Raw genomic sequence first — 61142 nt, forward strand, 5'->3', positions numbered from 1 at the left:
TCAGGCTTGTTTAAATTTGCCAATGTCTACTCATTCAAGCTACATTGGTATAATATAATCTGCTGTACTGCCAATTGCTATATACTGTAGTCCAGCTTTAATTGCTTCTCTGTGAGTAGCAGTAGCTACTGACTCACCCCAAGTAAAATCTCCATGTTGGTGTCGTCCCTACATCATCTCTAGAGAGGACAACATCTAAGCCCTCCTCACTGACTATGTCACTGGACTCGGTTTCTTGCATTACATTAGCAGCTGTCTCCCTCTACTCACAACAGATTCTTGTATGCTGGAACCTGGGATAACCTTCAGCATCTATAAGAGCCTCAGTGCATGCAGTATGTCCTTCAGCTTAAGTGCAACAATATCTGGACCAACAGACCAACTTGGCCTACTCAGTCAGATCCTTCACAGGCTCAGCCTGACAGCATTTTGTCCTGTCAACATTTGATTCAGCTGGTTCTGTTTCATGTACGCTTGTTGTTCTAGCAGTTAATGCAGCAACATCTCCACCAGTGTGTGAATGTGAGAGTGAATGAATAGTGGCATTGTAAAGCGCTTTGGGTGCCTTGAAAAGCGCTATATAAATCCAATCCATTATTATTATTATTATCTTCGCTCTCTTTAAAGATGGAGTGGCTGCTTCCACCTGAAAACTACTTGTTGTATAGTTGGGGTTCTGTCTTAATTTTGTGCAAGTAAAGCAGCTTGTGCTTGCTCCTTAGCCATTGCCTTGCAGTGTGTAGGTGCATAAATAAACTGCAGTGATGTAGCAACGAGACACAGTTGAAAATGAATGAAAAGAATGAAGCAGTCAGGGTTGCACTAATTTCAGATTCAATGTATATCGTTAATTTTGGAGTGAAAAACTGTAGGACTTGTACAAAGTGTGACCAAGCAATGAGCAAACCATGCATCACATGTGCCGGAGTACACTTGCCATGCCAAACCTGACACCTGCTTCCATCAGAGGTTGTTTTCTCTGAACACTGCGCTGCTTGATGGCATCATCATTGTAAAGGTAAGTCAAAACTCCTTGCAGGAAACACATTTGTTGCCAGGCTGGTTTTGAATTAGTGAGGCTAGGTTTTTATAATTAGATGTGCTGCCTCTGTGCTTTGAAATGTCTGAACCCTCCTGCCCTTTGTTCATCTAGATCAGCTTTAAATTCCTGGCAAAAACAGTCTGCACAATAGTCACTTTTGAGCTTTAACCCTATCTGACCTTTAACTCCATCTAACCATACCTAAAACTTGGTATTTTCACAGAGCAAAGTAATCTGCTTGTGTTGCTGGGGACATAAACATCATTTCATAAAGGCTGTAAACGTGATACTGCACCACTGTGGTTTCACAATTGAAAGCATTATACACACTACAATGCAACTCGAGCTAGCAAAGAAGTGTCTGGGGACTATTACTTCCCTTTGCGGTGGTAAATCACCTCAGCCATCCAGAACCAAGACAAGCACTAACTGTCTCTCTGCAGTTAGGGGGCCAATGCAAATTTGTCAAGTACAGCTAAACCATTTTTTAAAAAAGTTTGAAATCCCATCCACGTTGGCATTAAAGGCCCAGTCATTACCCACTTCGTGACCTTTTTAGTCACAGCGGTGACCTTTTCATGGCCAACAGTGTAAACGGTAAATAAAGCACCAATAAAACGCCAATGTGTCGCTTTGCTCCCGGTGCAGTACAGGAATGCACTGAGGGTGCCATCGAAGTCCTCACTACTTCACTCCCGCAATGCAAAAATCATGACTCATAAATATATGATCAAAAAAACAGGGCATCATCACCATGCATATGGCACTGCAGCTGAACTCACTGTGGCTCGCTTACACAAGAACGCGTTAGCTTCATCTGCGAACAGCAAGACGCTGCAGAAGAGAACATCAAAGAGAATGAAGATTAAAAACAACATTTACTTAATTAGCCAGTAAAAAATAAATAAATAAATAAACCCCATATCATTTCCACATATACCACTATAACAGTCTATCATATTCAACCCTATTCAAGAGTCAGTATTTAACAGCTGATTTGCATGATCTAATTCATTGATTGTTAATGGAGCACAATAAAGTGCTTCCCCCTCTCCTGCTGGTGTTGGCTCGCTCAAACACCTTGTGGCAGTGACTCCATTGCTCCCCATGGGTGCCACGTCCCCACCTGTCACAGTGGCACAGTCCATGCTTGAATGGAGAGCCAGTTTCTGAGAGGAAATGGAAAAAGAGGGAAAAAATAGAACAGAATTTCACTGCCATCTTAAAGATATAAAGTAAATATTTATTTATTGTTATAAGCATTATAAATGACCGATTACATTGTTTTTTTATATAATTTGTATATGCCAATGATGTATGTAGGAAATATTTATTCATAACCTGTGCTTTACAGTATTGTGATACCATCACTCATCATGGTAACCTTTTTTATTTTCTTCATGGAGTCATTTTGAACTAGAAATAAAATGCATAGCATTACATAGATTTATCCCTGACAAAACCAAACGCAGTGTTAATCAACACTACATAAATTGACAGCAACAAAAAAACCTTTTAATTATTCAAAAGACAGACAGAGCCATACCTTTGTGAGGAGAGTTGCTTCCTGTCCAGATGTACTAGGATGTATTCTTACAGGACTTTGTTCTGCTCAGGGATTCAAGTCGTCACAGGTAATTCCTCTCGTTTCTTTCAAAGTTGCTTGTGTGAACTAGATAAAAGTGGAGTCAAGTTAGCTTTATTTGTGTGGTACATTTCATACACAGGGGAACTTGGTGTGTTTTACAGTAAATGCATAAAGATAAAAGATTTCAGCCTCTTATAACACACGAGAGGAGAGAGAGAAGACTATGGAGTATCTCGGTGGCGTATGTATCGTCACTTCATTTAGTTTTAATTCTCTGTACATTCAGGAGCTGCGTAATGAGCTGGGTAATCTGATTTTAGCTATAGTGAGAAGGCTGGAACATCTATATATAGACTCGAGTGCAGCATTTGGTATTTTTTGTAACAGCCATTTCATGTGCATGTGAATATGGGCTGAAAAGTACATCAGAATGATAAACCATGTCCACTCAGGCTTTTATGTTTGAACTTGGAGCATAATTATAACTTGCAGAAGTGAAAAATAGTCAAACCAAGCCTGAAGATAACCATAACTTTGCTTTTAGATATACTAAAATTAATGTAGTCATTCATTCTTAACAACACATTGGTATTTCAAAGCATCTCTGAAAGCGTTTGCTTCTTTTTTTTTATGTTACATTCAAGAAATCCTCTCAGAGTCGGCCTGTTTGGCAGAATCAACAGGATGCATTACACATGGCACATGAATAGACAACTGAAAGCATTTATTTTATTTTGAAATTTTATGCACTTCCAAGTTGATGTTGGAAAACCCACGGAAAGGCTATAGATTTCTTAAATTCAGTTTTATTTATATAGCGCCAAATCTCGACAACACTCACCTCCGGGTGCTTGATATAAGAGAAAGACCCTGGAATTATAGTATAGAAAACCCTAACAATCAAACGACTGCCTCTAAGTAAGTGGAAAAGAAAAACTCCCTTTTAACAGGAAGAAACCTCCAACAGCGCCTGGCTTAGGGAGAAGTGTAAACGTGTCGTAATCGTTTCAGAGCAGTTAAAACTTTCCTTTCTGTCATTTTAAAGCAGTTTACACATTTAATCACTGAGATATTTTAATATAAGCAAAAGAAGCACAATTTCAAATGAACATCTCAGTTTTTCTACATCATAAATAAATGTTGTTTCAGTAAATCAAAGAAGTGACACAAAAAACTCATATTAGTACTCAGTACTTTACTAGTGTAAGCTAATTTATGGAGCCCTAACTCACTAAAATATCCTATTTGGCCACACATCCTGCATGTAATTCCTCCTTGTGATGATAATGATCAGCGACAGTTGGATTTTATTAGCAGTACAAACTAGAGAGCAAATTATTTTTCCTGTTTGGAAAACAGTTAACCTGGAGGTCTTTCAGTCCAAGACGATGCATTCATCACCCACCCACAAATTGTTGCTGCCATCAGGGTCAATCAAGCAACCTATGCTAGAAAAAAATACATTTTTGAACGAATGAGGATCACTGCATCCCACAAACTCCTACAGTGCTCCTGTGGTGAAAGTGTGACAGAGCCTGACAGGTCAGACAGAGATTAAGCATGGCTGTGAGTTTGTCCCAGACTGAGATGAAGGCCCTGAATCGCTGCCCAAACACTGCTCCTGCAGTCCTGCCAGCAACGCAGCACAATTATCACACTGACTGCTGCCTCGATGGCAGCTCCAGTCACTGCTGCCCTGTGAGATTCCTGCTTAAAGCGCTGCTGAGTGAGATACTAGAAGATAACATAGCAGTCATTCTGAGGATTAAGGAAAGAACAAAGTCATTTCCTCTCTCACCTCATAGACTCAAGGACAGTCTGTCTGTGATCAGCAGCTTTCAGGTTCATCTGTTCTGTGATCAGATTTCTGGTTCCTGTAGAGCACAGGTTTTGGCCTCTGCTGCCACCTTTTTCTTACAGCTGCATTTTATGTTAAACGTTAGCTGGAAAGAAAAAAAGAAACAGATATTATTTAAATGTATATGTTTTGACCACTCCTGGCATTGACCTACTTTTAATTAGGGTGGATTTGTGTCTTTTGTCCTGTCCTCCTCCCCTCACCCCCAAACCAGTTGTGGCAGGGAACCTGGTTCTGCCACAGGTTTCTTTGTATTAAAAGGAAGTTTTTTCCTTCCCATTGTCACCAAGTGATTGGTAAAAGGCGTTTTTATATAATTTTAGTATAATTTAGCATGGAAAGTATTTCAGTGGAAACAGTTGCTCTGGTTTGGGGGTAATTTTTGTGGCTGCTTTTATTAAGGCTGTTCCTCATCGAGCATCTCTTGTTGTCTTCCATGAATATCTTGTTGCGGTCGCTGTAAACAAGTGCGTATAGCCAGTCTCTCTCTGAATAAATAAATAATTGGTTTTGTTGTTTTGCCACTTGGGGGCAGTTGAATAACCTGTAAACACAACATATTATTTTCTTATTAAATAATGATGGTGCAAAGGAGAGCAAACAGTTCCCTGTTTGTGTGATATTTAATGGGAGCCCACCTGCTGTATGTAACCTCTGACGCAGTGTACAGTAACAACTTGAAGAAAACACATGGCACTGCTCAGTGCTCTACCGTGTTTCACCAGCTAGTTAGACAATGTGGTCGTGGTGTTGGAAATGGTGTCAGGTCTCTCCTAAAAAACACCTCCTGCTGCCAAAAGCAACACAATTGAGGTTTGGTGATCCCAGCAGCAAGTTAGCTAAAATATCAGCATTGTTTTTCTTTTATCATAGACTTCACTGCAGTGTTATAACTAATGAGGACTGCCCCATTTAGCTGATATTTATTACTGGTGTCCATTTAAAGGGAAAACTGTTGCCTGAGCTCAGCCACACAGACTACCAAGTTGTGCCCTCTAGAGGTGGAACATAATGTAACCATTTACAGTCACATGCATTACTTTTGGCTGAACCTGGTATAAAAGGCCAAAGCGATGGATGGAAAGGAGGTCAAATTCTTGCTTGCTCACGTCCTCTCTTCTACTTTCTTCCTCCACTTTCCATTTTCTCCTTATTTTCTCTTCTTCTGCTGTCCTTCATCAACCTGACTTAGATTTCCTTTGCTTCCTTTTTTATTCTTCTCGTCTTGGCACTCTTTTTGTCACTTTGAGTGCGACATTTTACTTTTTCATTGAGCTATCTCTGTGAGTCATTGTTTGTTTTTTCAAGCTGTCCTTTTAGCTCTGTAGGATATTTGTCTCCATCTGTTTCATCTTGGTCAGGTTCTTCAGCTTTATCCATACCAGCATTATTTCAGTCTTTAATACTGGTAAATGTCTCCAACGTTATCCTTGGGGTTTATTAGATTTTTTTTCATGGCCCCAGTGAGCTGCATGTACAAATAGGTTTTCAGGGTGAGGTTGGCCACTACAGGTTCACTATGATGACCCTCCTCAGTTTTTCGGGACATGTGATTCAGGGTTGGATCTGTCATCAAGGGCTGATTGTGGCCTAGAGTATACAGGGAACTACCCTGGCCACCATTTCTCTCTCTCCTCCTCTCCTCCACATGGCAGACAGGCTTCTGGGCTGATGGCCAGAGGCAGTTTGCTTGCTCATTCAAGTGTACATACCACACCACTGATTTACTGAGTTCACAGTTTTTATCTTTTTGTAAATAAATAGTTCATGCTTAGCGTACTTGCACGAACAATCTCTTTTGTTGCAAGCTGGAGACACTTATGGATTCCTCCCGAATTTAACATCGTAAATTTTTCATGCACTTGAAGTTACACCCAAACACTGATCTGGTTTTAGCACAGAGGTAAAAACAGCACACAGAAAACACACCAACTGTTTAAACAGAGACGTGTTAAAAATATCAGCTCAGCTCAGCAACAGAAGTACATTTTCTCTTTAATATTGGTACAGGGACAACAAAAGGCTGGAAAAGTAAGAAGCACTAAAAAGAAACAGCTGAAGTTCAGTTTTGCAACTAAGTAGGTTAATTGCCAACAGATCGGTTACACCATTGGGTGTAAAGAACATATTAGAGCTGCAGAGTTTCTGAGGATTGAAGATGGGCAGAAGTTCATTAGTCAGCAGAAAAACTGGGTCTATAAATTGTGGAAAAATTTCAGAATAATGTTCCTCAATGTAAAATTGTGGAAATGGTGAGTATCTCGTCTTCTACAGTACATGGTATCATCAAAAGATCTTATCTTCTATAATCTGGAGAACTCTCTGTGTGTCATGGTCCCAGGACTTCTGACCTGATGTTTTGAGTTTTGACATTCTGTATTAAGTTCATTTGTATTCTTAAGATCCCTAGGTTTTCTGTTCAGTATTGCTTATTAGATTTCCCCCCTGTGTTGTCCTCTGTGTCTCCCTCTGTGTGACCGTGGATATAGTGATTTGAGTTATTGCGCTTTGCTTCCACACCTTGTGTGTTCTCTCTCTCTCTGCCTCTCTTGGCTATCTCTGTGTACTTTCTGTGTTATGTTTAAGGTCCACGTCTTGGCATCAGCATTTTCACTTAGTGTCCTTCCCACTCTGTCATGTGTAATTGTCCTCAGCTGTGTTCTCCGTGTTCTTCCCCTCACCTCGTTACCTTCTGTGTATTTATGTCAGCGTTCCCCCTCTGTTCCGTGTCGTGTTATCCCTCATGCTGTGTGAGCCTTTGTGTGCCTCTCTGTGAAACTTTAGGTTATATTTTCCCAGTCTAGTTTAGTTCATCATTAGTTGTATCATTTTCCTGAGTCTACAATAAACTGCCTTTTTGAGTTGATTCACGTGTTGCGAGTCCTGTATTTTGGGTCCAATCTCTTGCCTGCACACAGTGATTCATGACACTCTGAACAAGGGACAAGTGTGAAAATCAATATTAGATGACTGTGATCTTTGAACGTCTTCAGGCAGCACTGCGGCAGCACAGTCGTGACTATTTCATGCAAATCCCTGCATAGGCACAGTTCACTTCATCAACAAGTGCAGGTTAAAGCTGCAATCATGCAAAGAAGAAGCCATATGTGAAAATGATATAGAAATGCTGCTGTGTTCTCTGAATTAAGACTCATTTAATATGGTTTAAGGTAAAGTGGAAAACTGTTCTATTCTCATGGGCACATCTGGAAAGGTGCCATCAGTGCTGAAAGGCTTTAGGCCAAAATTTACTCCCATCCACAGGGAAGGCCTTGCATATTTCAACAAGCCAAACCACACAGTGCACGTGTTCATAGTATAAGAGTCTGGGTGCTAAACTGGCCTGGTTAAATCCTACATCAGACAAGAATGAGACAACATTCCTCTCCTAGAATTCCAGCAGTTCAACTGGTCTCCCCCATTCCCAAACATTTACAAACTATAAGGAAAGGAGATAATACACAGTGGTAAACATGGCCCTCCTGTCCTAACTTTAAATCTGTTTGCTGCTATCAAATTTAGGATGAGCTAAAATTGTACATCTTCTCTGTTTTCTCAGTTTTACTGTAAATAAAATATGGGTTTATGAGATTTGTGAATCATTGCACTCTGTTTTTATTTACATTTTACACAGCATCCCAGCAATTTCAGAATTAGGGGTTTGAAAAGAAGATGCTGTCATCTTGACCCCTGTCAGTCAGCAAAGATGGGCAGTAACGCGTTACTTGTAAATCCGATTACTTTTTTCAAGTAACGAGTAAAGTAAGGGATTACTATTGCAAAATCGGTAATTAGATTACCGTTACTTTCCCGTAGGAACGCTGCACTACTGTGTTGATTTTTTTTGCGAGGATGTCTCATGACAGTGACGTAAGCGAGTGCAACATTTGTGACAACAGACGTGTGCAGATAAACAATGGATAATATATCGAGTGCAGAGAGAGTATGAGCGTGCAGCGTTTAAAGCGTGGAAGTACTGACCTTACTTTGAGTTTGATTCCATAAAAAGTGACAAAAACATTAGCGTCCGCTGCTCACTGCGTGGGAAGAAAACTTCTTTTTACAGCGAAAAACCCCCTAAACTTTCAAGCAAGCGCAGAGTGCGCTACAACGTAATGGTAAATTCACAGAGAAACTCGCGGATTCTTCAACTGACCGCTGCGGCTCACCTGCACCAGGGCAAACCTCCGCCTACCCAACTCCTGCTTTACAGGTGAAAATAGAGCAACAGGACCACTAGTCTTTGATTTTATTTATTTTCTGCTGTGTTTTACTTGCATCTATTTGAAAGAGTGAGTGTAAACACAGAAAAAATATTTTATTTTATGTGCTGGAATGTGCAGAAAATAGGTTTAAATGTTAAACAAATTTCTTCCAGTCAGTGAATGTTGCATTTAATTTAATTTTTGCTTGATGCATACAGTTAAAATATTAAAACTAATAAAACAAGTTTTAAAAAGAGACTTTTCCATTTTTTGGGGAAGTAATCGGTGATTAGTTACTGATTACTTTTTTCAAGTAACTTGACCAACACTGGTGGACAGGCAGGGTGTTCCTTGAGATGCTTCATGAAACTGCAACCAGCATGTTGGAGTGACGTTCTGGTGACTCTGCTCTGTATTACGAAAATAAACCATGTAAAAGAACGTAAAACATTTCGGATTAACTTAAATTTTGAAAATATCTTAAAATATGGTGTCTTTATAGATAGATAAATAGTATTAATTTCCTCATATAGCAATGATTAGGGTTTTGGGACAAAGAGAACTGATTACAACCATAACCTAAGATAAATTACTCCAAACAACAACCTTGCATTTTAAAGTATGTAACTGACCCGACAATGAGAGTTGTGAAAGAGTCTCATACATATGCTACTTTCAGGTGCTGTCGGAAAAATATGAATGAGTAATGATTAAACCTACCCCTACGGCCCAGCTAAGTGATTAAGCAGAGTTTCATACATGATTGTTTAAATGTTAAAATGTTCTCGTTTCATGCTTCACGTAATTCTGCACGAGCTTTAGAGCAGACTAATATGCTTGACGAATTTAAAGAAAGAGGGGACGTGAAGGCAACAAAAAAGACGTTCCCTGCGTCAAGCACGTAGGGGGCGTGGTCTCGGCTTACATCAGGAGCACAGACAGCAGCAGCAGTTCACATAAAGTGACCGAGACTATTGTGGCTGTCAGAAATATCCAGGCAGAAACATGTCGGTGGCGTGTCTGAGTAGAAATGTTTTGGCTTTTAGGAATTCTAGTGTGATGGTGGTAAGTAGAAAAAAAAAACCCCAACAAAAAACATCTAATTCGGTATTTGAAGGCTTCACTGACGTAACTATTAATGGCTTTTTTGTTGGTTCGTGCACTGTTTACTTTTTTGCTAGGCTACAGGATATTATCACAAAGTGTTTATGCCTATGTGTAGCATAGGCCTTTTTGTATCCTATGCCTATGTGTAAATCTGACAGTACTTGACAGAGTCAGCTGTCAAGCGAAAACTGTCGGATAACTTTTTCTCCTCGTAAAGACCTCTTTGTTGAGTGGTAGTGCACATAGGTTATACACTTCATAACTTCTAATAAATATATCAGCTATTAATGCATTAAATTGATATTTTATTGTCCTGGAAGAGTCAGTTAGATAACCAAAGTCCGCAAGGTGATGTAACGCTTTCAGTTCAGTTCTTTCAGGCCTCCACTAGGGGGAGACTCCATACTATCTTACACAAAAGGAGCGTACAGTAAGTAACTGTGTTGTGTAAATACACAACGCGACAAAGACTGATCTGAGGGCATCTAAGTGTATTGTCTGTCATTATAACTGTAAATTAAATGCCCTTGTTGCTGTTGTTCATACGAGGGAATGCATTAGCACTCGTACTAGATAGACTCTTGTATTCCAGGATACTCCCAGATTAGTTTTACATGGCACCACCAACAGGAATGTCACATCATGAGGCGTCCCTTTGTACATATCTAATGTTTTTAATCGGACTGTACTGTTGTACTGTTCTTATTCAGATACCTTGGTAATGTTCAGTTCAGTTCATTTGGGATTGTTTGTTTACTATCTGTGGTACAGATGGTGCGCCATGCTCAGACTGCAGCTGCTCCGGCTCCTGAACCCAGGATCAAAAAGTTCCAGGTTTACCGCTGGGACCCCGACAAGTCTGGAGACAAACCACGAATGCAGACGTATGAAATCGATCTCAACACGTAAGTCATGAACTGGTCATTGAACAGAAGGCTGCTGAGCAGTATGTTTACTTTTTACTGCACGTTTTATGCCATTGTCTAATCTACTGACGTGTCCTCATTATTACAGCTGTGGGCCGATGGTTCTGGATGCCCTCATTAAGATCAAGAATGAAATAGACCCCACGCTCACATTCAGACGTTCCTGCCGTGAGGGTAAGAGAGGCCATTTGGATTCTGTTTGCACATAATAATGTGAACAATTTCTGAATGAAAGAAATCAGTGACTTGGTTTCAGACTGACTGTCTGTGAATATCTCAAATATCTTCAGGTATCTGCGGCTCATGTGCCATGAATATAAATGGAGGAAACACTCTGGCGTGCCTTAACAAGATTGACGCCAACACTAGCAAACCCACCAAAATCTACCCGCTTCCACACATGTATGTCGTCAAAGATCTGGTGCCTGTAAGTACTGCTAGTCGAGAGAACCCATCTAAGTTTAAAAACAAGCGACGTGGAAGAAAGTATATTACAGTTTATTACATTCATCATGTGTCTCTCCTTATTACCACCAGGATATGAGCAACTTCTACGCGCAGTACAAATCCATCGAGCCCTACTTGAAAAAGAAAGATGAATCTCAGGAGGGGAAGGAGCAGTATTTCCAGTCAGTGGAGGACAGACAGAAGCTGGTAGAAAAAGAAAAAAACTTATTCTTTTAATCTCTACGTGATTCACATGGTTAACACAAGCAACATTGAAGCCATGTGTCAGTACTGTATAACACGCTGAGAACTGATCGCGTAACCCAGAGATGTCAAACTTATTTTACACTGCTGACCACATACAGCCAACTTTTATATGTAGGCCAGACCAGTGAAACTCCACTTTCTGTCAGTCTTCAGAAGTTTAACTACAGATTTAATCAATGGGATATCTTATTATAAGATGAAGAAGCTTCATTTCAACAGTGTGCCTTGGTTTTTCTACATGATGAAGAAATGCTGCTGTAGTAAATTGAAAGAAATCTGTCAGCCTGACTCTTTCGGCTTAAATTGTAAGAAGTAAATGTGTAAAATTACAGAAATCTATAATGTAATTACTTTGCTGTATTGTGAGATGTCATGGGGGAACCTTTTGCCATTAGGAGAAGCTGTAAAACCTGAGAAATGCAGTTAAAAGTCCAAATTTCTGTCTTTCTTCACACTGGGCCGATTCTGGCCCCCAGGCGTCATGCTTGACACCTCTGGTTTAACCATTAAAATAAATAATTAATTTGGTAGCAACGTTTTAGGAGCTGTTGCTAATTTGATTAAACAGGCAGAATAAGCTGGTATTTGACTGTCTAACATAACAGGATGGCCTGTACGAGTGCATCCTCTGTGCCTGCTGCAGCACCAGCTGTCCCAGCTACTGGTGGAATGGAGACAAATATCTTGGACCTGCTGTCCTCATGCAGGTAGGTAATATATTATATTATTATTATAATGTTAGGGAGATAGCTCTTTTTTTTTTTTTTTTTTTAACTGCTGGTGGAGATGCCATTGATACTGAATTTGGTGTCTTTATCCCACAGGCGTACCGGTGGATGATTGACTCCCGTGATGAATTCACAGAGGAGCGCCTGTCTAAACTTCAGGACCCCTTCTCGCTGTACCGCTGCCACACTATCATGAACTGCACTAAGACTTGTCCCAAGGTGCTCCAATGTGACCAAACACACACTTCCTCACAGTTAAGACTTTCAGTTTCTCACTCTGTCTGACTCACTTCTCTACAGGGACTCAACCCGGGAAAGGCCATCGCGGAGATCAAGAAAATGATGGCGACTTACAAAGAGAAGAAAGCAGCAGCTTCATGAGCGTGTGAATATGAAACTGGCTCAAGATCCACTGAGAATACCTCAAACTTAGGAGGCCAGCTGTAAACCTTGCTTAGAACTGTACATTTTGTGCTCTTGATGAGTGTCTTATGTGTTTGAATGAGTCCAAGTGTGTTTAAGTGAACAGGAAGATGGAAATTCTGAGAAAAGGACGCTAGAAATGCCGTACAAGTGTTGCGACATGTTGGACTACAGTTCTGCTTTTTGCATGCTGTACTACATTTGCTTGAAATTGTATCAGCTTGTTAATATTTATATGCATAATCATTAAACTCGAGTAAAGCTTGATATGGAGACCATGCTCGTATGCTGATCACCTTTGTAACTTGCATTCCTAGGGAAGGATAATGAGATGAAAACATATCAAATGTTTTGTCACAGTGACATAATTTTCTGCTCATGGCAAAGAGGAAGAAATAACCTATGGTGAAAAATCTGCACCTGTTGTCATAATGACAACAAGCGCTACCCGAATTCTAAATTTTGATGTCCTACACCTACAAGCTGCCCAACAGCTACGGGGCTGCATGTGTTATTGGTCTGTAGTAAGCCGATTTCACTGTGTAAACGAGAACTTTTTTTTCGACCATAAATATTCTTAGCAGAATGAGTAGTGGTAAAATGTTACCAGGTAATATTACACCCATGTTATGCTAAAGCCATTTACACACTGTCTCCATACCAGCCTTTGTGGTGGTGCTCTGTCATACTGCACATTCTGGTATTGATCCAACACTAAGTAAATACAGGGCCAATATTGTCGATACCAGTACCAATACTTTTAATCTTTAAAGGTACCGACGCTCTTATTGGTATTAGATACCAGCTATGCCAGAAAGAGCAGTGTGTCATGAGTTTGCAGATTTTAGACACATTTTAGACCACTAAAACAGATTTTTTTTTTTTTACCTCCCATAATAATTAGTTAATACAGTAATTCACACCTTTCAGTTTTGCATGTATGTTGAAAATGTGTTTTTTTGAAGACCTGAAATGTGCCTGTCTCTAACCAACTTTAGGTCAGCTTCTCTTGTTTTAATGTGTTGTAGGCTATAAATAAAATAGAGATGACAGTCAATGCAAAAAGATTCAAATATTTTTAGTAGCTCATGTTTCAAGTATATGATTTCATTGGCAAGTAAATAATTTATTTAACACATTTATTAATTTATTATTAATTTATTTAACTGCGTGGTGAACTTGGATAGAAACAAAGTATTGGTCCTTTCGCGCTGGTATCTATACCAATAAGAGCGTCGGTATCGATATTTGGATTGATCCACCCAAGGGCGTAGATTTGGCATGGACGGAAGGGACATGTCCCCACCAATATCCAGCAATTATTGAATTTTCCCCACCAATAATTTGATCTCTTCGAGTACAGAAAAACTCTGTTTAGTTTTAGCAGCGCCAAGCCTGCGCTGCAAGGAGGAGAGGAGGATGGCAGCGCAAAGGAAGAACCTGGATATAAGAAAGTATTTTTCAAAGAAACCTGTAAGTCACTTAAAGTCAAGTTCACTCATAAAATGTGTCCGTCATAATAACGTTACAGGCTATGCTAGGCTTTGGCCCACATCAGTCTAAAATTGTAACCATGAATAACGTGTTTTGGAAACTAACTGCACAACAGGCAGCACTATTAGTTATCTCAGTCTCAGAGCAGCATTTCTAATTTTGATTGAAACTGTCAGAGAAAACGGCAGCCTCGAGCAAGCCAGGATATTAGTTTACAGAGGCTGTTAAAATTATACGTCTAACCTTAAAATTTCATCCTAATGGTACTGAGATATTCATAGGGTTAATTTTGAGACAATATATCATGAAGTAGCCATGATTTTGCAAATATTCCACCTTGTAGTGCAGTTTGCAGAAATTGTTTTAAAAATGCACTCACCCAACAAACATTACTGATGAGTGACTCATCAGTAATGTTTTTATAGTGTGCCTAAAATGTTGCATAATTTTGCTGAGAAATCTTTTACTTTGTGGTAATTTTAGATGAGTAGTTTTATGGACAAAACCCACCAGGTCATTCAGTGTTCCCTTAGTGCTAATGTATATAAGAGATGTTGGTGTAATATAACTGAAGTAATGTTGTTAAGTCCTTAAAGTCATATTCTTTTATTGTCATGACTGTATTTAAAGCTATTTTTTTTATTTTTGTATGATACCTGATTTATATGGAATATGGCTGAAGTAAAATACATTTAATAGTAATTTAACATTATATAATTAACATATAAAACTATGAATTTCAATTTTAAATGGTTTAAAAGCATGTAGAATAGCATATGTAGGCAAGTATATATTCTCCCTTTTTATCAAGAAGCAAAGACAAAAAGGTGGTTCGGTGGTTGAATCATCCGTCCCCACCAATGCCAAAACAAAATCTACGCCCTTGGATCCACCCGCCTCTACTCTTGGCGATGGCTGAATACGATTGGTTGGTATTTATATTTAATTAAACGGGTTTTCCAATATTAGGTCATAGCATTTTATTTGTTATTTTTGGCCATTTAATAAAAATGTAAACTTTTGTTTTGTGTAAGGCCAAAGTTAATTTGTTGGATGCCAATTTTCATTCTAGGGACATGTAATCATGACGTGTTGTTTTTGTCATGATATGCGTGATCCACATGAACTGCACCTAAAACAACAACTGTTCACGCATATCATGACGGCTTTATTTGGAAAAAGGCGCCACGTGAAAGAAATGAGCAGATATTTGTGGTCCTTACCAAACCAGCAGTAAACATCACCGCTTCGCGTACCACGCTCTTTAACTTAATGCTATTTCTGCGTCGTCACAAATTTGGACGAGGAGGCTATCCGTAGACATGTGTCATTGTAGTTTAGGTCGCTGCATGGTTTGAAAGAAGCTTTTATGACCGGGAGCAGGAAACTGTTTGTCATTAACATTATGATGGTATGAGAGGTATGCGGGATCTGACGACGGGATGAACGGGAGCGGTAAGTGCGGATGCTTTAAAGGGAATGTTTCCTGCAAACATACACACTGTGTTTGCTAACTGTTAGCCACAACTCTGTTATCTCGCCGGCTAGATACGGATAAATGTTGGCCACTGATGGCAAAAACTAACGGTCATCTTCTGTCAGCTTGCGTACTAAGGTCCCACTTTCTTATTTTTTTCATTTGATCGACTGTGTACTATGTCAGTATAGTGTCAACAAAGGACAAAGGGCTGCTAATAAAGATAAGCATCCAGAATTACTGGAAATTCAACTCTAATGTGAAGCGAACCACCTTTCATTTCTTTATATTTTTGTAGAAAAATGGGAAAAAGGTGCAGCGATTTATCGAAAAATGTGCAAACGTAAATGAAAATACAGTATATAAGGCAGCAACCTAGTTTTTACAGTTCTAGCAAGCTAGGAAGTAACCTTTATTCTTCAGCACAGTCTGAACTCTGTTAGGCATCTTTCATAAAAATGTCTTTAAGTAGTCTTCAAGAATAGTTCTCCAGGCTTCTTGAAGAACATTCAAAGCTCTTCTTTGGATGTTGGCTGCTTTTTGTTCTGTTTTCCGTTTAGATGATCCTACATTGCTTTGATAATGTTCAGGTCTGGGCTCTGGGGACAGTCCAGTTCATGACTGATAGTGTTCTACTCTGTGTTTTTCTATAAATGTGTGCTTTTACTGCACTTGCCATTGCCATAAACCCATTGCCAATCAGACATTTTCAATTCTATGCATTGTATGGCAGGTCAAAATCTGATGGTACTTTGCTCCATTTATAATTCTATCAGTTTTGACAAGATCCCAACACCACTAGATGAAATGCAGACCCAACCATAACAGAAGCCTCACCCTGTAGACACTCATTGTTTACCTCTCTTCTCACCTCCTCCATACTTACTGACAACAGTCACTCTATAAGACCTGCTGCCACTGATTTTTCGGTCAAGTTCTTGTGAAATTTCAGCCAATAACATAATACCCTGGAGATGAATTAATGCTTATCCCTTTAGACCTTGGCAATCTAAAGACTTCACCATTGCCCTACTTTTGCTACTTACAAAAGCACTACAGAAACTACTGTTTCCTCAATTTACTGTTACTTATGGTATTGCTGTTGTATCTGCTGCAGCTGCAGATACTAGCACCTTTCAGTTTGTGTGCCCTTTTGCAGTTTCATAAAGTATTGTTTGGGCTCCGAGTCAGTAAATTTCACTGCTGTTGTTGCTAAAACTGTTTCTAAGTTGCTAAGATGTAACAAAGGAATTTACTGGCCATATCAGGATGGCAAGATTATCCTTTGGGTGTACGGACTCTTGGTCCCGGCAGAAAAGCCCAGTATTGGGTTATTTAATTTCAAGGATTTGTTTTTGCATCCTCAGCTCAGATGACTGTCTTGTGTCTGTCTAGTCTTTTTTTTTTTTTTGCACACAGGGCATTTCCTTTTTGAGACACTGCAGAAATTTTACTCTGTGTAAGTTCTGTATTATCGTGAAATTGAAAGTCTGGGCTTTCTTAAGTTTTGTAAAGAGATGACACCTTACATGGGTGACATATTTGAATGAGTTGGTGACTCTTAACCGGATGAAATCAAGCACTGATTTTTACAAAGAAAATTGGTAGAAGCTGGTGAGTAGCAACATGTCGTTAAATGAGCCATTCCAAATAGTTAGGTACACAGAAAACCGTGGTGAATGACTTCAAAATCAAGGCCCACTGTGGTGAATGAATAGCTGATACTTTACAGGCTTCTTTTGGTTGAGTATGGCCTAGTTCGACCAAAGTGAGCATGTGATTTGGTCAAATTGCCCAACTTGGATAATCCTCCACATGACTGCAGTACAGGCATGGCATAACAGATGACTCGGTTGTTTCTTGTGGTCAGGGTAGTGTGCGTGTGTCGTACATCATATTCTTATTATGAACATGCAGCAGTTATGGTATCATGCACAATACATTGTCTTAATGATAACTTGATATGTGCGTGTGTTTCTTGTTTTTCCAATCAATATCATCTTGGTCTTGAAATGAAATGAGGTAAGCAACTGTAAGTCTTTCTAGAAGCAAACCCTGGTAGTCAGGAGTCATGTTGAAAATTATTTTGACAAAGCACTGTCTTCAGTTTAATTATAATTTTAATAGAAAGACAGAAGTTTGATATAAACCAGTTAAAACATTTGGCTGTAAAAGGCATTTTTCCCCTTAAAAATGTAGATTTTTACCTCCGTAGAGTTTCTCTCTTTTGTTATCTGTTGAAATGTAGTTAAATGTAGCTAAGGTGTACTGGGACATAAACTAGATGGGTAGGTGATCTGGGAAAGGCGCAGATTAGCCCTCTGCTATCTCCACTTTGTCTTTTATCTTAGCAAAGCACACGATAAGAAAGGCAGAGAGCAATCACTGTTTCTCAGCTAGCACTGTCCACAGTGTTGCAGCAACATCCAGTGTATTTTAAGATAGCTGGTGGCGCAAACAAGCACAGAAACGTAATTGTGTTGTTGTCTCTAACTGTTGCTGTGTTTGTGTGTGCGCGCGGGTATGAACCAGATTAACTCGTTCTTTTAGTTTTCAAACAAGGGAAAGCAGCAGTGTAATGTCTGTGCCAGAAAACAGCTGTGAGGTATTGAATGGCCCTCATACTGTGCTCAGGTGCGATTTAATTACTGTGCCGTTCCCATGGTTACCTCACCCGGGGCGGTGGGCGGGTTGCACTCTGGCTGTTAGCTACCTTTATAATAATAAGATAAGATTCCCCTTTCCCCAGTACATTTTTTAATGTAACTGTCCTGTCCATTTGTCCGCATGCGTAGTCTCAGATATGATAAAAAAAAAACTAGATTAAAATAAATAAAAATGAACGTCCTGTCTGCAGTTTTCCGGGTGACGTTTCGTGTGACGGGTTTGTTTCAGAAGCCGGTTAGACTCGTAAGCATGAAGAGCCCGGATCAGTGCAGGCTACAGGGAGCCGAAGCACCACTGCAAGGTGGTCTGATCCGTAACTTTCGGGAAAAGGCTTAATTTTAATCGCGCTTTGACGGTAAGGTCAGTCTATTCCTAAATTGTGTTTTCAAATTAAAGGAATGTGGTTTTCTTTTCGATACGAGCCAGCTGTTTGGAAGCGGAAGTCTGTTCTGAAAATAGCGTCGTTTATTGTGCTTTTGTTTTGATTTTCGCTGTTATCGGTATGAGTTTATAGCGAGCTTTTCACCTCTTTCGCGCTGTAAAGTTAATGTTTTCGTAAAACCTCAAAGTGTTTCCAGCTTAATGAGATGCGCGGATTGACTTTATTAGAGTTTATGGTGACTCTTGAATCTCCTAAAAATCATATACATTGTGATCTTACTTATTTAGAAGTACACAGATGAACAACTGTGAGATGTTTTTACCCGCACTGTCCTGGACTGGAGAGCTCTCCCTGTTCAGTTTAGACTACATTGCAGAGGCAAAACATTTTTTAATATTTGTATCTGAATTCCTGCTCAGGATGTCTCACATTAAAGAAAGTCTTCTTCAAGTTTGCGGCATGGACCGGACACAAGCTTTGCACTGCGTTTTGTCAATATTGACTTTGAAGGCGCGCGCGCGTGTGTGTGTGTGTGTGTTTTATGCTGCTTGGTTCATGTTAATGTTTTAACAGACGCACCATTCACCCTGCATATCCTGTTCTGTAGGTAGTGTGGTGGAGCCGCAGAGCGGACTCCCCTCACCCAGTCCTCGAGACCCCCTACTGAGTCCTGACACACACATGGTAAGAACCTACTCAGTGTTTCTGATTCCTGTTGTGGTGTGTGTTGTTTGTTATCTAGCTGTGAGTTAGATAGATATAGAAAAGAAAAGGTTAAACTGGGAAAATCAAATGCTGTATAAGTGAAAGTGCAGAAACTGATGACTTGATGTTGTGCCCAGCACCTGTCACCTGTAGATGCAGAACTTGCGTTGGTCTCTGTGGCCTTGTTATAAATAACTTCTATCATTTGTGGTTTTTAGTATCACTTCCAAAGACAATACAAGACACAATCTGGCTTCCTACAGTGGCTTTTTAACATGCAATGCCACCAATGATAAGTTGACTAGATTTATGGAAATGAACCGCTGTGTGGATGTGAAAATGAGTCTGATTTTGAACCTGAAATCCTGTTTGGTTCTCTCTCCCACCAGGATGTTCAGGGGTATAAGTGGGTGCGCTGGCGGGTGTGGTTGTGTCGACTGGCTGCCCTGCTGTCCTTAGGGCTCCTCCTGCTTGTGTTTCACTGGCGCCCACGGTTTGGTGTCTTTGCCCGCTGCAAGTCCTGCCCTCCGGCTTTGGCGGATATTCTGCTTCTCAGAGTGAGATAATCAAACAGTTCCTATGCTGAAGTAAACTCAACCTGATGGCTGGCATTATTATCACTGCCTATCACTTTGTTCCACATTGTCCTTGCAGGACTTAATCTAGGCTTCTTATTGCAAAAACTGGCTTGGTCATAGAGTATTAGTATATGTATTATGTATAGTTGTTTACACATTCTCCAACAAAAGATTCCAGGAAGAAACAAAAATCCTTTTGGGGTTGCGTCAGGAAGGGCATCCAGCATACTAGCGTAACTTTACGTAACTTTTAAAAAAAAATATATGCTCGCTAATATATGCAATGATAGTTCCATTCCAAAGTTTTAAATAGGGCGTCATCTCCAGCTTTGTATTCCTGGTGTCCTGCATTCACAGTTTGAAACAAGCTTTTTTAGCTCCTCTCTCATTAAGACCAGCTTCCTTTTACGCCAACTGTCTTCAGATTGGCTGCCAAATGTAAACAGAAGGTTTGAACAGCAGGTGGGTGAATCACTGAAGTACTGGAACTTTTTAGTGAAATACTCCTGCTTACACTAACCTGAACAGTTATTACTTTACTTTATTTTGTGATGTTCTGATCACCTAGATTGAATGGCAGTTTTCTGTTAGATACTTCCTGTCTTGCTTTAAGAAAGTGTCCAGTTTCCAACTCTAACTGGTGAATTTGTGTAACCTTTTCCTTCAGGACAGTTTTGGCCAGCAGCATGTGGTGGAGGTCCTTACAGAGGAGATGGAGGAGGGAAGGTGAACTACTTGTCTATATATTCACACAACACCCTAAGCCTTTCAACTGTGTACATATATCTAAGAGAACTGTTAAACAAAACTAATCTAACTTGGTTGTTTCTTTCCAGTTTGGAGTTGCTTGGACAGTCAGAGGATACCGAATCCAGAGATACAGTTCAGCTGTACAAAGAGGAGGTAAAGCAGATGTTTCAGCAGAACCTTTTGTCCTGAACGGTACTTCTCCAAGATCTGACAGCTTTATTGTGTTGCAGAAAACACTGCTGCGGTACTACCTGTTTGAAGGACTGCGTTATGTCTGGGTGGATAGGAAAGGCGCGTTCTGTCGCGTTAGGTACGGAAAAAACTATAATGCAGTGGGATTCAACTAAACTAGACTCATGAGTTTGTGTGTCTTAAATAAAAAGAAGAACATACCCCCCAAAACTCACTCTTTTAATAGTCTAATGCACTCGTTGTGTTGTGGAAAAAAAAAAGTGGATTAATTTGTTTTTATAGTGTCCTCAATGAGGACTGGACCTGCAATAACCTGCATGGCTCCCAAAAGGGACTGAGTCCCCTGGAGCAGAGCTTTAGGTAGGAAACACATGGACACAACACATTCCCTAATCTCAGAGGACCATGCTGAATAATCAAATGCACGATTTCTTTCAGGAGAACCATATATGGAACAAATCTTATTGATGTGCCTGTGAAGCCTTACCCAAAGCTGCTGTTTGAGGAGGTGGGATACATGATTACCTTCATACCGATTTCTTTTTCATTTGGCTTTTAAATATTTGATGTAATAATTTATTTAAAAAGCTCACATGATGCATCCAGTTATATATATTTTTTAACATATTTTTTTCACTCTTTTTTGTTTCTGTAGATCCTCAACCCATTCTATGTGTTCCAGATGTTCAGCATCATCCTCTGGACGGTTGATCAGTATTATATTTATGCCATATGTATATTTATTATCTCTGTCATCTCCATCGGTATCTCACTTTATGAGACCCGGAAGGTGAGCCTGTTATCAGAAACACACTGGAATTGTAACTGACTGTGTTTAAGCACAGAAACGAGAGAATAATGGTATTTATGTTTTTGTGACCAGCAAAGCATCACGCTTCGCAACATGGCCCAGCTAATCACAACCGTCACTATTCGCAGAAAGTCGGGAGGTGAGGGGTATTTTTGTTTGTTTGTTTTTTTAAGCAGATGTTTTATAATATGAATTTACTTTTTTTCCAGAAACACAATTATTTGTGGAATGTTTAACTGATTGATACTTAAAATAACTTTGACAGGAGTCCACTAATGTAATTCATGTGAAGATGGAAGAGCAGTCGATATGCTCAATAAATAATAAATAATATTAAAAAGTTTTAATTGTTAAAGCCAAGACAGTCACTGAGAGGAGCATGTTTATCAGTTAAAAACACTTCGATTTGCTGATGAGATAAAAAAATAGTGTTCAAACTAAATGAAACTCATTTGTGTCGGTAACAGTTGCTAACTCTTAAACCACAGATGCACCCTGTTAAAACAGAATGTCAGGTCTGATCATTTGGACCAGTTACAGTGTACAAGTAATTTGTTAAACGGTTTAACTGGCACATGCTTGTCCTCCCTTTATGGTCCTCTCTTTATGCACCTACGTGGACAAGGACCTTGACAATGTGCTTTACCGGCTGTAGTTGTGTAACTTTGTTATTCTATCTCATATACAAACATGTTCTACTAAGCATCGCTGAGTGCAAACAGAAAAACTCCCCAGGGAAACTTTAAGCTGTTCCCTTGAGGCAAAAACCAGCTGAGCTTTTTGTTTGTTTAACTAGTTTGCAAAAATATCCAGCAGCTATAGAAATGTAACAAAAAAAGAGAGAGTGAGAAAATATAATTTGGTTCCACATTGCCTATAAGGTTACACATGCAGAAACAGAGAAAAGTACTACATTAAGCACATTAGTGCAGGACTGGTCACGAGGACAAACATTTGCAAAGGAAGTGTGAAATTATCATGTTCAGTAGGTTTTTGATTCTGACCAGTCACTCCAGAAGCCTTCGCATAGACATCTGTACTGGACTGTGTGTTTTCTCAGAGGAGGAGTGTGTGAGTTCAGTGGAATTGGTCCCCGGCGACTGTTTGATCATCCCTCAGGAAGGTATGCTGCTGCCCTGCGATGCTGCCCTGCTGGCTGGGGAGTGTCTTGTCAATGAGAGCATGCTCACAGGTAATTAATTGACCTTAACAGCACCTAAAGACATTTTCAAACAGCCATTTTGAACTTTTCTAAGACATCCTGCAGATGTGCACGTGAGAGCAAATGTTTGGACATTTTATTTGCCAGTCTGTGTAGTGTATGATAGCTCTGTGGCCCATATGATGTTTTAAAACGGGTAATAGTCGGATGAATTCGTAGATCTTGCATCATGCCTTCAGTGTGTTCTAACCAGGTAGCACCCTGGCCTAAACCAAACTGAGTCGTTCCAGTAGTGAGAATAAATGTGAGGCAGACAATTTCCTGCTTTTTGAGAGACGACAGTTTCTAACAATGTCCCTATGTAACTATCGTAACCAGGTCCTGACCCGATTCTCCGCATCTGGAGTTAATGTGTGGAAAAACAAAATCGATTGGCTGTGCTCCTCAGTCGTCATGTTATTTGCTCGTCGTGCCCACAAGACTAATTTAAAAGTGTTATCAAGGCTAGAGTCAAGTCACATTTCACAACCTTGAGTGTAACTAAAGCAACAAATTGGCCATCAGAAGGGATTTTCTTCACTTCCAAACTACTTTACATGTCAGTGCTAGTTATTCAATGAATGTTTAGTGTAGGAGTCTGTCCAAAAGAGGGTACATAACTTGCTTCAGACACATTTTTATTATTTGACCAACTAATGGTCGTGGCGCTTGGTCATAAAGGTGTGTTACTAATTCTTTTTGAGGAATGTGTGCAGTAATCTGCTCTTGTCATCTGTGTCCAGGCGAAAGTGTCCCCGTGCTCAAGACTCCACTGCAGGCTAGTGATAGGAAGTACAGCTCAGACACTGAGCGCAGACACACCCTGTTCTCCGGTACGCAGCTCATTCAGGCAAAGGGAGGAAGACCAGGAGGCGGTGGGGCTGTTGCTGTTGTTACAAGCACCGGTGAGTAGAGAAACCGATGATGTGACTCGTTCTTTTAGAGTTTATTTTGCAAGTTGAAGGGACCCTGTGATGCTTTGACTCCATGCAGAAATATTTTTCACTGAGGCAAGACGGATCAGATTTTCCTGAAGTGATTAATAAACATGAGTATAAAGAAAATATAAAAGGGTTTACAGTTGCAAATAATTATACATTCAATATATTTTGGCACTTAAACTGTTTATACACCAAGTGAAACCACTTCTGTTTGTATGTGGATTATCCACAGGGTTTTTCACAGCCAAAGGTGACCTGGTCAGCTCCATTTTATATCCTCAGCCAATCGACTTCCGCTTTTACCGAGATGCCGTCAAGTTCCTGCTCATCCTGGCTTCAGTTGGTAAGAGCTTTAACAGCAACCTGGTTATCATTGAGACATGAAGCCTTTTGACCCAATAACAAGTTTTTCCAATATTCCCCATCTCACTGCTGCAGCTCTCATTGGAACCATTTACATTTTTGTGGTCCTCTATAGATCAAATGTAAGTGGCATCTCTAGTGACTGCATGTTTTGCTCGCATAGTAAAATACTATCACTGACATGTGGTTGGATGTGTATCCAGGTGACCTGGGCAGAGCTGGTTATTAGGAGTCTGGATATTGTAACCATTGCGGTGCCTCCCGCTCTGCCTGCTGCCATCACTACTGGCACAATCTACGCTCAGCGAAGGTTGAAGCAACGTGGCATCTTCTGCATCAGTCCACCGCGCATCAACATCTGTGGCAAGGTCTCACTCTTCTGCTTTGACAAGGTGAGGAGGGAGAGTGTTGCTAGAAGTGTGCTGTGTACATAGAGATGAACCACAGCTACTTTACATGTTGCTGGTGCTTTGTACATCTGTTTTCTTAGACAGGAACATTGACAGAGGAGGGTCTGGATGTGTGGGGAGTGTTGGAGGCGGGGCCTGCCGGTTTTTCAGAGCTGGTGCCTGAGCCCAGGCTTTTGCCTCCGGGGCACCTGAGGTCTGGCTTGGCTTGCTGTCACACTGTTGCGCTGCTGCGTGGCCAGCTCCTTGGAGACCCTTTGGAGCTTAAGATGGTCGAGTCCACTGGTTGGGTATGTTACCGTGTTACTTATTTCAAAGTGCTTGAGCTCGCATGCATCTCATTTAAAAATTTGGATTTTTTTTAAATAATTGATGAAAATGTATGCTTGGAGGCTCTTTCAGTTTCACAATCTGAAAACATTAATGGGAATTGGAGTTCATTTTTTTTCTGATTTTGCAGACTCTTCAAGAGCCAGATGGAGATGGCAGTGTGCTAAATGCAGAGTTTGGAGGCCACAAAGTTTTGGCAGTAATGAGACCACCAGATCAACAAGCTTATGGAGCAGTGAGTATCCCTGTTATCACTGATACAGGTTGATCAGTAGGATTTATTAAAGCGAATGCTTACTGACTGTAAAGTTGTTATATGGGCAGCGGTTGTTTTTCAAATAGTTGCTCCTGTGTTTCGGCTGCTGATAATGAAAGATGTACTTGGTTTGTGCCTCTTTTCTAATGCAAGACAGTTGGTAAGCAGATGTAGCCAGGGCAGGTGGATAAATGAAAACGCGTAAGCTTAAGCAGCGTAATTTTTTTTTTGTCTGCTTTGTCTGCCATTTGGAAAGATCAAGAACTTGCCGAAAGTCTTCATTTATTCTTTCATTTTGCTCTCAGTCCACGGATGAGGCGATGGCAATTGTACAAAGGTTTCCCTTCTCCTCAGCCCTGCAGAGGATGAGTGTGGTGACAGTGACCCACGGGGGGCGCTCAGCTCTTGCTTTCATCAAAGGATCTCCAGAGATGGTGGCGAGCCTCTGCCAGACTCAAACAGGTTCAAAATTGACACAAATCATAACTATAGCTTTAGTGACATTTACTCACGTTTTGTTTTTTTGCAGTACGTTTTCCTATTTTATGACATTTGTCCAAAATGGAATGTTTGCATTTCCAGTTCCAGCACAGTTCTCCAGCAAACTGCACAGCTTCTCCAGTGAAGGCCTCAGGGTTCTCGCAGTCGCCTACAAGCCATTAAATGTGAACTCTAACTTAAGCACCATTGAGCGGTAAGAACATAGTCTATATTTCTGGCTTAATTGTGGCACAAAAACTTATCCATTTTTAAAAAAATGATCTATAATAGTTTAATATGTTTGCTGATCAAGCTGTTTGTCCACAGAGGGGAAGTAGAGAAAGACATGCACTTTCTGGGTTTGCTGATGATGAAGAACTTGGTAAAGCCTGAGAGTGCCAAAGTTATCAACATCCTGAGAAAGGCGAACGTTCGCAGCATTATGGTCACTGGTGAGGAATGTTTTTGTATTCATCACTGACCGTGCAACTTATAATATTTCTTGTTATAAGATAGTAAGTTGCAGGAATCGACACAGATGGGTTTTTTAAAAGTCTTTTTGTCCCATCTTGTGTGTCTTTTTAACCATAGGGGACAATGTTCTAACAGCAGTTAATGTAGCAAAAACCTGTGGGATGGTGGGATCTGACGAGAAGGTGATATTCATCACTGCAACCCCCCACACTGCCCAGTCCATGCCCACCCTGAGGTTCAGCCTGGAGGAGGAAGCGGCTCTTTCTGGCCAAAGTTCAGTAGAGGTCATCACTCAGGTTGGTCTTGCTTAAATGGGACACTCCACTCTGGATTGTACTCTGTTGCTAAAATGTTTGTTACAGTCATACTAGCAGCTATGAAATTATGAAACGGCTACGTTGTGAAAGAGTTCCAGTTGAAGTGTTGCTCACTGATGTCACGCCTGGTTTCTGTGTTTGTGCCTGTGGCCTGCAAACATGGAAGTAAATGACCTCAGTGCTCAAGTAAAGTCGAGGACTCATATTGTTGCCTGGTTATAGTTCATTTTTAATGGAAGCAAATTTGTGCAGCTTTGAAGGCAAATGAAATGGTATGATCTTCATCTCTCTCTCATGTCAACACATTTCTAAACAGCTTGAATGCTTTCTGTTTCTATGACAGTTGTATGCATAACAAGTCCAGCTATGGCCTACTTTTTTTCAACTGGCAGGATTCATTCGAGTTACTGTTACTGATGTCTCTCCTCCTCTCTCAGGGTTTGTATCAGGGTGGTTTTGTCTATCACTTGGCTATCAATGGCAAGTCCTTTGCTGTCCTCTGTGACCACTTCCCTGAGTATCTGCCGAAGGTAATGGAAACTGTGTAAACAGGAATACTTTGACAGTGCACCGCACTTGCACGCTAATGACTTTAACCTGCTGTCACTGCAGGTTTTGATGAGAGCCACGATATTTGCACGCATGGCCCCTGACCAGAAAACCCAGCTAGTGAAGGAGCTGCAAAAACTGAAGTGAGTACAGTTTCTGCAGCATACACAAACTAGAAAGGAGTTGACACATAAGGAGAACAAATGGGAAATAAAACAGAGTAGAAATATAATGAAAGGGAATCATTTTTATAACATTAACTGTGAAATACTGCTACTGTTTCTGAAGCTACCGAGTGGGGATGTGTGGAGACGGGGCCAATGACTGCGGGGCACTAAGAGCTGCTGATGTCGGGGTTTCTCTTTCCGAAGCTGAGGCTTCAGTTGCCTCACCTTTTACTTCCAAAACTGAAAACATCAGCTGTGTGCCCCTGCTTATCAGGTAAAGACTGAGATTAAAAGCCTAGAAAACACAAAGCAGATGGGGGAAGTCTTTTTGAAAACCAACCAAACTTCTCATTTGTGTCTGCAAAAAGAAAAAGATCTGTCCTTTTTTTTTCCCCGTCCTACTCTTTTTCCATTCAGAGAGGGACGATGTTCTCTGGTCACCTCCTTCAGTCTCTTTAGATACATGGCCCTCTACAGCCTCATTCAGTTCTGCTCCGTCATCATCCTCTACACGGTGAGTATCAGCAGATCACAACTCCCTCATCTTTCTCTGCTTTGTCCCCGTAGATCACCTTAAACATGAAGCTGCAATTTATTGCCAGCTTTTCATCCATTGTAGAAATAAACCAAAACATACATTTTATGGATAAAATGACTGAAATAAACTAAAAATGTATGAAAATATGTGTATAAATAACTCATAATAAACGTTACACATGTTTCAGATAAGCAAAGACAAAGATAACACAAAACAGGTGTAATGATACCTGCATTTTGGTAGGTCTGGATAGCCAAAAGCTATCCGGCTATCCAGACCTACCTGGCCCTGTGGGAAATGGTTATTACCCCCTCTTCATCCCACCCTCTATATTAATTATGAATTAATGTGATTAGATGCATTTTTTTTTTTTTAACGATGAGTTCAGTTTCACACCCAGGCCTGATTACTAGCAGATCTGTTGGATAAAGAAATAACGTGACCTGTTTGACAAGGCGAAACAGGCAAAAAGATCTCAAAAAGCAGCTTAAAAACAAATTAATCAACATCTATCAGTCTGGAAAGGGTTAAATATCTGATGGTTTGGGACTCCAGGGATCCACAGAGAGAGACATGATCCACAAATGGTGAAAACTCGGAACAGTGGTGGACCTACAGTGGCAAGCCTACCAAAAATACTCCAAGAGCTCATTGAAGGTCATCCAGGTCACTCATGCTGGAAAACCCTCCGCTTTGGCTGAATGAAAGCAGTTCTCCGAAGAAAAGTTGAGCAAAGTTCCTCCACAGCGATGTGAAACATTCATTGCAAGTTATCACAAGTGCTTGATTGGACTTCTCGCTGCCAAGGGTCAAACCCCCCCCCCCAAAAAACAAAACAGTACAACCTGGTCTACAGGTAGTGAGAAATGAATGTGGCCAAAAACTTTAATAAAACGGCATGAGCGAAAGCACACTGCATTCTGTTCAGCTCTCGTCAAAAAAAGCAGTTTTAACTGTTATTCTTAGAAGCAAATGGAAATGACTATGTGTATGTGGAGCTCCAACTTTAAAATGTGGAAAATGTTCTTTCACTTAATATTGAACACTTTGGTAGCCCATAAAATGTGACCTGTGCAGTCTCTTAACACCAAATGCCAAACAGAACCACAGTCCGGTTGACTTGATCTGCATGAAAACAAAACAAAGTCCTAAATCATACAAGTTTGTTTTGTTTTTTTTTTCTCCCCTAAATAATCATTCTTGATGTGTGTCCAGGTGAAGACGAGCGTAGCAGACCAGCAGTTCCTGTATTGTGACATTCTTCTGGTGACTCTGCTGGCCATTGTGATGGGAAGAGGAGGCCCTAGTGAAGAGCTGTACCCTTCCAGACCCGCGGCTAGTCTGTTGGCCCTGCCTGTACTGGGCAGCCTCTTCATCCACACCTGCATGATTGCTCTGGGCCAGCTGGCTGCGCTCTTCATCACAACCTCAGAGGAGTGGTCAGCAAAATAGCTTTTATTTCTCATCAGACTGCCCTCAAGAAAACTGTTTATGTTGACTTCTGTGTGTTCAGATGCAGATTTAGAAAAAGAGCATCCCACGTGTTCTGCACTTTAACTCTTATTTGTCTCTTCCTTCATTTTTAGGTATATTCCTCTCAATGCGACTGAGGTCGGAACAGCCAATCTGCCAAACTTCGAAAACACCTGTGTGTTTGACATATCTGGTTTCCAGTACATCATCATGTCAGTGGTGGTCACCAAGAGCTACCCCCACAAGAAACCCCTCTACCACAACAGTGAGTCAACATGTTCAAATGCCAAAGGAGGATGATTTCAGTTTGGGAGGGCGATACATTTGGACAAATTTAGAACTATTCATGAAAGTCATACTGAGTTCAACATTAGTGAAACTTATCACTGATGCAGGACAGTTGAGTCACAAGTGTTTTTTTTCTCTCCTTTTCCCAGTGGTTTTCCTTATCCTGCTGTTCGTCCAGTTTGGTGTGACAACCTGGCTGGTGTTGTATCCTGGGGCTGTCTTTAGCCGGTTACTTCAACTGTACAACATCTCTGACATGAATTTTAAATTGCTGCTCGTTAGTCTGGCTGCTCTCAACTTCCTCATTTGTTTTGTCGTGGAGGTGAGTGATTTGTACGGAGCTTCCCAGATTCCCCGTCTGTTAAACTACACAGCAAAATCAACGAAATCAGACATCTTTAAAGTGGCTGTGATAGAAAGCTCGTAATATTCTAAAGTGAACATGTTTGCTAGAATAAGGCCCTACTGTAGACTTTTTTTTTTTATTATAGCACATTTTAAAAGCAGCAGTGCTGACCAAAGGAGTGATGTGACCATGCTTTCTGATGCCTGTTAAAAGATGCACAGCAGCATTTTGGACTAACCACACATAGTCCACTCTAGAGGTGTTGAAGGCCTGAATAAAGAAGATGGGATTTTTCTTTAGCGAATTGATAGAACATTATTTAACAACTGTGGCCACATTTGTTAAATAAAATAGATAAGCATCTTAAAAAAAATAAAAATAATTAACAGTGAGGGAACAATAAGAAGCAAGAGGGCACACTGTGTCAAGGTTTGTGATACCATCTTGTAGACTGTTAAACGGAGGCTGCAGTGGGACAGAGGGATCAAATTAAATGGGGTAATAGTAATAATGATGCTTTCATTGCTTTAAGTGAGATACGATACTGTGCAAAAGTCTTCACACTTCATTTCCTTATACTTTGCTTTCAAGGAGCCAGGCTTGTTTTGCAAAGTAGGTCTTGAGCAATAGTTCAAGACTCTGAAGTTCTTTCAAAATTTTCTTTGGACACAGACTTGCTTTTTAAAAAAACAAAAAAAAAAGAAAAAAAACCCCCAAACAAACACACTTCCCATTATAAAAGAAGTGCTGGGTCTAAAAAGTAACTTATATTAGATGAACATAAAATAAACAGAAATCCAGCCCAGACCTGAGACAGTAATAATTTGTCATTTTCTGAGCAAAATATAAAGTATAGGGGTGCCTCAGTACTGTTGTGCAGTACTGTATATCAACAGATTCCCTGAATTATTCTACCACTTCCATGTTTTTTCCTCCCAGGTGCTGATAGACCTGGGTCTTTTGAACTGCCTTCGACTGCTGCGAGGGAAGCGTCCGTCTAAGAAACAGTATAAACAGCTGGACTCTCTTCTGTCAGACTCTACATCATGGCCGCCTCTCAATCAAACTCTGACCCCCACAGATACAGTTCTGTGCTGTAGCTAGCATCTGCTTGGCCTTCCGTGACTGTAATCTGAGCCAAACTATGCCACAGATGCCCAAACTACATCCCCAACTTGACCAACAATGCAAAGTCTTCAATAATAAACTATTTTTATTTAAGCTGCGTTTTTTTTTTTTAACAAGTTATTTCCATGAATTTAATGTGTTTTCCAATGCAAAGCACTGAACGTAAACATTTTTTTTTCCCAAATCATTTTATTAAAGTATTTACAGGCAGTTTGTGTTCGCACTTGGCTAAACCCGTCTCCTGCTCTGTCGTTAGAATTCCTGAACAAAAAATCGCTTACCAGTACTGTGAACTCACCCTCAGTTTCTTGAAATACAGTAACACAACCAAAAAAAAAACCCAGGAAGTAAAGATGTGATACAGGAGGCACAAGCTGAATTCAACCACTGTAAGAACTTTTTGTGTTTATGTCACACCATTTAATATGGCTTTGAAATCTCCTCTGTTTCCAAAAAAAAAAAAAAAAAATAAATCTATTGAACACAATGGTCTTTGAAAGCCACACAGGCAACTGCTCTCTGGATCGCAGCTAGCTGCTCCATTTAAGCAGTGGACCATCACTCACCATTCTTGTGACTAAAATGCTGACGGTGGGAAAAAAAACAAAACACACCCAACATTCATACACCTTGGGGCATAGACATCATTTCAGTTACATTGCAATTTATAGAGCACGGTTTCTAAGTGCCAACCCAAGCTTAAATACGGACATTAGCTGTATGAGCAATCAACCCTGCTGGAAAAATACAATCTTATTCATTCATTCAGCCTCATTCACTTGACCTGAGTTCCTACATGCTGTACTTCAGTGGGGTGTATGAAGAAAAGAAGCACGCCGCCAACAAGGTGGAGTTAAGACAGTGAGGCTCGAGAGGTACAGCAGTAAATTCACCATCTGACCCTTCTTTAAATTGCTGCCAACATCACCTTCAAATAATGATTTTTAGGTTGTTGTTTTATTAGTTTTTGATTTTAAAAAAAGGGCTTTTGGTTCTTTTTTAGTTAAAAAATACTGCTCTGACATTGCTGCCCTCTTCTTAAAGAAAAAACTGCAGGAAAGCTACTTAAAATGGACTTCAATCCAACATCTCATCTTTTTTGCCTTTACTTTTAAATAGAAATGAAATGACAGTCTAAGGAAGACAGCCAGAAAGCTTTAAAAAAAAAAAAAAAAACGTAAACATACCTTGTCAGATATACAACTTCCACATAAATCCTAACCCCTGTTTTAAGAAACAAATGGCAATTTACATATTAGGTTGTGTCCTGATAAATCTAAAATCTCAGTCAAGTACTCATTAGCAGTGTGTGCATTTTAGACACCAGCTGCAGTTCCAGGTGTTTAAACCATACAAAGAACCCAACATGTAATATTGTCAGATTTTGCCACCAAATAAAGGTGGAAAACATATTTCCTATTTCTTAAAAACAGCAAATGCTATGTTTATTTTAAAAAACAAACTCAATATAAAAAGCTGCTCTAAACAGATTCTTGCGGTGTATGTGTGTGTGAGAGAGACATACTTTTACCTGTTAGATATCAGAACAACCCTAGATTTGATAAAGACAAGCGAGAGAAAGATGAGATTAAAATTTAGTGAGCCAACAACTGAAAATTAAAAACACAAAAAGGTGACGTCTTATTGCTGGGAGAAAGCTGCTGCACAAGTACCAGCTCATCTCATTTTAACATGGCCCCTCATTTTTCCTCCTCTGTTTAAGTCTTTCTGTTTGTCCTTTTGGCATCCTCTGACGAAGCCACTTAGAACCGGAGGGGAGACAGATGGAGGTGAGGGGCTTTTCTTAAAGGGGAACATCACAGTGAGTCCAGAAAATGTCCATAATCACAGTGCCAAACAGATTGAAGTGGGGAGAGATGAGAGCATGTTTTCATTGGACTTCTTCCTGGAGTTCCTCGCTCCCTGTCGGTCCTAGACGGCTGTGAAAGAGGCCGACAGCAAGGATGCTTTACTTATAGATCCCCGTGTACGTAGGGAACTGAAGGAAGACGTTTTTAAGAATACAGTACTGCATTTGCTCTCAAGAGACCCTTTATCTCTCTCCCTCAGGGGCTGGGGGGCCCTCTAGGTGCACTTATCTGTGCTGTCGGAACCCTTGGGTGCCGTCTGGGCCGGTTGGCTGCCGGACAGTGTGACTGTTTGATCTGGTGTCCTCTGAAGGCAGTGTAGAGTTATTGTGCCCTGGTCTGGCATGAAAAAAAAAAGAAAAAAAAGAAACAGGAATAAATTAGAGACAGCAGTCTTTTCCATATGCCAACAGCTTGACACAAACTGCACACAACTCACTGCCAGTTGGCAACGTTCAGTCATAGTTTTTGTTTTGAATGGACGTCCTACTCCAGAACTGTCCTACTTAAAGGATTCCTGTCGTGTCACGAGAGACAAGTACCAGCACACGATTTTACAGTTTTGTCTTTAAAAAACAAACTTTCAACTTTTACACCACTGCACTTTGGTTGCATTAACACTGATTCTGGCAAAACCCAAATCAAATGAATAGAACTTCCTCTTTTTTATTCAAATAATGTCACATTAAGTAATGCAAAGGATTAGGAAGCTTTCTGTGATCAGTGTAAGTTTCAACCAAAACCAAAAGATATATTAATTAGCCGTAATCTTCAGAGCGGGAGGACATGAAGTCCACCCATCCTAGTAACCGTGTCCTCAAAGCTCCTGTTTATCCAAGAGTATAGATTACAAGTGTCAAATCAAAACTGTAAATAAAAACAACCCCGTTTTGAAATTGTGATAAGAGACTCCCTTGCATTTTAGACTGAAACACAAACTTCATACTTGTGCCTGTGCATAGGTTGCTGTTCTGTCAAATGACTGCTAAGCTCCCTAAAGTAAGCAAGCATTTTGTTAGGCTGTGATTAAAACGCCTCAGTTATATTTGATGAGTATTACCTGTCTATGTTGGGCTTATCCTGTGGCGTCTCCTCTGGGCAAGCGCTGCCCAGTATTCTCTTCCTGGCCTCGGCATACTCTGCTTCTCTCTGGGCCAGGGATTTGACCTGCGGTGTAGGCCTGTTCTGATTCGGGCCCGAGGTCAGAGAACCGTTACTCGCAGGCCGCTTCAAAATGCGTATCTGGGGTGGAGGTGCAGCTGGTAAGGAGTCATCCTGTATTACCATGGTTTTCTTCAGAGATCTTGAAGAATTGCTGGAATCCCTGGAAGCAAAACAACAGAGGCCGTCCATGTAAATTTACTTACATGACAGATGGGAAGAGGCCGCTACAAATGAGTGCTAATAAGTTTAGAGGATAGAATTAAAGTCTTTAAAAAAAGTTGTATTAACAAAAGCAGGTATTGCTATAAATGGTACAAGTATAGTGGGAACAGCAAGAAGCATAAGAACACAAATAACATTTTTCTTCAACCTTTAAAATCCTTACTTTTCTTTCTGGCTGATCCTTAGCTTCTCTTCCAACCGTTTTTCCATTTCCTGTGTGGAAAACCAGCATGCATGGGGATACATATAAACAAATGAAACTTTCAAGATAGGAAGAAGTTCAGCAGGCAATAAGTGGGAAAGTGGATTGAAGTTGGGATTCAGTTACAAGCTATTTATACATGTGCACAGCAGCTGCCAAGTCATAACAGAGTGAGTGTTCCGCCTGCTAACATTAGCCGCCTGATGTTGCCAACGAAAACTAAATGTAGATGTTAGCAGAGGTACCGGCGAACCCCCAGCAAGATACGTTAAATCAACCCGCAAGTTCAACCTGAGGAGCTTCTGAAGTTCCGGCCAACCCCAACCAAGAGCCACGTTCGTGACGTCACCAGCTAACGAGCGTTTGCCAAACTACCGTGACTACAGCTACCTACTGTTAGCTGAGTGATACCAACTGACCAGTTGGGTGACATAACTAGATATCAAACCGGGAACTAGTTGACAACATGGCCGAAATAGTCGAGCAACAGCCTGGCCTTGTGAGGAGAGGGGGAGAACACGCTGAACAATACAACCACTTTCAATCAGGCCCCACGACAATGAACATCAACGTAGCGGTACCTATTTAAAGAAGCTTATATTCACTTTCTGACAAATTTCCTCCTTAAATTGACTTGTCGCCATCCACGGGCTGCTTTGGCTCTGACGTTACCGCGGGGATGTCATTTTTTCCAAGATGTTTTAAGCTTTAAAAATGTATGCCGAAATGAATATGAGGCAAATTTAGATAGGAATATGGACTCTGGTGCTCTTCTGCGAAGTGCCTATACCTGCCGACAAATAAACTGACTTTATTTTGACACATTTTCTACGCGAGCAGTAAATGGCTAGCTTAGCATTACATTAGCCAACTTGAACCTTAGCATTTCAATTGGAATTCCGGGGTTTAGCTCGCGTCAGAAGCCATAGTGCTTAGCTCGCCAACGTTAGCTAAAAATCTAGCACATTAACGACAATCAACGCGAAATTATTCCAAACAGCTTCAGTCGTTTGCTTGGCAAAGTCCGCGTTAAGCCTGGTTCAGTGTCAAGCTATTGCTACTTGTTCGCCAAGTTTCTTACAGCTAACATTAGCTTTAGCCACATTGTTGGCCCGTAAGACCCGTTAACGTTGAACAGCGTTATGGGAACTTCTTAAAGCTAACCCCTTCGTTAAAAAGAATCGCCTAGAAGCACATGTGTCTTTAACCGAAGCTACATTGAGACATTTGTTATTTACCCCACTATCAGCAGCTTCTTCCCAACTTTCAGCGATCTCCTCATCCATGTTACATTTTGCTCAGACACGCTGTAGAGTTAGGTGAACCGTCCTCCTTCAGGTCCGCCTCCCGGCTGCCTTCACACAGTGACGTCACGATCACGGATTTCCCCAGAGTTTGACGCTGATTTTTTTTTTTAAGGCCACACTACATTTCAGTACAGTCTCGGTAAACAGAGCATTTATATTATGCGTAAAGTTATGTGAACTGTGTTCAACAAAACAGTGACTTCTTCATTGTTAACAGCTTTATGATAACAAAAGGCGCACCGTTTTCAGAGACAGTATAAAGACAGAACTCGGAGGACATTTGCGTATTCTAGTGAAATTTCTTAGCCAAACCCCATATACAGATGTCAGTATTTTTAACCAGTTGTGCTACATGACATCTTTGTCATAAAATGACATGTACTTTTTATGCCCTTGCATTAACATCTGTGGTTTAAATTTTACATTAGAAAGCGAGGTAAAAACGTCCATGTGGCTGCACAAATAATATGGCTCGCTATTTAGTGAGCCTCAGAAATCATGAATTCATTCATTATTTTTCCATCTGTATTCCTTCTCCGTGCTAAGAAGATGTCTAAGAAAAAGTCATCAGTGTTCTTGAATTGAGAGAATAATTTCCTCAGCTTCGAGTCCTTTTTTGTCATATATGGCAGCAAAATTTGCTGGATTAGAGCTCATGTTTATAATCAGACCTTATATATTTATATATAAGCATATATTTTCTCAGTGATGATCGCTTCTTTAATTGCATAAAATAAAGAAGACCCACTGTCATTTGTAGTAGAAAGTCAGACTGATTGATGACACAGCAAGCTGTTAAATTATTGTACTGTACTTGTTATCCAGAGATCTTTATTGCTACCGGAGTTACATCTCCTTCCTCATTATCACAGTTTTGTTCATAGATAAGAAAGACTTTTAAATTGCTCTTAAAGTGATTTACACCGGAACCACCGGAGCTAACCTGGACAAAAAGAACATGAACTCAATAAACTCACTGATGTGCATGTCAGTTATAGTGGCAGTATGTGCCCCATTGCAGCCAGATATATTTCTGTTTTACAATGCAACAGAAATGTGCTGCTGTTTTTTGTTTTGTTTTTTTTACATTTTACTCATTTATTTTTGTAAACAGCAGATTATACTGTACATATTAGGTAGAATATGTCCTACATCTCATTTCAGTGGAGACATTTTTGTAGATTCAATACTTGTAGGATATTAGTGTTCTGAATAAAGACATGAAGGCGATCTGAGTGCAACACTTTGAAATAAACACAGAACTAAAAGTCAAGTGTTTGTTTGTTTTTTCGTTTACCTGGGATCTTTGAGGAAGGATTGGCACACAGCTGTGGCTTCTGTTATGGCAGCCAATCAGAGAATAGCTGCTTTTAAGAAAAGATGGCCTTAAAGGGACAGGAGCTAAAACAGTGGATGTTGTTTGGAAGCTCACTGAGGGCAATTATAGGATACATAAAGATTATATTTAAACCATCCATCCATCAGTTTTTCTACTGTATAAATGGTAGAAACGGATGAACGTATGGAAAAGTGAACCATACAAAAGCTACCCTATAGATAAGGCAGAGTAAAAGAATAAAAATGTAGAGCATTAAATGTGCACTTTCAAATCTTTCATGTCATTTCCTAGTCCAAACAGCCTGTCCACTTTGTTCTCATGTTACAAATAGGTTAATGTCAAAATGTCAGTGAAAGATTAGATGCCCTTATAGTTTAATATTTCAGGCGTAATAAACACAAAGATATGACTATGGTAAATATCTGGAGCAGGTTTTCCAGAGGGTAATCGAATGCATGAAATAAACAACAGACACTGTATGAAAGTAAAAGTTGGATTTATTTGAAACAAAAAGTGAGTTCTCAAAGCAGAGCATTAGAAGAAGGAATGATTATAAAGGAGCTGCAGTGAAACGTCCAGCAAACTGAGTTTAGTTAGACATTATTCAGATTCATTCAGAAATACTACATTAGATGCTGTTGTATTTCTAACCTAAGCATCAGTCAAGGATGCCACAGTTAGTTTTGATTAACTTAATTTCTCTTTTTAAAAGCAGAATTGTATGTGCTACATGAGTGTTAAAAGTCTCCATAATAAGGATAATTCATCATTGCTGCTTTTTCTGCTTTTTAAGATAATTGTAATGCACTAATAACTGGGACATTAAATTCCTGTGTAGTTGCTGGTGAATGTTTGTGGAGAGTGTTTCACAAACTATAACAAGTCAACTGCTGCAGTCACTCCTTTTTAAGAAGCTGTGCAATCAGCCAGTCCTGCACAGTTTAACTGATGATTGTGTTTAGATGCATTTCTGAAAAGTGGAACACTCATCTAGGAGCTGCAAATACCGTTGAATGTACAAATCAGTATGTCTTTGCTACATAATGCTGGAAAACTAATTACGGGCTGGAAAGCCTAATGAAATCAGTGTGCAGCAAAAAAGGAAAAGGCTGTCTAGAGTTCAGAAAATGCTGTCAGTGCTTGATGTCAGTTAAGAGTGAATTTCCTTTGAATGAATGAATTTGGCAAGAAACATTCAGACACAATTGCATTTTAAAATACAGCTGAGAGCTACAGAGTTGATTTGAATTCTGTTCAACACAAAGATTTTCACTGTAGCATTGTATAAATTCATGGTTTGTCCATGCACTTTTATCTTGTGATGGCTTCCTTCATTCTACGGGCATCGATGGATGTGGTATCCAGTCACGTATCCTATAATGTAAACAGTCACCAGTGCAGCTACAGCTCCTGCAACCTTCACTGCTATTCCAATGTTGCCGGTGCACATTCTGTTGTAGATCCTGTGAATGGCAGAGAAAGGGAGGAAGAATCAATTATTTAGTGGTCCAGGCTTAAAAGGTTAAAACAATACTTGTGGGTATATTTTTTGTATAATGCTGAATTTGAAACTGAATTTGCAATGCCCCCCATCAAACCTATACATTATATTTTTATGTTTTATCTCATGTGTGTAGTTCTGTTTCTATTCAGTGCATTGTAGCTTTGCTTCTCTATACCACTAGGAAATATGCAACTTTAATGTCATGCATCATTTCAAGTCTCACCTTCGCAGAACAGGCTGTGAAGCCTCCACGTTCATATTGATATTTTCCTCATTCCAGCGGTCGTATTGCACGCTGGGGGTACCGTTGGACTCCATGTGAAAACTTCTCCTTCCTTTCAGAGACTGATCTACTGGAATCACTGCTCACTCACTGCTTCCCTGTACAGGTTCACTGTGCTCTGAAACAGCGAGTTCAGAGAGAGTTGTCTTGGTGTATATAACACAATATCAAGTGTCCATAAAAGACTTTTAGGTCATAATCTTGATCATAATTTTGAGATTTGTGTGCAAATCTGTTTGATTATTACCACTAACTGATGTAATATTCTACACAGGAGATTGCCAAATGTTCAAAAATCAGTTTTCACTTCATATGCTAATGTTTATATAAAGATCTTGCTCACCTGTAGGAGTCTCAAACAGTCACCTCCTTGCTTAGGAATCTCTGCTCTCAGGCACTTTTAAATCCAAGCCTGAGATCAAAAGCCCTGCCTCCTGCTTGGTATGAGACCTTGGCCATAGTACATGTCAGTCTGTCATAAATGCTTTGGCTGTAATCTTGCTCTTCTTTTTTCACCTCATTATATGACTCTTTCTCAGTTATAAAACCTGGTGTGGTTCATTATAGTCTCCGGTTTCATCCTGCACATCCTGTGCAGATAGTAGACTACAGATGAAATAAAAATGTTAATGGTGATGGTCATGATACTCCCCTGTGCCAGAGAAAACTCGATTTGTTGTCTTTTGTTGCCTTTTCCTTGGCTGCACTGCAGAGAGCATTAGTGATCCAGTTTGATGGGGTTGGAATAACAGCACCCTCTGGTGTTTGTAGCATCATGGCCAAGCGAAGCTTGTGTTTAAAAAAGCCGCTCATTACTTCAACGTTCAACACAGTGATCTCTGGTGACATCTAGTGGCCACAAATATGAAGAACAGCTTGAATCTAAAAATTAAATGGCTTCATTATGACTGACCAGTGACCACTCCACTGGAGTTCCCAATTCTGTCTAATATTGGGTCACGCTTGTCTTGCTTTGAAAATGGGGGAAAAAATATGTCTATTTGTTTCATTAATAAATTTAAACTATAAACTTTTCTTATTTAAACATGTGTCATGGTGTGGTCTTTCTTTGCTTGTGACTACTTGATGTTGGTAAATACAATAGATGAAAGATACATATGATACACATTATGGAATATGGTTCTGCTGTGAGGTCCTGCCTCCATGTACTTATACAATTAATCATGAGACAGGTATGTTTATAAATAAGATTATATTAGGCCAATTTTCTTATACATATTTTTGACCAGGGGAAAGGGAAAATGCTTATGAACTTGTAAAGTAAAAACATGCTGCATTTAGGATTAACCTGTTTGGTTTTATTAATTTAAAACAGAAGAAGCTGGAGTGCAGATACACTGCAATGCAAGTCGGTAGAGATGCAGGTATACGGTCTACCTGGGTCCCACAGGCTATCACCTAAAAAGACTAAACACATTAAATTGCTGCACATTTTGTTGAATAACATTTTAAGATTTTTTTTTTTAAATAAAATTAAATTTTAATAAAAATAAAATATATATTTTATTTTTATTAAAATTTAAAGAGTCAAATGGAAGTCTTTCTAAAGTTTTTAAATGATATTTGTACTATGAAAAGCAGATTTTTGTTTTGTTAAAACATTTTACATTTTCACATTTACAGATAAAAAAAAAGCCCCCCACACAAAACAAAAAGCAAACAACAAGAACAGAAACCTAGCAAACCCACTCGAATGACTAAAATCAACCACCTCCTCCCTTCCTCGCTGGCTCCATATCTCTCAATAAAATGATCAGTGGAATGATCAAACCCCACGAATGATTCATTTCCTTATAAACCACAGAATACAGTGTGTTGTTGTTTTTTTGGACGCACAAGCCGGAGCGTCAGCTTTGAGCGGGCATCACTACTAACAGGTCTCCTTACTTCTCTTACTCACATTTTCTTTGCATCTCTATGAGAGAAAGAAGCACGGTTTAAAGATCAGTTGCTTTTGTAGTGCATTCCTCTCAACTTCAGTAATTTGAAATGATTTATCTCAGATGTGAATTAGGCCTTTGTGCAGTAAAAGCGCTAAAAAAATAACGTGGAAAACTGATAATAATGACAGGGATGAATGAATGGATAAAGAACTCAAATATAACACAAATTTTGTCACCCAAAACCACAATAAAAAAAGCTTGGCCAATGTCAATAAAATGTCAATAACATAAGATTTCAATTGCAACTCATTTAAAATGTTTTGTTTTTTTTTTAAATTTAAAACAGTGGAATAACAACACATCAAATGTTGTAACTAAGAATTTATTTTCTTTTTCAGGCTTTTACCTTTGATTTAAGTGGATTGATGGAGAATTTGTTTTTTAAATCTTTAAAAGTATTTTATACATTGAGCTTAAATTTCACAGCGATCATGTATGTCCAAACTTAACCAATTTACAAACCTTAAAATTCTTATGAAAATCAGACATGGTCACACTAAAGGCCTTTGCTGATTTGAGATGGCTCTACGAGCTTTGAGCCCAGCAGAGAGATTCTTCTGGGTTCACTGTTACACACGATAGTGAATGAAACTCACTAAATCTTCCCAGCTTTGTTGTATGCCTCCAGAGATGTAGTGGTTAACGTGTCTGCTTAATAAAGAATTGCTAGTTGGATTCCAGCAGCAGATAACTTTGGGGTTATGTCAGAAGGACACTGAGTGTAAAACTCTTCCAAATCAAACATGCAGAGCTACCTGCTGTGACAGGGAACAACCTACAGTAGTTTTTTGGCAACTTGAGGTTGCAAAACTTTGTCAAATGACTGACTACAAGTCTATGCAGTCATTTTTTTGATTAAGCAAACTTTGTTCACTGTGTAGTTCTTTATTTTTAAATGAAGTGATGATTGTAGCCAACAAGGAAGGAGCTTTCTCTACAGTGTATATCCTAATATTTTAAAAATGAGATTAAGGGAGCATTTTTCTTAAATCTCAGCTTTTCTTTTCTAGCCTTTGTAGCAGATTATTGTTGTTTCATAACTCTACAAAAGTTCTCGGTTATCGTCCTTGTTTCGTTGTTTTATTGCGAAAACCTTAGTTTAGAGAGGACACTTTTTGTTTTTTTGACAATTCTGTGCTTTATTGAAATAAAGTCTTGTGAACCACGTTATTTCTGTGCCTCTGCGGAAATTCCGCTAAGAGTCTGTCTTGTGCGGCCCAGTTAAAACACAGCACAGGAAGTCTGATTGGTTAGAATTCATACCACATAGCCAAGAATACTGTGAATTCTACTTACAGTGGGGCAAAAAAGTATTTAGTCAGCCACCGATTGTGCAAGTTCCCCCACCTAAAATGATGACAGAGGTCAGTAATTTGCACCAGAGGTACACTTCAACTGTGAGAGACAGAATGTGAAAAAAAAAAAATCCATGAATCCACATGGTAGGATTTGTAAAGAATTTATTCGTAAATCAGGGTGGAAAATAAGTATTTGGTCAATAACAAAAATACAACTCAATACTTTGTAACATAACCTTTGTTGGCAATAACAGAGGTCAAACGTTTACTATAGGTCTTTACCAGGTTTGCACACACAGTAGCTGGTATTTTGGCCCATTCCTCCATGCAGATCTTCTCGAGAGCAGTGATGTTTTGGGGCTGTCGCCGAGCAACACGGACTTTCAACTCCCGCCACAGATTTTCTATGGGGTTGAGGTCTGGAGACTGGCTAGGCCACTCCAGGACTTTCAAATGCTTCTTACGGAGCCACTCCTTTGTTGCCCGGGCGGTGTGTTTTGGATCATTGTCATGTTGGAAGACCCAGCCTCGTTTCATCTTCAAAGTTCTCACTGATGGACAATAACCATATCCAACTTCTTAATAGCAATGAACTGGTCTGCATTGGTGCATCATATCTTTATTCTCTTTCCCCTCCTGCCCCCCCCCCCCCTTTCTTAAATAGATAACTATCATATCTGATATCATATCTCATAGTACAATAATATTGAATGGGTTGCATTGTTGTATTTTGTCATGTTTCTCAGGTCTTTGTCTGAATTTCTACGAACATTATTGCTAAGGATTGTCTTATTGCATTGGAGTCACACTGGGTTAAATATGTACACTTGGGTTTTAAGGGGTATTTATTATTTTCTTCTTTTTTTTGGGTTGTATGGAAGCCCCAAACGCAATTTCATTGTTCTTGACAATGACAATAAATAAATAAATACTAAATACTAAATACTGGAAGGAGGTTGTGGCTCAAAATCTCACGATACATGGCCCCATTCATTCTGTCCTTAACACGGATCAGTCGTCCTGTCCCCTTGGCAGAAAAACAGCCCCATAGCATGATGTTTCCACCCCCATGCTTCACAGTAGGTATGGTGTTCTTGGGATGCAACTCAGTATTCTTCGTCCTCCAAACACGACGAGTTGAGTTTATACCAAAAAGTTCTACTTTGGTTTCATCTGACCACATGACATTCTCCCAATCCTCTGCTGTATCATCCATGTGCTCTCTGGCAAACTTCAGACGGGCCTGGACATGCACTGGCTTCAGCAGCGGAACACGTCTGGCACTGCGGGATTTGATTCCCTGCCGTTGTAGTGTGTTACTGATGGTGACCTTTGTTACTTTGGTCCCAGCTCTCTGCAGGTCATTCACCAGGTCCCCCCGTGTGGTTCTGGGATCTTTGCTCACCGTTCTCATGATCATTTTGACCCCACGGGATGAGATCTTGCGTGGAGCCCCAGATCGAGGGAGATTATCAGTGGTCTTGTATGTCTTCCATTTTCTGATGATTGCTCCCACAGTTGATTTTTTCACACCAAGCTGCTTGCCTATTGTAGATTCACTCTTCCCAGTCTGGTGCAGGTCTACAATACTTTTCCTGGTGTCCTTCGAAAGCTCTTTGGTCTTGGCCATGGCGGAGTTTGGAGTCTGACTGTTTGAGGCTGTGGACAGGTGTCTTTTATACAGATGATGGGTTCAAACAGGTGCCATTCATACAGGTAACAAGTGGGGGACAGAAAAGCTTCTTACAGAAGACGTTACAGGTCTGTGAGAGCCAGAGATTTTCCTTGTTTGAGGTGACCAAAGAAAGACATCTACAGTACGTATACCTCCGACCTGCCCTTTCAACAATCCAACAGATCAAGAAGCGTAAACCTTTCTGAAACTTCCTGCAAGTCTTGTGCAATACTTATTTTCCACCCTGATTTACGAATAAATTCTTTACAAATCCTACCATGTGAATTCATGGATTTTTTTTTCCACAATCGGTGGCTGGCTAAATACTTTTTTGCCCCACTGTAGCTGGACCTTATTTCCCTTTGTAAAGTCTGGATTTTTTTTAAGCTAATAATTATATAATAATTATAGTGAAAATATTTCCCTTACCTTTATGGAGGACCACAAGAGCCACACGCATCGAAATAAAGAATTCTGTAATTAAGTAATAAATTGTAGAATAAATTTGTAAATTCCTTTTTGAATTCCAATTTTTAAAAAAGTGATTTTAAAAATGTTTTTGAAAAACCTCATTTCAAAACCCATTTTTTAAATTGCAATTTAAAAAAGTGATTTTAGCCTCGGGATTTACACTTTGCCCGACATGGATTATGTGACGAATGAAGGGACCCTGCAGTGAAACGAGTGTGTGCCTCTTTATTCAGCCTCACCACCTGTTGAAGGTAATGTGCTAACATGACCAGTGTTGGACAGGTTACTTGATCAGTAACTAATTACTGATTACTTCCCCCAAAAAGTAATTGCGTTACTTTACTGATTAATTATTTTTAAAAGTAATTAGTTACTTAGTTAAAAACTAAGGTCAGTACTTCCACACTTTAAACGCTGTCATACTCTCTCCCGCACTCAATATATTATCCGTTGTTGATCTGCACACAGCTGTTGCCACGAACGTGGCACTCGTTTACGTCATTGTCATGAGACACTCTCGCAAAAAAAATCACGGTTTAGCAACACAGTAACGCAGCATGCTTACAGGAAAGTAACAGTAATCTAATTATCTTTTTTGCAATATTTACTTTACTGGTTAAATGGTCGGGTTCCCGGAAGTTTAGCACACCCAGGTTCCCCTTAGCAGAGAAGTTACAGATATAGGCACACCGAGGGATCAAACCTATGAAATCTCTGTTTCGACTCTGCTAAGAGCCCGCCTGTTATTACCTTGCGCTACATGACGGGCTAGTAGAAGCAATACAAAATTCCTATATTTAAAGTGCACGCTCGGGCTCTCTCTTGCTCGCTCGCTGTGTGTGTTTAATGTGTGCATACTTCAAGCGGTATACACGGGGAACAGTGGGGGGAGTATCCCCCCCAAAGGAGGGACAAAGGACCCCCTGATGATCCTCTACCTAATCACATGAGCCAAGGTGTGAAAGCGGGTGTGGGTCACAATCAGCCAGGGATTTTGGTGAGCACATTGGGACACCTGGCCCCACCCTATCATGTGATTTCCTGAGGTCAGATGGCCCAGGGTGTGAGTGGGTGTTAAAGCGTCTGGGAAGGGATCTCAAAACTGGATTATAGATGACAGACAGTTTGTATCGTAAACCACCGCCTCTGTTCAAAGATGGTCGCTCACAGTGGACATAGATGGCTTCTTTCACTCCTCTTTCAAACCATCTGTCCTCTCTGTCCAAAATGTGAACACTGGCATCCTCGAAAGAGTGACCTTTGTCCTTTAGATGCAGATGGACCGCTGAGTCTTGTCCCGTGGAGGTGGCTTTTCTATGTTGTGCCATGCGCTTGTGAAGTGGCTTTTTGGTCTCTCCAATGTAGAGTTCTGGGCATTCCTCGCTGCACTGTACAGCATACACCACATTGTTAAGTTTGTGTTTTGGAGTTTTCCAAATGAGTCATCAAGCAAACAGGCATGTGCTTTGACTGTGGGAGAAATTAAGACACGTTTTGTTATGCTTTGTCTTTGAGGGGAACTTAATTTTTTCCCCATTCCGTTTTCGGTGGTGAAGAGTGGGCACTTTCCTGGGAGACAAAGGACTCGCTTCAATTATTGCTACAGGTAATAATTGGTAGCACCACAATCACTCTTAACAAAACGTAATCACAGCAAATCCACACAGAGCACCTCTGTGAGACCAGCTCAGGGACTGCACTTAGCCCGACTAATATTGCACCAGCCCAGTAAAGAAAAACAAACCCAGAATAAAAAAAAAACAGTTTTAAAAGGTGACCCTACTCTAAAACCAACCTGGGAGAAAAATGCAACGAAAAGGAGAAAGAGGAAAAAACTGTGACCAATTCACATGTGCAGCCTGTCCTGCAGGAGGCAATACAATATAAATTACATTGCAGTGCATTAATATCCTGTTTTAATGTCAAATACATTAAATGAACATACCTCCAGCTAACTACTATGTTTGCTGCACAACTTGCTTGTGGTCTTCTAAAATCACTTCTAAAAACATAAAATACAATAAACATCAAATACCTTTCAACAAATTAAAAAAAAAAAAAACACTAAAAGAAAAACTGCCTGTACCTTAATTTTCTGCTGTAAAGACATAACCCCAGTATGTGTGAATGGCTACTCAATCATCTCAGGAGCTTCACCTTCACAGCAGCTTGTCAGTGCAAGAGAGTGAAGAAGAGCACCTGCTGCTATTTCCTCTTTTATACCCTCCTTTGGGTCCCCTGGGTCCTAAAGCCTTCCCATTACAGAATTATACCTTATAGACACTTGTTGCTGCTCTCCTGGTTCAGAAATATAAATATGAAAACTTGGTTATTATGCTTCACACGCCCGACTAATCCCAACAAGACAGCTGAAATGAAACTTGCTTCCTGAACAACAGCATGGTTCTATAGAGGTTAAATGACTCCAGCTCTATCTTGTTATGAAAATGCCTATAAGCAGCGTGACCTGGACGAGGGTCATCTTAACTTCCTAAGACCCGAACTCTTCCACGGCATGCATTTTTAATTTCTCTTTGATATAGGCTGATTGGGACCCGATGAATGTAAAAACAACCAGATTTTTTTTTTTTTTACCTGATTTTTGTTTCTAAGAATAATGAGAGCCACATATCAGGATATTCGTTTAAAGTTTTGATAGAACAGTGGCAGTATAATGTCCTCGTAAGTGGATATCAGGCCCTTGTAGAGCAAAATTAAGTATTTTGGTCTAAATAACCCAAAATGTGATGTCCACATATGTGGACGCCAGGTCCTAGGAGGTTAAAAGAATAAAATATATTACCCCAAATTGATGACGCAGCCTTTGTAATAACTTGATATTCATTTGCTGTCTTTCATTTCTCTAGTAAATCAAACAAACAGCAAGTGGCATTATTTTAAAGACAGAAACATGTACAGCACAGGTAAACATATGGAATCAAGTACAATGTTGCATATGTTGTTATAAGTAGTAGGTATAAGTTATAAGTATAAATATAAAGCATTTTATTTTGTTGAATACAATATTCTGATTAATATCTGAATGCTTTGTGTACTCAGTTTAACTCTGAAGTGACAATGTAAAGACAGGAGAGCATAAAGGACTTCAAAGACACTGGAATATATTTACTGCTGTTTGAAATCCAATTACTTGTACATCAATCATCGCTGCTGTCTTCAGTTGTGATCTACAGTTAATAGTTAAGATGGCTGTATACATACTTCTCTATTGAAAATATCACTATAATCCCAAAGAAAGAAAGAAATAGATGACTAAGGTGAATCTTTATGGATCCTGAAAACTGCCAGAACAAATCTGACAGTATGTAAAATGTGAATCTTGTTGCCTGCTATTTTTCCTGGAGTGGAGCTTTATGAAAAATACTGGGGTTTGTTCAATGTCCATGAAGTATGCATGTGCCCAGTAATTCACTTAATAATCTACATGATGAACTTGGTTAGAATACTTATGATCTTGACTTTTAACATCTGCGATCATGAAATAAAACAGTAGGAATAGCAGCTCTAGTATAGTGGAGAGATTATGCAGCAATGTCGAAAATTATAGCTTTGAAGTGGGCATGGGTACTTTTGGAAATGCCAGTTGACTCAACTGCTTTGTATTTCCTGTATCAGCTAAAGATTACGTAAAGTTAGAGGGGAGAATTTGACTGAAATACCCTGCTTAGGTTGCTGCCACTTGTTTTGGTTAAGCAGAAGAAAATGAGCGAGCAATAATGTGGGGATTATAAAAAGAAGAAGAAGAAGAAGAAGAAAGAGATAGGGCAAGTTGTTTTCTTTCACCCAGCCAGCTTCAATCTGAGGAAATACATTTGAGAACACAGATGTTGGATCATAAGCTGTGGCTGAAAACTTTGGTTTGGTGCATCAAGCAGTTCTAGAGTAACAGTGTAGTTTTCAGAGTGAACAATGAAATGAAAAGACACCTAAGTAGTGTTGTCTTCTTCATCTTCACTGGTGTGTGGACTGCTAATGGCAATGTGATGATCCATGAATGAGTGTGTGCTTAGCGCCACGCTCTCCCCCAAGCTGATGTTTTTCTTGGTAGCCATGACAAGAAAGACGTCCCACGAATCCCAGCTTCATAAACACAGGGCCCCAGCACCCAAAAAAAGAAAAGAAAAAAAATTGGGATTCCTTAGGGGGGAAGACAACCCAGAAATCCCCCTATCAGGGAGAACCTACAGCATGAGCGACTGAGTGAGAACCAAACCGGTGCCCGTCTGTGGTTCAGGCTGCCAGGGGCTGGCCAGGGTTCTCTGCGCCACCTGACAGGCCGAAGAAAGCCATGCAAATTTGATATATTTGATTTCTCTGAGCACAACAAAATTTTTGAAAAGGAAACACAAGAACTGTGATGTGAGGCAATGTATGGTACTCGGTAAAGATTGGGGGGTGTATTAAATCAATGCCAGTGATGTCCATAGTGACGACCAAACCACAGGTAAGTAAAAACCTGAATCTGTAGATCTTTTTCTTTTATTTTTGTAATCTAAAACACAGAAATCCCGAAACTGTCAGCTCACAAAGTTGAAATTTGGTGTCAATTTGGCTTAAATTACCTAAAACGTTTAAGTGCATCTATCTTGCCACACTACATGTTCCTAAGCTAGCTAAATTAGTTTCTGTTAGCCAATCAAGTTCAAGCTCATCACATATCATCATTCAGGGTACGTTCACAGAGAAGTTCGTACTCATGTTTGTTTTTTCCTTTTACTTACTTCCGAAAAGAAAACCTAATTTCTGCCGTTCAATGGGCTACTGAACAAATTGAAACTTTTTAAAATTCAGTCATTATTATTTTTATTATTATTATTATTACTGCTCTTGTATTCAAGTTTGTCTCTTAGTGTCAGGTGGGGCACACATTGATTTTAACACTTTACATATGAATGGGTAGGATGAGCATTTTATAACAGCCTGTGTGGTTTTTGTTTTTGCAGGAAGGCTAAAAGCTGTTTAATGTCTGATCTAACTGTGTCAGACATTTGCGTTCTCACGTGCATGGATAATATCTAGAAAACCTCAGGTCTGCAGTGCATGTGCAAAAGTGGTTAGAAAGCAGTGCATTAACATGTGTTTTGTCTCAGTCCATCCAGACTCCTCTCCATATCCAACAGTGATGCCGGCAACTCAAATACAAGCTCTCTCCAAGTGATTCCTTCATCATCAACATCCACGATCCACCAGCTCAACACCAACATCTGGCAGCTATCCATCCAACTCGAGGGCATCACCTGCTGTGCTCAGGCGCTGGGCCGCGATTTCCATCCCTTGTTGATGACCTCGCTGTATCCTGTGCTGGAGAAAGCTGGTGAGGAGACGCTGCTGGTCAGCCAGGCGGGACTGAGCTCCATGTGGGACATCAGTAAGGCCTGTGGATACGCTTCCCTCAAGGAACTGATCAATGAGAACTCTGACTACCTGCTTAATGACATTTCACTCAACCTTCAGAGAATCAGCCAGCATCCACAGGTAGTTATGTTTTTAACCCAAAATGGACACAGAAATGACTGCTGGAGGGTTTACCTGATTTCCTCCTTTGTCTGCTTTGTGCTGCCCTGAGCTTGTACTGTATTTCATTATAATCCTGTCTTGTTGCCCAGGCTCCACGGGTGTTGACAGTTATGTTGACTCACTCTGACTGCAGCCTGCTGCCGCTGGTCGGGGACATCGTTCAGGATGTGCTGACGGCTCTGGATCTCAGCTACGAGCGCACAGCTGCTCTTTTCTGCTCCGTGCTGCACGCGCTCATGAAGGCACTGGGTAAGATTTCAACAGTGATGTGAGCTTGAGTCTCACATATGCTGGGAGTCAAAGAGGACAAGGAAGAAAATGTAACTTGTGGCATGCTCTGCCAAATTTTTTTAATGTTGCTTAACTTTATGTTTTCTGCAGTGCCTTTCAAAGTTTCTACCAAGGGGTACATTTCAGGATGTATAATTTGCTCGTTATCAAATTATCAGTATCTTTGGAAACATTTAATACATCGTGATGGTTTAAATGCTGAGTTGTTTTCTGCTGTAGAATTAATATTCATAATAATACTTATACAGCGGCACTATAGGTGTTTGCAGTTTTACAAGCCCTCACAGTAAAAATGTGTAAATTAAATGTCACTAATGGCTCTTTCCAAAAAACATCAGTGTCTGTGTCACACTGATTTGATCAGCTGACTTATTTTATTGTAACCAAACCTATGTTCATATTGTTGTCTTGTTTTTCCTTTAGCGAGGTGGTTTCCTTCCACTTGTAGCAGGACCAGTAAGTCTGACAGCTACAGGCAATGCTCCAGTGACCAGGAAGACCTCAGCATTCGCCAATTCCTGCTGAATTACTGCAAACAGAAAGAACTGGCAGAGGGCATTGGAATAGAGGATGATTATAACACTGAAGACCAAGGTAATAGGTCTGTCTAAGGGCCAGTGGAATATAAGCTATAGGTTGTAGTGGTGGTGATATTAGATTCAGAGTGTAGAGGAGATGGATCATTGTAATTAAGATTCATAGAAATCTGAACCTCACTGCAAAACTGGTGTAACCAGCATTTCATTGCTGGCCAGCACTCCTGCAGAGACTCACAGCTGATGACCCATTAGCAGTCCTCAGAGCCTTCAGGGTAAATAAAACAAACCTCTCTTTTCATTAAGTGAGTCAAAATTATTCAAGTCGTCTTTAGTTTTAAACTCTTAGTAGTGAAAGAATGAAAGATGCTGCCCAACAACAGGCTTATTTCATTCAGAAATAGTTCTGTTATTTTCTTTTTTGGGTTGTAATGTGAAGACTCTTTAAACTAACATTTCTTCTATCAGCACAGAAAGATCACTGTGTGGATGCCTTCTTAGAGGCTGCTTTTCAAACTGTCTCAGAGAATCACAAAGTAGGACTTTGTGATAAATGAAGCTGATAGTTTTTTGTGATCTTTGGTGCAAGTGTCAGCTGATTCAACTTGTCGGTGTAAATTGGGCTACTCGTCAGCTCCTGTCATCAGCTGGAATATTTTTAAATTTGTTATTCATATTTTCATTGATGAACTGACAAATACAGACACATTAAGTCTGTAAACAGTCATTTATTCACTCAGAGCTGCTGCTGGGAAATTGTTTCATCAGCAACATGCAGCTTTTGGATATATCCAAGTTTTGTAAATAGGGGAGACCGGGGATAGTTGTAACGTGGGTCAGTTGTAACACTTCCAATTTCTCCAATCAGGGCTAAGTTTCAAATGATGTGACTCATCCTGTGCATGCCCAATTCAGTTCTGCTATCACATGTGAAAAATCAGCACATTTTGTCAAACACAGACAATTTAACATGAAAAAAAGTAATTTGTATGCCAAAAAGTAAGTTTTTCTACTTTATTTCAATTTCTAATAGCATTATCTGCTTTGCAGTTAAACTCATCAAACTTAAATTATGTTATTTGTATGTCTATGGGGATATATTCTGTGTAGGTCTTTAGTGCTAATGTTTTAGCCGTTGCCTGTAATGTTAGCGAGTTCATGGCTATAGGAGTCTGGGTCAGTTGTAACAGCAACAGTCTGGGTTAGTTGTAACAATAATGCAGATGTTACAACTTACCACACTATTACTTTAACTTATATTAAACAAGTTGGGACAACGACATCAGCAGAGAGAGGTTCACTGGTCGCATTTGTATATGCGGTAATGCCATTGGCAACACAATTCCTCCACTGTTTGTGTTCCCACACATACATTATGCAGACCACTGTGTCAGAGATGGACCAGTAGGAAGTACTGGTAGTGGAAATAAGTCAGGATGGGTGCAAGAAACAGATTTCCTCATCTTTCTGAAGCACTTTGCAAACCACACCAAGGTAAGCCATGATAAAAAGTAATGGAATTGCGATGCTGGTGAACAACTACATTTTTTCAGCTTCATTGTTGTGTTCAAAATTGGTGCAAGAGTTGTAGGTTATAATGCCCACTGAGCCAATGAGGCCAAACTCAAGGAAGACCAACCAAAATTAAGGAAATATTCAGTTGCAGAAAATTCCATAATTTGTCTTTTTTGGGGGGTTGGAATATGTTCAAAAACTAGATTTCTGCATTCTGTCACACACACACATAATTACATAAATGGATGTAAGTGCATTCATGTGTTGAATAAACAAAGATTACATGTTAATGTTTTGTTAGTACCCTTATTTCATTGTGTTACATTTCACCCCAGGATATGTTACAACTAACCCAGACTATGGGGTTAATTGTAACATTTCACTCTTCGTGTTTGAGACCATACCATGCAATGGGTAATTGTGCTGCAGAGAAAATAGCTGCACTATTTAATAGCAGAGACATGTAAATACTTTGCATTACATTTTGAATCCACTACCTTAAAAGAGCTTCAATTTACAGACAGAAATGTCAAAAATGTTACAACTATCCCCGGTCTCCCCTACTACAATTCATCCAGGAGGATACAATGGGAAGGTTTTATTGAATTTTGACAGCTTGCTGCTTTTGTACATTACATTTTTGTGCATTACATGCCAGGTGCTGTGCGTGCTGGGTGAAACATGTGGGGACTTTGTGAGGAGGAGGGTTTCTAAAGAGGTTCTGCCCAAGCTGAGCGCCTCTCTGGCACAGCAGGCTCCAATCAGCGCCAAGGCTGGGCCTGTCTACACACACCCTGGCCTACAAACTGCAGCTGGCTGTATTGCAGGGGCTGGGCTCACTGTGCCAGAGACTGGATCTGGGTAAGAGAATAGAGACACAGTGCTCACAAACAGCACAGTTTCACCAAGACACAACATAGTGCATCATCCTGTAGAACTGTACCTGGGCTCTGGCAATGATCAAAGCAGCCACAACATGGACAAATCAGAGCAAGACAACTATTCTTAGTATGACGCCTCACTTTATGGAGATTGGTGCAACATGAAGCCCATTTATGTAAAACCACAGTGAAGATAGATTACCTCTTTCCAGCTGTAATATTTAACTGAAGCTGAAGCTCCTTCACCACCAGGTGGCAGTCTCGTATAACAATGAAAACCAACCATTGGTGTCCCAGCATAAATCAGGGCATCTCTGTTTTATTATACAAACCTTAAACTGTGAAACAGTTTGACATCCTAAATGCACGACGGTGATGTTATTACTAAAAATGCCTCTTCACTGTGGCAGCTCTGTCATTCAACATATGTTAACCATGACTTTGATGATACGGACCACAGCCAGCTGTGCCAGCAGGATGCTGCTCAAGTCCAAACTGCACACACAGCTACGACTGCAAGCAGCTCTTCTTATACCCAACTGAGAAACGTGATTGTTCAATCAGCGAATCATGAGGTGACAGCGAAGGAGGCCGTTTAATTGATAAGATCAGAGAAGTTGTTGTTGTTTTTGTTTACTTTGTGCTCAACATACTTCCATTAGCATGTTGAAAATATTCAAGTGGCCTGCAGGCTTCTGCCATTACATTACCAATTATGCAATTATGAGCTGCTTGTGTGATTTTTCATCAGTCATTAAGTTCATTAGGCGCTGATGTCCCTGTCACAACATAATGGCTGAGGATTGCTCTAATTTTCCAAAGCTGTTCAGTGTGTGTGTGTGTGAGGTTCATCGCTGACAGATGAAAAGTTAGCAGCTGGTGACACCACATGTCACAAAGGTGACAGAGCTGTCTGCAGCCTTTCCAGAGCCAGCGTTACATCTAACAGTGACAAGGACTGCAGTGTAAAGACAATTGTTTCATTTTGTAAGAAACTGTTCCTTTAAAATAGCTTACGGCACTTTCTGTACAGCAAACTCTCTCGTACAGTGCAGTGTGCAGATAAACAGGCACAATACACGTTGTGTGTTTGAGATGCTTAAACGGCTTGTTTTTTGTTAAATCCACGTCACGTTCAGTTTTTGGTCTGCGTTTGAGTCCTCTCTTGCAAACACATACAGTCTGCCTCAGCCAGACTGTGACAACGTGGTATTAAGTGGGAGTGGGCAATTTTGAGAATAAATGCCTGGACAGGCAGAATTATTGTTAGTAAGCGTTAACATTCTAACCTCTCACCATGCAGGGCTCTTCAGTCAGAGTCTGTGCTTTTACTCTTTCTACTTTTAAATGAGCTGCAATTAAAAGGTGAGAAAAGTCATTAAGTAAACCGGCAGAGAGGCCATCTGTACCCGTCTGCAGTAACAGTGAAAGTGCACTGTTTGATCAGCGGACGTCAGAGCACTTAGCATGTCACTGGTATATTATTTTAGCAACTTAAAAGACGTTAAAACATTGTTCTAATTCTATATTGAGAACTTGTAACTTAGCAACATGATCTACAGATATTTTCTCAGATTGTCTTTAAAATACCACACGTGAAGCTGTTAAAGCCACAGCGAGTGATCCTCGGTTAATATTAAAAACTGATCATGTGGAATATTTGATAAGAACGGGGTCTTTCTTGTGACACACAACCTCACAGAGAATTGCAATTAAACTGTGCAGTTCAGCAGCTGAAGCGCTGCACATAGTCAGGCCCATAAATATTTCTTACAAAGCCTCCCTACAGGCTCCAAACTGTACAAGATAAAATAATTTTAAACCTTGTAAGATTATTTTTAATACTTTTAATGCTTTTTAATCAGTGGTTACCTGAAGCTTGTAGCCATCAAGGATCACCAAACTTCGGTTCCTCACTATAGATGCTCTGACATCATTTACTGCTGCTCGCTGTGGATACTTAGCCTTCAGTCTTGTCTTCATAGGGTGACAAACCTGCTTAGCTGGGTTTAGTTTGGGTGACTGAGTCAGCCATCTGTACTTCACAGTACAGAGGGAAAACAATTCGGCTGTCACATCAATATGTCTATCCCCTCTAGTGACTTCTTGACTTGTACGTTTTTTGTAAGGTTTTTCTTCACCAAGAAAAGATTTCTGTGAGTATCCACTTTAGTCACCCTCCAGGATTTCCCAGTCCTTTTAGTGTTGCTCATCTTGTCACTGTGTTTTACATAAGTGTACAGTATTTAAAGGATGCATTAAATTGTTAATTTGTTAAGTCCATAAACACTCTGCTATCTCTCTCTCTCACTTAGATCATTAACTCTTCGGACTGCATTTTGAGTATTCTCTGAAATGGAAGTTCAACTCTTATAAATTGTCATGAAATAATGAAAAACTCCAGATCATTTATCTGCTTATTTTGTCGTGGAATAACAAGGGAGCGGGTATCAGGAGAAAAAAAATCTGATTGCTAATTTCTTAATAAATAAAATCCATACAAATAGAGTTTTACAACCACAGTTACACCACTATCACTGGAATCATATAGCTGACAGTTTGGTTTAAAATGCCTCACTGGCCTCTTGGTTTGACATTAACTCTGTATTTCAAACAAAATCAGAGTACAGACTGTACTGACTGCAAATCTAAACTGTTTCTCTGAGAGGAAAAAGAATAACTGCAAGTTTCTGTAGGTTTAATGGTTTTGGTGTACACACCTGTAAAGTGAATAATTTCACAGATTAAAAATGTCATTAAAGTATACATACCTGAACTCAAATACAGTGTGATGAGGATTTGTTAGCTTTACCTGAAAGGCGGGGGTTTCTTACACTGACTTGCAGAGAATAAACTATATTGGTCTCTCAGTTAGAAGGCAAAGCTCCGTTACTGTGATTACCTCCTGCTGTCTCTTTCTGCCCTGGCAGAGCTGCCAAATGTATATAACAGCAGACCGTAATTTGAAAAAAAGGTCCAATTTTGGCAGCATTCACTTTATCCTCTGTCACAAAGGTAATTTGCTTCTCATGAACTAACTTGCTTAGAAGTCAGTATATGTACTTTTATGTTCTGGGCCCTATGGGTAATTCCTTCTTTTTGGTCTTTATTATATCGTCGTCATCAGATCTTATATGCGGTACTATGCAAAATTCTGCTATTAGCCAAAAATTTGGCACAGGTTGGAATGTAGTGTAGTGATGGCTGTGAGGGTCTAAAGCTGTCTGTAAAACACGGTGGAGGCTCTGTCATGGCTTGGTGCTCTGTTTCAGCATTGGAGATCTTGTCAAAACTGATGGAATTATTAACCCATAAAAGTGCAGTCAGATTTTGATCCACTATCCAATGCAATCTGGAAAACGTCTGATTCACATGGCATCACTTTTAAGCATGACAGTGATCCCAAACACACTGTCAATGCAATACCATAATTTTTACTAAACACATAATTCATCGTCGTTCTTTCAGGCATACTTAATCACTGTTCCTGTGCTTGATAGTGGAAACTGTTACGATGAAATGATAACTACTGCTCACAGTTGTCTGATGGTTTTAGTGTAAAAACTGTGAGCAGTGTTTGCATATACTGGCTCTGATGCTTCTGTATTTAAACACAGTAAGACTACACCTAACAAAGGAGCCAAAATGCATTTGGGCAACAGTCAAGATAGTGTAAGTTTTGGTTAGACATGTTAGACTGTTTGTTCAACACTAAATAAAATAATTTCTTTATGCACATGTGGCATTTTAATTAATCCAATTGATGTAAATTCATAATGTTTATTTTTCTTAAAGTTGGAAGAGTGCACACAATTTTGAAAGACACTGCAGGACATCATTCATGTTGTCATTTGTACTGGACAGTATTATTAGCTGAAATTATTCCAAGTGTGAGATGGAAACAAAATGAGCCTGATTGGATTTTAGCCATGCTAGCTGCAGGGCTCGTCAGTGCCTCCAAAACAGCTTTTACATATCAGGACATGGGACTTCTTGGGGTGTTCTGTGGTAAAAAAATAAATAAATAAAAAATACCTTGAACTACTTTAAGATATGCAAGCTGAAGCTTTTGGATTAGCTCTTATAGTCTCTTGACCTGATAATTGAAAATCTCTGGTGAGATCTTAAGCATGCTGTGTGTGCAAGACGGTCCGAAAATGTCTCACAGCTTGAGATCTGAGGGTAATTGTGTCCCAGTTACTCCTAGGAGCAAGTTTAAGAAGGTGCTGGTCTGTGTTGGCATCACGCTAAAGCTGCAGATTGTCAGATGACCGTTCATGTTATTAATCTACAGGCTTGACATCTGATAAGTGTTAAGGCTGCTCGAGTACAGTGAATGGTCATTAACATGTTTTTAGTGGAACCAGCTCGAGAAGACTTGGAGATTATTTCAAATATGTTTTTGTTCAAAGGAACATCATAAAGAATCATAAAGAAGATGTGTTGGTTGTGCTGTTAAGTGAATGATCATGGCCAGCAATAGATTTTAAAGAATGGTGAATTAGTTTTAAGGGACATAAAGTCATGGAAAATATCCCCCACCATCACAGCAACACTGCTAGCCTCTTAGATGGCACAACTAATCCATGGATTCACTGTTTTCCTCACCCTACCTTCTGTATATTGCAGAAGGAGGAATGGAGATCTGTTAGGCTAGCTGGAATAGTTTTCCCACAATTTTCAATTTAATATTTGGAGTTTGCTACTGTGGCCTTGTTTTTCTGTTGACAGTTTCTAGCTGCGTTGCGAATGTTGCTGTCACATGATTGGTTGAGCAGATATTTGCACTAATGAGCAGTTGCGGCGTTATCTAATAAATTGGGCGGTGAGCATTTCAGCTCATTTGGTTGCCAAAGCAAGGCTCTGTCTGCTGTGAAGAAGCATGACGCCGGGCTCAGCTCTCACATGTCATAGCTGAAGTCAGGCTCTTTTTCTTGACTCTCAGCCACGGGCAGACTTCTAGCCTCGGTTAGATTCAAGGTCTTTAGTTCTAGAGTTTCTACACACAACCACTAACAGAACACTGGGCACAAGCTGTTATAGATTGTTTAAAAATTCCCAGTGGGATTAATAAATACAATCTCTATCTATATTTACATGCTTCCTGTCTGTGTCAATACATTGTATGGCCTTAAAAAAACAATAGCTTTAAAGGTCACTGAAGGATTTTCTGCTTATCTTGTACTCCATTGCTGGTTAGTACTATCTCAGGCAACCTCTCAGAGGGGTAAAGCAGTGGAAGCGTAACCTCTCCTGTCTTTTTAAACCTTGTTTTTTATGAGGAAATTAATCTCTTGAGATTTAGAAATTTGAGTTTTCCTTTTGAATTTTTGCCAAAATGGACAACATTAGCCTAGCACACTATTTGATGGCTGGACAAACCAGAACTCCTGGACACACAGAATCACACGGAGAGCACATAAACACCACAAAATCAGGACCTGTTCTTGTTTTATACCCAGGGCATCTTGCTGCGAGGCAACAGTGCTGACCGCTAAGCCATGATGCCCATGTTGCTTTATTATTAAGATGTACCCATGCTAAAAAGCAAAGGTCTTATTTTTCCCATCAAAGAAGGAGACAATTTTTTTCCTTTATCAATCCTGTGCTTGATTTTCGTTGCTGGCACTTGATGCTGTCCTCCTTTCTATCTGACAGGGGAGAGATTTGGTGTTGGGAGATGGAAGGAATATGAAGGAGCAACAGAGAAACAGTCAGGGCTGCAGCCTCACTCATGTGAATACCGATTTGGCTACAGCTTACCTCTGGGACGCCTGCAGCAAGCCAATTACCAAGCCTTAGTCACAGAGAGAGAAAGACAGAAACACACATTGACTGAAACAAATAATATGTTTCAGCTCCAGCTTCAGCTCCAATTCCACCCTGTTACTCATTTACTGCAAAATTTACCAGCACCAGGCCCTTTCCTCTTTAGTATTTGTCATTCCTCTCCTTCTATTCGAACACCTTGATTCCACAAAAGACTACAGGCCAAAGGTGTAGCCCCAGAAAGGGAGGAAGAAAGGGGATAAAAGCAGCTGCTAAATAATCCCATTTAACTCTGAAATGTGCACTGCTGCTTTTATTCTTGACACACAGCGAGCAGGCCTGGTTGAAGCCGAGTGTGGGTTGAATTGGCAAATAGAGTAAGCAGAGAGGGAGAGAGACATGTTTTGAAATGAGGCTTGAAAGGCAGCCCAGTTTGCAGGGGAAATACCTGATGGAAAAGTGGCGTTTTAAGACGTTTTTCATCTTCCCTTGTATTCAACTGAAGTGGCCTACAGACAGTAACTTATTATTAATATCCATTAACTTTTGTGCCATAAATATTTTATAGTGCTTGCTGATGATTTGCAGAAAATATAATTTTTAATCGCATCAAATTCAACTTGAATTCATGTAAATCTCTATAAAATTGACTTTAGATCAGAGAAGATTTTAAGTCCTTAAGCCAAAGTTGTTTTTTGTAAATTTACACCTGAGGGGCTCCAGCAAAATGTTGTTTCCCTCTGCCTAATCAGCAAAACAGAAAGTGAATAGCAGCATTTTAAAAATGACTCAGAAAACACTGATATTACTGAAACTGTCCTAAAAAGTCTCATTTCAAAATTTACCAAATTCGACGCTACAGAAATGAAGCGTGTCATGATGCACCTGTTTTAGTCATAGTGTTAGTGGCAGGTTACATTTTGAAACTGCTTGGTCTCAGCGCATTGACCGTCTGGGTTAACAGGTGGAGGATTCATGGAAAAGCTGCTGAGTTATGGGAAGAAATCTAATCACAGTTAGTCTGTTCATTACTGAGAGCTTTAAAAAAAAAAAAAAAAACCAGCTGAATAAAACACAGCTGTAAAGGAAATGGTGCAGAAGAGAAAAAGTGAGAATCAAAGCAAAACTCGCTGCAGCACGATATTCCTGTTCTCTTGTTTTTGTGATAGCTTGAAGCCAAAACTGTGAAAATAAATAAATAAAACAAAGCGTGCAGCCCTTATTCATAACTACATGCGCTGCTCGCCATGTGCTTCGGTGATTGCAGGGAACAGGATGTACATGCACCCCGACTCTCCCAACACAGGAGCTCACTGGATGAGACAAGAGGTGTCGTTTAGCAAGCTCAAGCTCACCAACAACAAGGGAAGCACCAACAATGTGGCACAGGTACCGTGCTTTTGCCTCTAATTTGCTTTCTATCTACAAATCTGTCTGTGAATACGCTCGCGTGGTCAGTGAGTGGCTGAAACATATCGATGAATGCAATAACTGTCACCTTCTGCTTATATTTTACACTACTTTAATAATTTCCTTTCGTATTCTTGATATATGAAAACATTAACCACATTATGAGTGTCGCGATGGAAACCATCTGCAAACACTCAATTTCTGCCTGCTCATTTCCTGCCTTTATTTTTCTCGCTTATCGGTAAAATAAAGGTATCTTTGTTTCCTGCTCTTAATCTTTAGCAGCCAAATGACCATAATATTACATCTCCCTTTCTCCAGATGATAGTTCTCCAGTCCCTCCATAAATACCAGCCTCGTCTTCACATCGTGCAGGTAAAGGAGGATGGCACGGAGGACCCCTTCCTCTCTTCTAAAGCTCAGACGTTCATCTTCCCGGAGACTCAGTTCATCGCTGTTACTGCTTATCAAAATGCAGATGTAAGTCACCTCAGACACAAAGATGAAGATGAGATTTGTATGCTTTAAAAATATGTTTTAAGGTGTGAACCGCAGCCTGTGTTGCAGACCACTGACATGCTATTCTACCATGTTTGCATATTTATTGTATTGTATTTGGCAACAACCTTCCACAACTGGCCCACAAAAACACCTCTTATAACTTCGATTGCACAGCTTTAATGATGTTGAGAGATCAATGATTCATGTCAGCGACATGTTTTACTGATTTATGCATGCATGCATCAAAAATGCAGACACACCAACTTACATTTCTGCAACCTTCAAGAGTCGCTTCACCTCGGCTGACCTGAGCACCGTAGCTCACATCTCTCTTGTGTGCGGTGTATTTTTTACGGCTGTTCAAATAAACTGTGGAACAGTTACTCCATGCAAGATATACTCTCCCAATTTTACATTTGTGTTCCTCCCCTTTGCGGTTTTTAAGATGAAATCTTTCCAATAAGAGATAAAACTGCAGTGTAGCCTCATTAATTATTAG

At 40.0% G+C, this 61142-nt stretch overlaps 4 protein-coding genes across 6 annotated transcripts; 3 read left to right on the forward strand and 1 right to left on the reverse strand.

The window, feature by feature from the left end:
- Positions 1–9620: 9620 nt before the first annotated feature.
- Positions 9621–12999, forward strand: LOC308407204 (succinate dehydrogenase [ubiquinone] iron-sulfur subunit, mitochondrial). The gene is made up of 8 exons (XM_080898732.1): positions 9621–9758; positions 10572–10705; positions 10815–10900; positions 11017–11153; positions 11264–11380; positions 12046–12147; positions 12265–12387; positions 12469–12999. Exons 1-8 carry the CDS (start codon positions 9699–9701, stop codon positions 12547–12549), a joined length of 840 nt encoding a protein of 279 aa, XP_080754858.1. The 5' UTR covers positions 9621–9698; the 3' UTR covers positions 12550–12999.
- A 2284-nt stretch (positions 13000–15283) lies between these two features.
- atp13a2 (ATPase cation transporting 13A2) lies at positions 15284–31339 on the forward strand. 3 transcript variants are annotated; one of them, XM_080898121.1, is made up of 29 exons: positions 15284–15540; positions 19219–19295; positions 19706–19873; positions 20562–20620; positions 20731–20797; positions 20875–20954; positions 21119–21196; positions 21275–21344; positions 21492–21626; positions 21720–21786; positions 22708–22839; positions 23592–23753; positions 24022–24132; positions 24228–24274; positions 24356–24544; positions 24643–24849; positions 25020–25124; positions 25451–25607; positions 25728–25839; positions 25953–26077; positions 26217–26395; positions 26854–26946; positions 27029–27108; positions 27254–27406; positions 27550–27646; positions 28886–29109; positions 29257–29408; positions 29581–29753; positions 30717–31339. In XM_080898121.1, the coding sequence occupies exons 1-29, from the start codon at positions 15528–15530 to the stop codon at positions 30879–30881; spliced, it is 3477 nt and encodes a 1158-aa protein (XP_080754247.1). In that variant the 5' UTR covers positions 15284–15527; the 3' UTR covers positions 30882–31339. The 3 variants fall into 3 exon arrangements, with proteins under 3 accessions (XP_080754247.1, XP_080754249.1, XP_080754248.1); XM_080898123.1 differs by lacking the exon at positions 15284–15540 and adding an exon at positions 18357–18589; XM_080898122.1 differs by lacking the exon at positions 15284–15540 and adding an exon at positions 18357–18584.
- A 1075-nt stretch (positions 31340–32414) lies between these two features.
- On the reverse strand, positions 32415–35731 carry szrd1 (SUZ RNA binding domain containing 1). Its single transcript, XM_080898124.1, has 4 exons — positions 35600–35731; positions 34323–34372; positions 33834–34097; positions 32415–33112 (listed from the first exon to the last, which is right to left on the reverse strand). The coding sequence occupies exons 1-4, from the start codon at positions 35645–35647 to the stop codon at positions 33001–33003; spliced, it is 474 nt and encodes a 157-aa protein (XP_080754250.1). The 5' UTR covers positions 35648–35731; the 3' UTR covers positions 32415–33000.
- A 12909-nt stretch (positions 35732–48640) lies between these two features.
- On the forward strand, positions 48641–50642 carry LOC308406608 (TELO2-interacting protein 1 homolog; the record flags this gene model as incomplete). Its single annotated transcript, XM_080897688.1, has 4 exons — positions 48641–48667; positions 49414–49698; positions 49830–49989; positions 50455–50642. 4 exons carry the CDS (start codon positions 48641–48643, stop codon positions 50640–50642), a joined length of 660 nt encoding a protein of 219 aa, XP_080753814.1.
- Between the last annotated feature and the right edge of the window lie 10500 nt (positions 50643–61142).

This window comes from Rhamphochromis sp. 'chilingali' (genome assembly GCF_963969265.1).
Source record: "Rhamphochromis sp. 'chilingali' genome assembly, chromosome: 12".
In the NCBI taxonomy this organism is placed as follows: domain Eukaryota; kingdom Metazoa; phylum Chordata; class Actinopteri; order Cichliformes; family Cichlidae; genus Rhamphochromis; species Rhamphochromis sp. 'chilingali'.

Excerpts from the sequence above, each read along its gene's own strand:
- LOC308407204 (XM_080898732.1), top strand. The coding sequence starts at position 9,699 with ATGTCGGTGGCGTGTCTGAGTAGAAATGTTTTGGCTTTTAGGAATTCT. Across the intron at positions 10,901-11,016 it reads CAGACGTTCCTGCCGTGAGG|GTATCTGCGGCTCATGTGCC; the intron begins GTAAGAGAGGCC and ends AAATATCTTCAG. Across the intron at positions 11,154-11,263 it reads TCGTCAAAGATCTGGTGCCT|GATATGAGCAACTTCTACGC; the intron begins GTAAGTACTGCT and ends TATTACCACCAG.
- atp13a2 (XM_080898121.1), top strand. Across the intron at positions 25,840-25,952 it reads AACTTAAGCACCATTGAGCG|AGGGGAAGTAGAGAAAGACA; the intron begins GTAAGAACATAG and ends GTTTGTCCACAG. Across the intron at positions 29,110-29,256 it reads ATCACAACCTCAGAGGAGTG|GTATATTCCTCTCAATGCGA; the intron begins GTCAGCAAAATA and ends CTTCATTTTTAG.
- szrd1 (XM_080898124.1), bottom strand. The coding sequence starts at position 35,647 with ATGGATGAGGAGATCGCTGAAAGTTGGGAAGAAGCTGCTGATAGTGGG. Across the intron at positions 34,373-35,599 it reads AAGAAGCTGCTGATAGTGGG|GAAATGGAAAAACGGTTGGA; the intron begins GTAAATAACAAA and ends TTTTCCACACAG. Across the intron at positions 34,098-34,322 it reads AGGATCAGCCAGAAAGAAAA|GGATTCCAGCAATTCTTCAA; the intron begins GTAAGGATTTTA and ends TTTTGCTTCCAG.